We start from the raw sequence: 72089 nt of genomic DNA, 5'->3' as shown, positions 1-72089 counted from the left end.
AATTAAATACACCTTAATTGTTCTTAGTTCTAAGAAGACAGTCTACCTTAATGTCCAAGTCCTATTTCCAATCATTACAATTGGGACTACTAAGTCTTTTCTATAGTATAACAACTAGGAAATTGACAAACATTTTAAATCCTAAGAATCACAAAAATATTTGGTCAAGATCAATTCCTTAAAATCCCCATGAATTTTGTATGCCACGATAGTGTGGACGTATACAAAATCAAAGAGGAGATTTTATCCATTAATTTTATTATCTCGTCAACTTTACTTTATGACGAATAAAATTAATAATTGATCTGTCTTTGATCAAATATTTGATCAAAAACTTTTTAATTTAAAATAACATTGATTCCTCAAAACAATATTATTTAAATTCACCAACACCTCAAACACCGTGAATTTTGCATGCCACGATAGTGTGGACGTATACAAAACTTAAACATTTGTAAGAGGAGGGTTTTACCCATTAATTATCTTGTCAATAAATCTTTATGACAAATAAAATTACCTCAAACACCGTGAATTTTGTATGCCATGATAGTGTGGACGTATACAAAATCAAACATTTGTAAGAGGGGTTTTTAATTTTATTATCTTGTCAACCTATTTATTTGACAAATTAATAGTTGGTTTTCTTCGGTCACACAAATAATAGCAGTGACTCCGATGGGGAGGATACTATTAGACGTGTCTAAGTGTATATCATTACTTGACACTAAGTCCATTAACAAGATTATGCCCCTTCCGATGGGGAAGATCACATGCTCTTAATTAACTTCTTATAGTCATCCAAAATGGAAGTTTAATCTAGTGATCCGCAAACAAGCTCATCCGATATGGAGGAAGACACTCAGAGCCAACGCGCAAGCTTGTTGCATCACTTATAAACCAGTAATGGAGACCGTGGAATTTATTTAAAATAAATCCCTCTCCCACTTAGTTATTTAAAGTGAAGAATTTTGACTATGCTAACCTACTTAGCATGCATACTAACAAGCACACACAACACAACATAAAAACAATAAATAGAAAAACTAATTTTCAACTATTATGACTTTTATCTATTGCTGTCCTCCGTGTGTCGCCAACCCTAGCTGCTGCCATCTTTGGCCACCGCCACCGGGTCTAGTTGTCGCATCCATCTTGCTCTTTGTTCCGCTGCGCCTCTGATCCTCAAAAGGGTTCCACGCCTTGCAAGATTCGATCCGCGACATAAATAGAATTTTCATTTTTCGATCCTATATTCCTCGAAGGAATGTACATGTATCTAGATCAAAAAATAAAATCCTAATAAAACTAAATACAGCTCCTGTTGTATTTTATAATACAATCATGCATACACAATAAAATGCCCTTGACATGTCCAAGGGTCCAATCACACACACAATATCTATAAGCCATAATAGTTGGATCCTGTATCCACAAAGTTAGCACATCCTATTATTATCCTGCCTAAATTATGTATGACATGTGCATAATTAAACTAATACCAAATACACAGAGGTAAAACTCTAGCTCTGATACCAATTGTTGGTTGCTACTCGGAAAACCTAATGGTTCCACTAAACAAAAATTTTGTACAAAGGTCTGAACCTTTTCCTAGCTATCATGTGTTCTTTTAAATTAAACTTGGATCGCCTGCGGAACTTAACACGTTTGATCCAAAGTTTAATCTATTTGTTCTTTTAGGTTTAGACTTGGATCTCCTGCGAAACTTAACACATTTGATCCAAATCACCTAGGTTATTAATTCCATTAAATATTAATTTCCAAAATTGGCTTCCAGGACTACATGGCGAGGTACATGGCCTTCTTGGATATGGGAACAACCACCACCGCCTAGACAAAGCCTTTTAAGGAAAGCTAATATTTAATTTCCTTAAATAACTTTAGGTCGACCGAAAAGAACAATCAAATCACAAGAAAAAAAACAAAAGAACACAACATTGAAAACAAATTCGAAATACTAGAATCGCATGCCTCTTGTATTTGGTATTATTTCCAAAAATAACTAGTATGATGCGGAAAGAAAAATTACTAGTTATACCTTTTAGAAAGACCTCTTGATCTTCTACCATATTCCTCTTCTAACCTCGGACGTTGTGTGGGCAACGATCTTCCAAGATGAGAAACCACCAAACACCTTCTTCTCCTCCTAGCTAGGTTCGGCCAAAACAAGAAAGCTTCACCAAGGAAGAAGAAAAAAAACACCAACCAAGCTCCAAGGGATGCAAACTTTCTCTCCTTCTTCTTCTTCTTCTCCAAGTAGTATCCGGCCACCACAAGAGCTCCAAGCCAAGAGAAAGGTTCGGCCACCACAAAGAAGAAGAGGGGAAGAGAGGTTGGTCGGCCACACCAAGGAATAAGAGAGGGAGAAAAATAATAGAGGTTGTCACCCATGAAGGCACCCCCACCCCTTCTTTTATATTCCTTGGCTTTGGCAAATAAGGAAATTTATTTATAATAAAATTTCTTTAACTTTCCTTGATAACAATTAATTAAGAAAAATTAAATAAAATTTCTTAATCTACTAATCATGGCCGACCACCTCAAATAGACAAATTAGGAGAGTTTCAATCAACAAAATAAAACTTCCTAATTTGTTTCCGGAAATTTTAAAAATAAAATTTCTCTTCAAAAATCCCTTCATGGTTTATAAAAAGAAATTTCTATAATTTTAATTTTTCAACATGTGAATAATTTTCAAAGAGAAAATAAAATATCTTTCCAATCTACAAATAAGAAAAGAGATCTAATCTCTTTCTTTAATCTTTTGTAGATCCTTTTAAGGGATATATTTTTATTTTAATTCTCTTTAATAAATTATATCTTTCACATAATAAAAAATTAAAATTAAAATTCTTTTTAATTTTATTATGGCCGGCCCTCTCTAGCTTGGGTTCAAGCTAGGGCCGGCCACCCATAAACCAAGCTTAGGCCGACCCTAGCTTGATTCCCAAGCTAGCTTGGCCGGCCCCCTTTAGGTGGGTATAGAAGGTGGGTATAGGTGGGTATAGTACTCTATAAATAAGAGGCTACGATAGGGACCGAGAGGAGAAATTGGTTTTGGTCTCCCGATAAAATTAAGCATCCCGTGTTCGCCCCGAACACACAACTTAATTTTATCAATAATAATTCATTCCACTAGAGAGCTATTATTGAACTACCGCACCAATCCCAAATTATATTTTTGAGCTTCTTCTTATTATGAGTGTGTTAGTCTCCCTGTGTTTAAGATATCGAATGTCCACTAATTAAGTGAGTTACTAACAACTCATTTAATTAATATCTTAGTCCAAGAGTAGTACCACTCAACATTATCGTCATGTCGGACTAAGTCCACCTGCAGGGTTTAACATGACAATCCTTATGAGCTCCTCTTGGGGACATTATCAACCTAGTATCTCTAGGACACAGCTTCCTTCTATAATCAACAACACACACTATAAGTGATATCATTTCCCAACTTATCGGGCTTATTGATTCATCGAACTAAATCTCACCCTTTGATAAATTAAAGAAATAAATATCAAATACATGTGCTTGTTATTATATTAGGATTAAGAGCACACACTTCCATAATAACTGAGGTCTTTGTTTCTTTATAAAGTCAGTATAAAAGAAACTACCTCTAATGGTCCTACTCAATACACTCTTAAGTGTACTAGTGTAATTATATAGTTAAGATAAACTAATTCCTAATTACACTACGACCTTCCAATGGTTTGTTCCTTTCCATTTTGGTCGTGAGCTACTGTTTATAATTTATAATGTACTGATAACATGATCTTCTATATGTGACACCACACACCATGTTATCTACAATATAAATTAATTGAACAACTACATTTATCATAAATGTAGACATTTGACCAATGTGATTCTTATTTCTAGATAAATGTTTATACCAAAAGCTAGGCTTTTAGTATACATTCTAACAGGTCCATCAGTAGATTTTGACCAAAATCCACTGATGGACCTAGGATAGTCATATTTTACCAAAATATCAATCACTAATAAGGGTTGAGTGAGGAGAAGGTAGAGATGGTATTAAACCTAGGTTCTAACCATGGTCAATGAAGTACTTGTATCGTGCTATTTGGCACGGAACAGTGCAGTCACTAGAATTTAATGAACAACACACACTTTCGAGTTTTATTTTACAAGCACAACAAAACTCTATTTTTTAGGTCGTAATTTAGAGTTGAAACTCAATTTACAACCCTATTTATTATTTAGAAAATAATTCAACTATACAATTCTCACATCAAGATTAAAAAATGCTTGATATTTTCTAATATCATGCCCACAGTTGAGCCTGATATGATCCCATATCAGGCTCAACGTGGGTTTAACACATTCTAGCTGAAACTTATTTTAATTTAGTCATAACTTACAGATGAAACCCAATTTACAAGCACCCACTTTGACATATTTAAACAATTGTTGCTTTACATTCTCTACCAAACTTTTTTTCATACAACAATGAATGTAATACAAACAAAGATCATCCAAGTAACAATGTTATATAAAAATGTAGATTTACATTACAACACTGGATGCACTACATATAATACATACAAAGATGATCAAAATAATACCACTTTACAAAATTATAGTTTTACATTCCCTACCCAAGAATTTTTCTTGTAACACTGAATAATTAATATGATTTTATGCAGAACCTGCCCCTCAAGATTGATGCTAGTACATCAATTCTAAATTTTTTTTATGTCTCCTTGATTGAAGTTAATCTCTAAATCATATAGCAGACATTGAATGTATTGCTTCACAAAGAAGCCACAATCAACGTTATAAATAACATCAACAATTTAATCTTTTATATTTAATATACAATTGTTATATTCTTACTGTTTCTCATTTACTTACCTAGTTTCTTGTTGTGGACATTCTATTATGAGAGAAACTCATTTGTCCAATAGATGATGACTTTCTAAATATGGATGAATAGCAGCAAGTTGCTTATGAGTATATTGTTTTATCTCCGACACTTGTAAGAATGAACAAACAATTTATCAAATGAACATCAACTATAATTTTTAATTTATACTGCAATACTAACATACACATGAATATTGGATGCTCACTGTTGATTCAAACTTTTGATTTAGAGCTACTTGCAAGAGAATTATAATGATTGAAAGTCATTGCTTTGGTGTCCACTAACAACAAGTGAAAGTGTGCACTATCAATGGACAAAGGTATTACATTATACCTAACCCCTTCATCTTCAATATCTATCTTTATCACTTATTGTTGCATGTCAAACTTCATTGTAGAATTTTTTTCCAACTACAAATATGCAAAGGCATATTTATTTAACAAAATAATAAAATATATTATAATATTTTATATTATCAAATCATTTAAATTTCTTACAAGGAAGAAGGTGGAACAATATATAGACTTGTTATATAACCTACCGAACGAGGATGCCCCTAAACAAAATTTTACAATTGGCGTCAATTAACTCCCCTTTGGTAAACACATCTCTATTCACACTAGATGAGAAGGAAGCTACAGTTAAACCAAAGGATGGTTCCTTCCAAAGTTAAACCAAAGGATGGTTCCTTCCAAACAAAATCAATTGTACATCTGCAAAGTAAATCAATTATTATAATAAATTAAGGAAGGAATCAGATAATTTTCATAACTTTTTACTGAATTAAGTAGACTATGTATTTCAGAATTCACACTATCATACTTTAGATTTTTCAATTGTTTTAACAAGTAGGCCACATCTTTATCTTATTTTTTCTTCTTCGAAGTCTTAAATTACTTCTTCACATACTACGCCTAGAAACATTAAACACATTTAATTAATAATTTAAATCTTAACATCTAAAACTAATTAATATGTATATACACACTTACGACAATGACTTGTTTTCTCATATTGTTGAGTTCTGCAATCCTAAGTGCATCCTTTTCTGCCTCTTCTTCGGAATTGCCTTCCGACATTGAGATAATTTCTGTTTCTTCTTCCATATCATCCCCATCAAGTTTTCCTTTCCACTTGTTTATAACATCTTTAGCTTCACCTTCTTTTACAATTTTTTAAGTCTCTTATACTACTATGATGTTTTCGATAGACTTGCATATTTGTATTTTGCTCCACTTCCTTTTAGGTAAAATTTTTCATCACAATGGACTATCAATTGGATTATCCCTATAATCATACTGACTACGGGCACGTACTCTCCTACTCCTTGTTCCAAAAGGAACTGGGTCTTGTGGATCAACTACACACTCGCTTGATTGACCTTACATGCCTTTATTTTCTATTATTCGATTAATTCTTTCACCCTTTCATTCAGATGTATGTTCTCCAATGTTAGCTCCTTGATTCGGTTTGGTTGAATGATGCATTTATGACATTCCTTATTACCTTGCCATCCAGATTCAGTGTCATCTAATTGTAATGTCTCCGTTAGACTTGGAATATCATCAACCAAATCAAGGTTCTCAACCAATATTTTTTTAAATTGGGTAGGGATTAATTCAATCATAATCTCTACAATTATAAAAATAAATGTAATAAACTGTATATTTACTTTGAATATGTGATAATTTTCAATATTTACCTCTTCAGGTGATACTCGGTCTAACAAGGTCCTCACCTTACTAATATATAAAGGAATATTCCTCCACTTGTTTATTCATGCTCCTTCAATATTGTATGATTTTTGGATTAGAACATACTCCGAAAAGCATGCCCGATTCATCATAATTAGTGTTAGATAATCATAAATATGCATAAAATATTACCAAATTTAACATAAAAATTATACTCACAGGCAAAAGACCAGCAAAACCCTGTAGGTAAGGGAGTGTTGTGGTCTTAGGGTCATATGTCTAAGTTAATGAAAATAAATCTCCAATCGTAGCTAATTGTGGAGTAATAAATTGATGGATGACTTCAACCCAATTGAATCTACCAAGATTCTCAAAATAATCTACTATATCTATAAGACCTAAAGGAAGTTTATACGTAATAGAAGAAAATAAGACACAAATAAATATATACAAAATGTAAAATTTGCAAAATAATTAAACATTAGCATGTGCTTCAACTCTATTAGCATAAAATTTCATCAACTCTTCAATTCTTGATCTAGTTATGGGTTTGTTATTTGAGAAGTGAGCAAGAAAGATGTAATGCCCCTAGTTTTTTTTTTTTACAAATCATATAAATGTAACTGCGGACATCACTTGTTCATACTTCCATAGTAAGTTCTCATTTCAACGAAATTACATAGATGATTCTTAAAATATAACTTAATACGAAAACTAAATTGGAAGATCTTTGGGTTGTGCTATCGTGGTCCCAAGTTAGCTCACTGGTCAATGCCTCCTATCTCGCTTGTCCCATTGTCTGAAAAAAAAGTTAAAGTTTGTGAGTCGAAAGACTCAGCATATTCAAAATCCTATTATGCGATAGTTAGCATCTATAATCAAGTGCACTAAGGGAAACCCCCTTCTAGATAACTTGGGACTTTCCTACCAATGTACTGGTAGAAAATATGTGAGCATATGCATCGACTTAAGCATGAGAGCATAAATATAAGCATGGAAATGGATCTAGGCATAATGATAGAATTTGATCATGAACATAGGTATAGACGTAAACACAATCATAAACATTGGGATAAATATAAACATAGCTTGAACATATCCCTGCATGCGTACTTATAAACGTATCATGGTGGTGGCTTGGTTGCACATAGCAGTACCGTAACATAAGTTGTTGATCAAACAACTACCCTAGCTAGGTTGGCAGGGACCGCTCCTTGGAACGAATCCCCTACCCATGCATGATTTTGGCACGCTCCCCTGGCTTAGATCCCCGGTTCATCCCACCGTCCCAATTCATGAGTGTTCTTTGGCAAGCTCCCCGGGCGTAGGTCATTGGTTTATAACTTAACCCATAATAAGATTTGGAAAGCTCCCCGAGCTTAGGTCCCTGGTTCATAACTTAACCCATAATAAGATTTGGCAAGTTCCTCAGACTTAGGTCCCCGGTTCATAACTTAACTCATAATAAGATTTGGCAAGCTTCCCAGGTTTAGGTTCCCAATTCATAACTTAACCCATAATAAGATTTGGTACATCTCCCAGGCTTAGGTCTCCGGTCACAACCAACAACTTCATTTCATAAACATAGACATAAGTATAAGCATAATCATAATCACGATCACTACATAGGCATGAATATAAGCATGTACATAAACCTAAACATAATCCTTACATAGGCAAGCACTCAAACACACATATATAAGCATGATTAGTACATAAGCATGAAATATAATTATTAACAGGTGCATCACCGTAATGGGTTCATTTCATGAGAATTCAAGTTTATCATAATGAGAAGCAAAGAATAACAACATGAACTTACCTAACCTAAAGATCCAAAATCTAGATGTAGCCATTAAAGTCCACTAAATTGCCATGATGTGAGGAGCAAGAGTAACTCAAAACATTCATACTAAATTCCAAAGGTTACAATTCTAGGAGCTAGCATGATATTGACTTCCAAATAACAAAAGATCATAGGAATCTATAAAATCCGAACCTTACAAATCTAAAGAAGCTAACATGGTATCATTTCCTCAACACATATATACAATCAGAACCGAAACTCATTTAGGGTACCTAAACATACTTGAACATAAGGAACTAAAGTAAAACATGATATGAGAAAGACATGAAAAAATCGTAGAGCAACATCATGATGAATATGACCCCTAGAAAACTACTCTTATCATGTCCGAAACTTGCAAGGCCAATAACATAATTTGAGCATGCATAGTTCTCTAGTTTCTAAGAGTAAATCAATTGTAAAATATAAAGCGACTTGTAGTGCATCATCAGGATAACTAAACCTCTAAAACAGAATTTAAACCAAGCCTTAAAGAATCTGAAACTTGGAGGTTCTACTCTATAAATTGAGCATGCAAATTTTTCTAACTTTTAAGGGTAAAAAATTAGTAAAACATGAAGAAATTTGTAGTACAACATCGTGATGACTAAACCTCAAAAACAGAATTTAAACCAAGCCTTAAAGAATCTGAAACTTGGAAGTTCTACTCTATAAATTAAGCATGCAAATTTCTCTAACTTTTAAGGGTAAATAATTAGTAAAACATGAAGCAACTTGTAGTGCAACATCGTGATAACTAAATCTCTAAAACAGAATTTAAACCAAGCCTTAAAGAATACGAAACTTGCTAGTCCTACCAATCCATGTGAGCATGAAAAGTTCTCTAGTTTCTAATGGGAAACAAATAGAAGAACATGAAACCACTGTAGAACAACCTCATGGTGAATAAACCCTTAAAAATAGAGATCAACCAACCCCTATAGTATTCAGATTCCACAAAAATACAGAATCTAGATAAAACATTACACAAGTAAAGATCATGCACAAACTTTCTAAAGCAAGAAAATTATAGGCAATCATTACAAATTAGTGAGGGAACTACCCTCCTCAAGAAAATATGAAATACTCCATCTACACAAACCTTTAATAACTTAAGAAGAGAACTTAAACTAGAGCATCATACCTCTACCCATGGTACCCGAAGTTCACAAACCATAGAAACTAACTAAAATATTACAAGTTAGGGAACATGCCTTAAGTATTTAGCTCCTAACTCCTTGTCTTCCCTTGAAGCTCTAGCACTGGTGGAGAAACAAAAGAGGGTGGGGAACCTTCTTAGGGTCGGTTACAACATCCATAGTGAGACTTTTGAGGATAAGATTTAAATAGAAGAGGGAGCTTAGGACCTTGTCTTCCTTTTTATATACTAAGTCATTAATTGCATTAATTTCATACATATTTATATCCATATACTAATTTCATATTTATATATATCCAGGTATATATCACATATACATGGCAATATATCTAATTCATACTAATACTAAGTCATTAATTTGATATTGAATCAAATTATATATTTCCATATACTAATTTCACATATATATATATATATATATATATATATATATATATATGATAATATATTTAATTCATATTATAATTTCTTAATACCAAGTCATTAATTTGATATTGAATCAAATTATATATATATATCATGTATTTCCTATTCCCCTTATTTATGCTATATACTTTATATTTCCTATATTATTTATATGGATAAAATTTCCTCTATATATCTGATCCTGTTCGAACCAAGGGTCAACGAACGCTGGAGATGCGGCGCTCCCTGCTGGATCCTCGAGTGCTCCGGTGAACCTGCAACAAAACCGAGCCGGGGGGGGTGTCCCGGCGACGGCCCTCCGACGCTCAAGTCAGGCGAGAAATAAATGAAGAAGGTGGCTCTAGAATGAAGACTCGTGTGTCCCTCCGATTGAAGAAGTTAAGGCTTTATATAGACCTCTGAGGAGGCTGATGCACATATACCGAGGCACACACACGTGTCCTCAGCCCATACCCGGTATGGGCTTGTCAGAGAAACTTGTCTGACTCCTTACTGCTACAGTATGAGCACGTCTTTGATGGGACAGTGAGCTTACTTCCTAAGATTCTGCGTATCATCTACTGTCAGAAGATGTTTCTATCCCTGCCTTTTCTTACTCCCCGTCGAGTGTCCGGCCGGTCGGCGGTTTCCTTGCGTCCGGCCGGTCGGATGTGATGATCCGCTCGGGAGGTTCTCGATCATGTGCTCTAGACTTTCGCAGTATTGTTTTATTCCTTCGGCCGAGCCGACCATCCGCTCGGCGCTACCTACTGTTCATCATGAGCGTCGAAACCCCGTCTTCGGCGGGGTGTATTGCTTCCGCTCGGAAGCCTCATCCGTCGTCGTCCTCATTATCCGCTCGGCCAAGCTTATGGTTGGCCAATTGCCTTTGGACCTCCTAGCGGCATTGACTCTGCCAAACGGGGTCCCCCCTTCTTACTTCCGGATCACTTGCCTCCCCTTCAAGTCTAGTCGAAGGAGGCAGTGAGTCCGACTGACTGGACTATGCGTTCGAGCGGGCGGTCGTCGTCCTACCTTCGCCTATAATATTCCTTGAGCCGTTCGGCCCTTATGCCGGATTCAGCCGCTCGGCTCTTCGTTTTGTATGTCTTGTCGTTCAATCGTGGATGTTTGCTTGTCTAAATCTTCTCGAAAATCGCGCAAATCCTTTCCATTAAGTCGTAGCATGCGCGGTATGGGCGCATTAATTGTGCCTAGTGGCAAGACGCCACGTGGCTCTTCTCGCGCGGCGGCGATGATCCGTACGATGGGACGCGATTGCTTCGAAATGGACGGTTGGATGACGACCTCGTCTCTCGTGACCTGCATCCGACGGCGGAGGCCGACCAGCCTCGGCAGTATAAAGCCTCCGCCTCCTTCCTTCGCCGCATATTCGCTTGTGCGTTGCCTTCTGCTTCTTCCTCTGCCGTGACCTCCGACGATCCAGTTCTTGTTTTTCGGCGGCTACCATCTCACCGGTGATCCTTGCCGTCCGTTTCCTTCTCAGTGAGTCTTCTCCCTTCGTTTACAAGGTCTTCCCCACTCTTTTTGCCTCTTCCGTTCCCGTTCTGGTTTCTTGTTGTCTCATTGCCTCTCCGAGATGGCAAGCTCCTCCAAACCCGCTGTTGGTGTTCATGGCCCTTGGTATCTGACCATGGAAAGTCGGTTTGATGAGGAGGGTGCTCGGCGCCTTGTTCGGACGTATGAGATTCCCGATAACTATGAAATAGTTGTAGCCGACCCGACTAATCGGCCCCATGACCCGCCGATCGGCACCGTTTGTTTCTTTTTAGACCAATTCCAGGGCGGCCTTAGATTTCCTACCCATCCATTCATTTTGGAGGTTTGTAACTATTTTCGCATCCCACTCGGCCAACTTGTGCCAAATTCCTTTAGGCTGCTGAGCGGGGTGGTCGTCCTCTTTAAGCTGCACAGTATCCCTCTCGACCCCAGAATATTCCACTTCTTCTTCTACCCCAAACAATCCGAGCTGGGGACTTTTATTTTCCAAAGTAGAATAGGCTTTAAATTTTTTGACAATATGCCGACCTCCAACAAGCACTGGAAGGAATTCTTCTTCTATATCCGACTTCCCGAGCGGCCATCATTCCGAACCAAATGGCAGACCGCTGTGCCGGCCCAACTGGAGCTCGGCAAATTCAGAAGTAATCCGGCTTACCTTCATGCGGCGAACTGGTTGTCCGGTCAGCGGTACAAGATCGACCAGTTGCTTCTCAAGGGAGTTTTGTATATTTTTGGGTTATCTCCCGTTCGGGCCAATCTCCCCTACCGCATGGGTAAGGACTCTTTACTCCCTTAGCCTTTTTTGTCTAACTGATTTTAATTTATTCTAATGCAGCTGAAGTCATGTGACGATCCAAAGCTACCGCTCACCTGAAGTTGAAGGCCGTGGAAATTGAAGCGGCTACGAAAAAAGAGCTCGCCGAGCGGGGTCTCATCCCCAGCCGCCCGGCAGATGCAGGAGAGGGGGGGGCGCAGTCCGCCCCTGAAACAGAAGCTGCCCCATCCGCTTCAACAGAGGTTGAGGCGGATCCTGTTTCCTCGGCCCCCGCCGAGCTGGGCGTCCCCCAGGTCGGAGATCCACCATTGGAGGTTCGGCGGAAACGTCGAAGAGACTCCAGCCTTCCGCCGACCCAAGAGGGGGCACCACAGGTGTCGATCGGCGTAACTTCGCCTGCTCGCACGCCATCACAGATCGGGACCCCTGTGGCTTCGCCTACCGCACAGCCCTCCGGCTCTCCTCCCCGGACTCGTCGCCGCTTACGTCGGTTGGGCGAAACTTCCACCATAGGGGAGTCCTCGCATCAGGCGGCCGCGACTGAAGAAGCGCCGGCCGGCCACCCTTCCATCAAGACTATCCTCCGATTCCCATCGGAGGAATATTGCCATCGAGCCCCGTTCACGAAATAACCCTGACTGGTCCGCTCGCCAAGCTCTTCGAGGACGCCCATATTCAGGTGGCCCTCATGACGCCCAAGCAGCTCGGCGATAACAACATGCAGCAGGCCACACAGGTAAATTCATCTTTCTTCATGTGCCCTGCTATTGTTTGATTCCTGATTTTATTATTTTCTTACAGCGTTGGGCTGAGCAAATCGCCACCAGCCACCGGCTAGCCGAGCTGGAGGATCTCCTGGAAAAACTCCAAGTATCAGGGGGATCTGGCTGTAGAGGTGGCCAGACTCGAAGACTTGGTGAAGAAGCGGGACGGGGACATGAAGCGCGCCAGTGGCCGGAAGAGGCGGGCGATTGCTGATCTGGATAAAATGAAAGTTGAAGTCCGGGCCCTAGATCAGTAGTCTAAAAAGCTAGAGGCCGAGCTGAATGCCGAGCGGGAGATCCGTTCGGCCGAACGCACAAAGGCTGAGATGGACTTGAAGGCAGTCCAAGATTCCCTAATTGCCTCCCGGGCGGTGCTTAAAAAGTATAAGGAGGGAGAGCCGAGTCGCTTAGCAGCAGCGCGCCAAGAATATCTCCACTCGGAGCGGTTCGGCGCAAAATTCGGCGACAACATCTCCTCAACTTTCGCCGAGGCGGTCAAGGTCACCATGGCGTATTTGAAGAACAGTGGCCACCTTCCTGCGGGAATGCATATTCCCGCCTCCGACCTGGCGGTCATGATTGATGACATCCTGGACGCCTTTTTTAATTTTGAAGACCCGGAGTGAGGCGAGTTCTTTCAAGTGCTTTTTGTATTTCATCCGCTCGGCGGATGTAAAAACTTTTTTGTACGTGTCGTTCGGCCTCCTTATGTTCCTTGTATTTTTTGTTTGCCTTTCATTGCCCCTCTTTAGTGCGTTGCTACTTATTCGTATAATCTGTTGGGCTCCCCGGGTTTCCTACTAAACGACCGATCGGGTTAATCAATTGACTCGTTTCCTCAAAATCACTTAGCGCTTAACTATACTGTTTGCATTCAGTGCACACGAAGTATTGGCAAACCGACGGCCGATCGGCATTAATCAATCTGGTACTTGTGAACGATCATGAGCTCGTCGGCGCGGATGTTTATAGCCGATCGGTGCGGCTCTCGATCTTTAACGACGGTGCTCGTTGGCGCGGATGTTTATAGCCGATCGGCGCGGCTCTCGATCTTTAACGACGGTGCTCGTCGGTGCGGATGTTTATAGCCGATCGGTGCGGCTCTCGATCTTTAACGACGGTGCTCGTCGGCGCGGATGTTTATAACCGATCGGCGTGGCTCTCGATCTTTAACGACGGAGCTCGTCGGCGCGGATGTTTATAGCCGATCGACGCGGCTCTCGATCTTTAACGACGGTGCTCGTCGGCGCGGATGTTTATAGTCGATCGGCGCGGCTCTCGATCTTTAACGATGGTGCTCGTCGGCGCGGATGTTTATAGCCGATCGGCGGTGCTCGTCGGCGCGGATGTTTATAGCCGATCGGCGCGGCTCTCGATCTTTAACGACGGTGCTCGTCGGCACGGATATTTATAGCCGATCGGGCCTCGATCTTTAATACGTAGTTTCCGCGGATGTTTATTCTGATATTCGTTCATCCGCCCGGGGTATTATAGTCGCCGGGCCGGCTCGATCTTTAACGACGGTGCTCGTCGGCGCGGATGTTTATAGCCGATCGGCGCGGCTCTCGATCTTTAACGACGGTGCTCGTCGGCGCGGATGTTTATAGCCGATCGGCGCAGCTCTCGATCTTTAACGACGGTGCTCGTCGGTTCGCCGCTCGGATGATTTATAGCCGCCGTTAGCGCCGGTGCTCGTCGGCGCGGATGTTTATAGCCGATCGGCGCGACTCTCGATCTTTAACGACGGTGCTCGTCGGCGCGGATGTTTATAGCCGATCGGCGCGGCTCTCGATCTTTAACGACGGTGCTCGTCGGCGCGGATGTTTATAGCCGATCGGCGCGGCTCTCGATCTTTAACGACGGTGCTCGTCGGCGCGGATGTTTATAGCCGATCGGCGCGACTTTCGATTTTTAACGACGGAGCTCGTCGGCGCGGATGTTTATAGCCGGTCGGCGCGGCTCTCGATTTTTAACGACGGTGCTCGTCGGCGCGGATGTTTATAGCCGATCGGCGCGGCTCTCGATTTTTAACGACGGAGCTCGTCGGCGCGGATGTTTATAGCCGGTCGGCGCGGATGTTTATAGCCGGTCGGCGCGGCTCTCGATTTTTAACGACGGTGCTCGTCGGCGCGGATGTTTATAGCCGATCGGCGCGGCTCTCGATCTTTAACGACGGAGCTCGTCGGCGCAGATATTTATAGCTGATCGGCGCAGCTCTCGATTTTTAACGACGGAGCTCGTCGGCCTTCAAGGCTAACTCCTTACCAGGTCGAGCGACCTTGGCCTTCATAACTTATCTCGCGCTTGAACAGTCTTTGTGCCCGGCCGAACGGCATGGGTCATTTGCTTGCGAATCCAATCGGATGGGAGGCCTTCACTATGAACGTACTCCTGGCCGAACGGCTCAGGGTCTGCTTCGTCGAGTATTTTGGCTCGGATAATTTACCTCCGTCCGGAAGGTACTGGGTCTTTGATCCCCGAGCGCTTGGCTCGACCCATTTACCTCCGGCTGAACGGCGCGGGGCCTTCGTTCGGAAAATTACGATGAATTCTACGCCCGAAAGAAACTATATCTGAAAAACTAACCTGCCGATCAGCATAAGATCTAACGCAATTTCTCAACTCCCGAATACCCGTGGAGTGAGGTGGATACAATGTACTTCGTCGAAATTCATCCAAGGCCAGGAGGATGGCGAAACTTCCCGGTCGGTCCTCCATGGTCGTTCGGCCTACCAGAGGTGGAGGCGTCCTGCTGCTTTATCCTTTTGAGCCTCCTACTCCCATTGCTCCATGAGCCTTCGTCAGCGAGCGCCTGGGTCGGATACTATACCTCCAGCCGAACGGCTCGAGGCCTTCTTCATCGATCCAAGAGCGCTTGGCTCGTATCTTATACGCCATGAAGATAGGCCGCTCGACCAATAATTCCAATTGCGCACATTATAACATTTTGCCTTCTACATTTCAAATATACAACCAAACGGAAAATATACAGCACATATTCTATTAGTGCACCTCTTGCCCTGCCCCGGACAGGCTAGAGATAATTTGTGCTTCATGGTGGATCCAAGTGCCAATCCCTCTTCATCTGCTCGGCGGCTCGTCCACCCAACTTCCTCGTATGCGGTCGATTCATCGCCTGACGTCAAACTCCCGTTCTTGAGGTTCCAGAAGGAGGGGCTTGCTATAAGTCGAATTCGGGAGATGAAGTATCTGCTTTTGAGGGAAATGGAACTGTGGCAGTCGGTGCTTCCGCTCGGGAGAAGCGTATGCTCGGAGGGTTTTGCCCTTCCTATGATCCCGAACGGGAGGCTCATCAGATGAAGATCCTTGCTCCCCGTGAGCGAACGCGATATCTGGGGGAGTACGGAAGAGTGCCTGAGGGAATGCGACGGTGGCTTGAGGTGCTCCCGCTCGGCCACCCGACGCAGATGTTGCTTGTTGCTCCGGCCGCTCGGCTGATGCTTTTTGTTTTTGCTCCACAAGTTTGGCGGCCCTTATCTCAACCAGAGCATCGAGTTCTTCTGTTGAAAGCGCCACCGTGTGTTGTCGTCCAGCCTCGCCCATTGTTCTTGTTCGAATGCAGGAGCGTTCCCACAGACGGCGCCAAATTGATCCTGTTCGAACCAAGGGTCAACGAACGCTGGGGATGCGGCGCTCCCTGCTGGATCCTCGAGTGCTCCGGTGAACCAGCAACAAAACCGAGCCGGGGGGGGTGTCCCGGCGACGGCCCTCCGACGCTCAAGTCATGCGAGAAATAAATGAAGAAGGTGGCTCTAGAATGAAGACTTGCGTGTCCCTCCGATTGAAGAAGTGAAGGCTTTATATAGACCTCTGAGGAGGCTGATGCACATATACCGAGGCACACACGTGTCCTCAGCCCATACCCGGTATGGGCTTGTCAAAGAAACTTGCCTGACTCCTTACTGCTACAGTATGAGCACGTCTTTGATGGGACAGTGAGCTTACTTCCTAAGATTCTGCGTATCATCTACTGTCAGAAGATGTTTCTATCCCTGCCTTTTCTTACTCCCCATCGAGTGTCCGGCCGGTCGGCGGTTTCCTTGCGTCCGGCCGGTCGGATGTGATGATCCGCTCGGGAGGTTCTCGATCATGTGCTCTAGACTTTCGCAGTATTGTTTTATTCCTTCGGCCGAGCCGACCATCCGCTCGGCGCTACCTACTGGTCATCATGAGCGTCGGAACCCCGTCTTCGGCGGGGTGTATTGCTTCCGCTCGGAAGCCTCATCCGTCGTCGTCCTCATTATCCGCTCGGCCAAGCTTATGGTTGGCCAATTGCCTTTGGACCTCCTAGCGGCATTGACTCTGCCAAACGGGGTCCCCCCTTCTTACTTCCGGATCAATATCCATCACATATACAAAATAATATATAATTCACATTTATAGTTTCCTAGTTATGATAGATATATACATGTTTCTATATTAATCTTATATTTTATTTCTACATTGATTAGATGAATAACCCATAGAAATTTATAGGTCTTTATAAATTTTATTATATTAAGTCATGAAAATTTATTTTCATATGTTATATAAATTTTTATCTACATACTAAATCTTATAACTTTATATAAAAATTTATTCACATAAGTTATATAAATTTTTATATATTTATTCACATGGGTTATTATTCACAAAGTCATATAAATTTTATATAAAAATTTATATACATAGGTTATATATTTTTTTATATACACCTTTGTTTTTTATTTAAATTTTATACATATTTATTTTTCCATTATATGCATTATTCTTTCCCTAATTAATTTGTACAAGATGAATATGACATTTGGATTATGTATTATTATCTTAATTATATATACAAATCTAAATTTAATAATTATTTAGTAAATTAATAAAAATTCATATCATGCGTCGTATAAATTTTTATACACATTTATATCATATATCAATTTTTTCCCCCTTTTTATCACTGAAATATATTAGAAATATTATTGCTAATAATATTTATCATTAATTAATTATATTAATTGAATATGGTGTACTACTATTTCAAAATATTAATCAAGTAATTAATACAATAATTTCAGTTAATATCCACATTATACAACGTAATTATTGATTTTGGGCGCTACAAAATATGTTACCTGATGCTTGATTTGAATTCATAGGAATCAAAACACCTCGATCTACAATACCAAACAATAAAGATACATCTCTTTGTGTAAATATAACAGGTACACTTAAAAATTCCAAATTAATAGTTATATTGTATGATATTTTTTTACATACCAAAATGGAAAAAATAAAACATTAAATTTCTAAAACTATTTGATGCTTAAGATTAAAAACTAGGAGTTGTACTTGAGAATCTAAAGTTTGAGATGTTAAATCCCAATTTTATATGCCACGGATATGTTGGATTTCTTGAATGTCCAAGAAAACACAGAAGGGGATTGTTTGATCATCGCTATATGTCGATCATGTAAAATAACAGATCCATGATATCTTTCTTTGATTGTGAATGGTTGAAAAAAACAGTTGAAATGACATAACATACTATTCCAATATAGTTTCTGGTCAAAATCAACTATAGCCTACAATTTTTACAAATATAATTTATTAACAGCAAAATTAAAATTGATGGAATGTTTTCCAAATCGAGATACACATTGTTTTAGAAGGCCTGATATGATCCCATGGTAAAATATCAGGCTCAATGTGGGTCTGATATGGTAAAATATCAAGCCTAACATAGCCCTGATATGATCCGTTGGGCCTATTATGGGTTCATATCAGGAGCACGTTGAGCCTGATATTTTACCATATTAGGTCCAACGTGATGATTCCATATCTTATGTTTTCTAGATATATCCTATGATTTCTGGATATATCTTATAGGTTTTTAAAGTCAACAAGTTCATGATACTTACCTTTGTTGTTGCAGCTTTTTGCTTCATTATGAAAGGATAGTGTTTACGGTAAACAAATCTCTAAACACTTGAATGGAGAGATCTCTGTGTGAATTTCTTTGGAGACCCTTAACGTCCATCGCTTTAGATGCGTGGATTTCGTCAAAAAGCTTTGACGTCACCTTAGAGGGACACACTGTGTGGATTCTGTCGAAAACCCCGGATGTCGGGATACACAAAGCTTAGGTTTCGGTGGAGGAGGATGATTATGGATTTTCATGAGGTAAGAAAGAGGGGAATGAATATAGCATGCATCCAAATCATTTTATTAATTTTAAATTTAAAATAAAATAAATATGGCTCGGATGTATTGAAAAATGATATATGAAGAGAGAGAATTTAGTAGATTGGCAAGAGAGATAAGAAAGAAATAATATTATTTTTAGTATTTTTTTTTGGTAGTTTTAAAATTATGATACTTATTTTAGTAAATAAATAAATATAACCGCACCCTTTTGGTAAAAAAAAAAAAACCATAAATCATGGTCCATTTGATTTTTGCTAGTAATTTTTCATGACCATCCAAATATCTCAGAAATTATTCATGTGGAAAGTTTTCTAATCGATTAGTTTTAGAAAAAATCCTTCGAATATATTGCAGGTAAATTTTATATGTCTGATAAATCATTTATAGAATCTTACAGCTACACCCTATCCCTAGGGACAATTTCCCCATCTCTCGTATCCGAATGCACTCGATTTCTCACAAAATCTAAACATCCCACACCACCGCCGCCGCCGCACGGTGGGACGCTGACCTTGTGCCCAACCCAACCCACATGGGGGAAGAAGAGGAAGAAGATGCGTTTGGGATCATCGATAAATAATGTGTGTGTTCCTTACCAAGCCAGTCCTGCCAGGGTACACGCCATGTGACCCCACACTGCTGCCCAGCTGTTCTTGCTCCTCCTCTTCGATTTCTTCCTCTTCTTCTCTTCTCCAACTCTCCTTCTTCACTTCCTCCTCCCATTCTTTTCCCTTTCGCGGCCTTCACAGCCTGTCCCGTTCAACGGCACTAACGGAAGCGGAAGCGACAGCAGCCATGAGAAGAAGAAGGCTCCGCTTCTCTTCCCTCTTCCTCCTCATTTTCTGTTTCGTCATGGCGCCGGCTGCGGCTGATGATTTGGAGCTTTTGATCGCCTTCAAGGCCTCGATCCCCGACCCTCAGATCCTCCGGACCTGGTCCGCCGGCCAGTCCTCCCCGTGCTCCTTCGCCGGCGTCGCCTGCGACTCCCGTGGCCGCGTCGCCGCCCTCGACCTCGGCGGCGTCTCCCTCGACGCCGAGTTCCGCGCCGTGGCCTCTTCCCTCCTGCCGCTCGCCGGCCTCCGGAGGCTCTCCCTCCGCGCAGTCAATCTCACCGGGACGCTAGCCGACGGCGGGGCCGCCCGCTGCGGCCGCCTGCTCGCCGAGATCGACCTCGCCGACAACCAGCTTCGTGGCTCCCTCGCCGATGCCCGCGGCCTCGCCACGCTCTGCTCCGGGTTGAAATCGCTCGATCTCTCTCGCAACTCCATCGGCGGGGTTCTTCCGCCTTCGGCGGCGGGCCCCGCCGCCGGCTTCGGGATGCTCCAAAGGCTTGACCTTTCGTTCAACAAGGTATCCGGCCCGGACGACCTTGGGTGGTTGTTTTCCAGCCTCGCCGGCCTCCGCCGTCTCGACCTCGTCGGCAACCGGCTTAATGCCGGGATCCCGGCGATTGGCAACTGCTCCAGTCTGCAACATCTGGACCTATCCTCCACCGGCCTGATCGGCGAGCTCGGCGAGGGGGTCTTCGCCGGATGCCAGAGCTTAGTTTACCTTAACCTCTCCTCCAACCACCTCGCCGGTACTCTCCCCTCTAATATCTCCTCCAGCTCTTCCCTAACCTCCGTCAGTCTCTCCAACAACAACTTCTCCGGCGAGATCCCGATGGCTACCTTCGCCTCCATGCCCGACCTCAAATCCCTAGAGCTCGCCTTCAACTACTTCAATGGCGGCCTCGGCGAGTCGATCGAGGAGATGCCGCAGCTCCAGGTGCTCGACCTTAGCTCCAACAACTTGACGGGGGCGATCCCATTGGGGCTATGTGCGAACCCGAGCTTCGCACTGGAGGAGCTCTACCTGCAGAACAACCGCCTCTCCGGCTCGATCCCTGAATCGTTGAGCAATTGTACCAATCTTGTCTCCCTCGATCTCAGCCTCAACTACATCTCCGGCACCATCCCCGCCAGTTTGGGCTCCCTCTACTCCCTCCGTGATCTCATCCTGTGGCAGAACTCGCTGGAGGGCGAGATCCCCGCCGAGCTCTCCTCCATCCCCACGCTGGAGAACCTCATCCTCGACAACAACGGTCTCACCGGCACGATTCCGGCCGGGCTCGCCGACTGCGCCAATCTCAACTGGATCTCCTTGTCGAGCAACCGCCTGAGCGGCCCGATCCCCTCTTGGATCGGCCAGCTGCGGAACTTAGCCATCTTGAAGCTAGACAACAACTCCTTCACCGGCCCTATCCCGCCGGAGCTAGGCGAGTGCAAGAGCCTGATTTGGCTCGACCTCAACAGCAACCAGCTCAACGGCTCCATCCCTCCCGCCCTCGCTAAGCAGTCCGGCAAGATCGCCGTCGGGTTAGTCACCGGAGAGCGGTTTGTTTATCTCCGCAACGACGGCATCAGCGACCGGTGCCGCGGGACGGGCAGCCTGCTGGAGTTCGCCGGGATCCGGCAGGATGACCTCAACCGGTTGCCCAGCCACCGGTTCTGCAACTTCACCAGGGTCTACATTGGAAGCATGGGATACACCTTCAACAACAACGGCTCCATGATCTTCCTCGATCTCTCCTTCAACCAGCTGAGCGGCGAGATACCCTCGGAGATTGGGCAAATGTACTATCTCATCATCCTCAACCTCGGCCACAATTCGCTCTCCGGGCTCATCCCTTCGGAGCTCGGCAACCTGCGGTTCGTCGCCGTGCTCGACCTCTCCTACAACGCTCTCGAGGGCCCGATTCCTTGGTCCTTCTCGCACCTTGCCATGCTGTCGGAGATCAACCTCTCCAACAACAAGCTCAACGGGACGATACCGGAATTAGGACCACTGCCGACCTTCTCGCCTAACGGGTACGAGAACAACTCGGGACTATGTGGACTGCCTCTCCCGCCGTGCCAAAGCAATGCCAGCTTCGACACCGGCGCCCAGAACCAAAGCACTCACCGGAGACGAGCCTACGTCGCCGGAAGCGTCACGATGGGAGTTTTTGTTAGCCTCTTCTGCATTTTCGGCCTGGTCATCGTCGTCGTCGAGAACAGGAAGAGACAGAGGAAAGACAGAGGCTTCGACGACAACTCGAGAGACATATACATCGACAGCCATTCCTTCTCCGCCACCGGCGGAATCTCCAATTGGAAGCTGGCCGCTCTGACCAAGGAGGCCGTCGTCATCAACCTCACCGCATCTGAGAAGCCGCTTATGAAGCTCACTCTGGCAGATCTCGTGGACGCCACCAACGAATTCCACAACGATTGCTTGATTGGCTCCGGCGGATTCGGGGACGTCTACAAGGCTCAGCTTAAGGACGGGAACATCGTCGCCGTGAAGAAACTGATACACGTCAGCGGCCAGGGCGACCGCGAGTTCACCGCCGAGATGGAGACCATCGGCAAAGTGAAGCACCGCAACCTGGTTCCTCTGCTCGGTTACTGCAAGGTGGAAGAGGAGCGGCTCTTGGTGTACCAGTACATGAAGCACGGCAGCCTCGACGACGTGCTGCACAAGAGGAACAAAGGGTGCATCAAATTGAGCTGGGCGGCACGGCGGAAGATCGCCGTGGGCGCGGCCAGGGGGCTGGCCTTCCTCCACCACAACTGCATCCCCCACATCATCCACCGGGACATGAAGTCCAGCAACGTCCTGCTCGACGACGACTCGGAAGCCAGGGTGTCCGACTTCGGGATGGCGAGGATGATGAACGTGGTGGACACGCACTTGAGCGTGTCCACGTTGGCCGGCACGCCGGGGTACGTGCCGCCGGAGTACTACCAGAGCTTCCGGTGCACCACCAGGGGCGACGTGTACAGCTACGGCGTGGTACTGCTGGAGCTCCTCACCGGCCGGCCGCCGACAGACTCGCCGGAGTTCGGGGACAACAACAACCTGGTGGGGTGGGTGAAGCAGCACCCGAGGCACCGTGTACGGGACGTGTTCGACCCGGAGCTACTGGCGGAGCAGCCGAGCATAGAACCGGAGCTCTGCGAGCACCTCAAGATCGCCTACGCTTGCCTGGACGAGCGACAAATGCGGCGGCCGACAATGTTGAAGGTCATGGCCATGTTCAAGGAGATACAGGCGTCGGGTTCGACCGTCGAAACGCCGGCGACCCTGAAGGAAGAAGGCACACTCGTCGAAGAGCCGCACTCGAGCTTCAAGGAAGACGAAGACAAATTCTTCTAGGGTCCATTTTTTTTCCATTATTGCGGCGGGAGCAAGGAAAATTGAATTCGACTAAGATTTTTCTTTGCTTCTTTTGTCATGTACATACAAAAGTGAAATATTTTCTTGTCATAATATCAGTGCCTAATTATCCACCACAGCTTTCATTAATTAACAAGATCGATCATCATCTATTCATCTTGTTCTTCCGCTTTAATTAAGACTTTACTCTCTCTCTCTCTGGTCAAAGGTTCAGGACAGAGAGGATTCGGGACAGAGAATTCCTATGTCCGATTATCGATCGGACGGTCCAGATTACATTTCAAGATACCATGGCATCTTTAAGATGTGTGCAGTATCCTTGTAATGTGCAAGACATTCTTGAGATGTAATCTGGACCGTCTGATCGACAGTGATACATGGGACAGAGAGGATTCGGGACAGAGAATCCGAACTATCCTTGCTGCTGCCTTTTGTCGTCTTCCGCATTTCATCATCTTGGTCGTGCACTGCCCCCACGTGATTCTGACACCGTGCGTGGTTAATTAGGGACGAACGCCATTAAAAAAGCCAGCGTCTTTAATTAAAAACTTCAAAGCACGGCTGCCGAGACAACGTTGCGTGATTCATTTACTATTCACTCACTAATTCAAACTCTTAACGAAACGCATGTATTTCGATAATTTATTAAAGAAGGTAGAGATATAAATTTACTCAAACACGTATGTTGATATTTATTAAAGAATATATATTTTTAAGTACATTTTTTATTTTACCGTATGATAATTTGATTTTTTTATGATTTTTTTTTCCATTATATTTCTCTCTTCTTTTTTTTAATCGATGAACATATGAATAATATTAGTCAATTTTTTAATAATATTTTAATACATTTGAAAAAGTAAAAATAAACAATAAATAGTATATTTGAACTCTTTGAAATTTTAGAAATTCACTGGAACTAAAATGAGTGTAATCGGAGTTCTCTAGGTCGATCAGTGGGTTTCGATCAAAACCCACTCATGGACCTAGAGAGCTCCGATTGCATCCATTTCAGTTTCTATGAATTTCTGAAATTACAAAGAGTTCAAATATGATATTCATTATTTATTTCGACTTTTCATATATGTTAACATGTAAAATTAATGATTCGTCAAAAACGTCCACGTGGGATTGATATGGAATATATCAGGCTCAACGTGAATTTTTTTGTCGATTCTTTGATTTTATATATTAATATCTATTAAAAGTCGAAATAAGTAATGGACATCATATTTGAACTCCTTGCAACATCAGAAATACATAGGAACTGAAATGGGTGCAATCAGAGTTCTCTAGGTTCATTAGTGAGTTTCGGTGAAAACCCACTGATGGACCTAGAGAGTTCCGATTGCACCCATTTCAGTTCCTATGGATTTCTGATGTTGCAAGGAGTTGTGTCCCTTATATATTTCGGCTTTTAATAGATATTAATATATAAAATCAAAGAATCGGTGAAAAAACACATGTTAGACCTGATATGGACTCATATCAGGCCCAATGTGAGCCTGATATGAAATATTCCAAATGTATGTGTCTAAATACAATCTTCGGACACAATTTTGGGATGAATAGTCGAGTGTGAGTGGATTACTATTCGTCAGTTTGAATTTTAGTACTAGACAAACTAAATTTCTCATTATGAAGAGTCAATGCAGCCATGATTCAAGACAAGCAAAATGTTGCATTCTTAGCTATTATTGTATTGTTTGGTGCAGTACAATATCACATAATGATCTCCTCATACATTAATTGCTTCCGGAAATCTGTAATATTATGATACAAGAACATTTGTTGTGGATTATCATCCTCGGTGCTATATTTTTAGGACATTTTTACTTTATGATAAGATAATGGCAGAACCTTATGTATTGTATTGAGACAGCAAAATCATGATTGTGAATTTAGTTTTAAAATAAGGGAATAGTGATCAAACTTTTTTACTTTTCTTCCCAAAAATATAGGAAAAATTGAAAAATATAAATAATATAAAAATGAGTATATACAAACTATTCATTAGTCTATCATATTTTTATTACAAAATCATTCAGCAGCCATTTATCTTTCTTGTGTATTAAAACAACTGATAGTGTTTATCTCAACTATGTGTCGTTAAAGATGCTATTAATCCTTATTGATAGAGAACCTAAATTTTTGTTTATATGTCAGTTGGATCAAATATCATTCCATATCAGGTCCACGTTGGGCCTGATATGAGTCCATATTGTTGGTGCAGTAAGCATCCGACGATTGAACCTATGTGTTTGATTATGTCAAAGGGTTCAAGTTGTCTTGTTGTCTAACATGTGCGAATGAGGTTACAGAAAAGCTCTAACTGCGGTTAGGCAGGTAGAAAACCCTAGGTCCTAGGGGGTGGTAACCCTAGGTGAAGGGAAACTCTAAGGGGCGGTAACCTTAGGTCTTACGGGATGGTAACCTTAGGTGGAGGAAAACCCTAAGGGGCGACAACCTTAGGTCCTAGGGGGTGGTAACCCTAGGTGGTGAAAATCCTAAGGGGGGGGGGAGGTAACCCTAGGTGGCAAAAAACCCTAGGGGGTGGTAACCCTAGGTCCTACGGGGTGGTAACCCTAGGCGGAAAGTCCAGTCAGTCTGGAGGGTCGGACTGCATCAGGTATACTCTCTTGAGTGGAATAGATGATTACGCGTTCCTCGGAAGAGGGAACAGTAGGCGTCGGTTCAACCTACGATTTCCGGTAGGAAATCCGAAGTCAGAACCGGACAGTCCGAAGACTGTCAATTTATTTACTGATATATTATCTGCTATATTCCAACTCTGTTTTGCAGGAGAACATTTCTAACAATTTCTATGCATGGTCAGAATTGACCGGGATCGGTCGACCGAACCGGGTTATCGGTCGACCAAACCACCAAAGCAGCTGATCAGACTTCCAGCGAGTGGACCGGGCTCGAGCAAGGGATCGGTCAACCGAACTGGGTTTTTGGTCGACCGAACCGGGGATAAGACTTGACTAGATTGAAGCGGAGCGAGCGGATCGGGCGGATCAGATAAGGGGAGATCGCCTGATCGGTCGACCGAACCGCAGATCGATCGACCGAACTGCGGATCGGTCGACCGATCCACCTCGGGTCAAAGCTGATCCCGAACTTCGAGGATCTGGATCAGATCCATAAAGGCTATAAAGGGGGCCTCGGGCTGCAACTTCAGAATCAATCTCGAACAGAACCAATTGTGCACGTGTACGCTGCTCCGAACACTCAAACAACGCTCTACTGCTCAGACAACTGACAGCTAACGTTCTTCTTCCTTTTTGTCGGTATTCTTTATTCAGCATATTGTAACTTAAAGTTGTAATCTTTAAACGCTATTATAGTTGTTATCCAACGTAAACGCTCAACGAGCGTGGGCCTTGGAGTAGGAGTCGCCCTAGGCTCCGAACCAAGTAAATAACTTGTGTTTGCGATTGTTTTTCTTTTAATTCCGCTGCTTATTACTCGTTCGTTCTCCGAATCCGAAACGCGTGAAAGCCACGAGCGCTATTCACCCCCCCCCCCCTCTAGCGCTTTTGATCCAACACATATCATGCCCAACGTGGATTTTTTTGCCGATTCTTTGATTTTATATATTAATATCTATTAAAAGACAAAATAAATAATGGACACCATATTTGAACTCCTTGCAACATCAGAAATTCATAGGAACTGAAATGAGTGCAATCGGAGCTCTCTAAGTCCATCAGTGGATTTTGACCGAAACCCACTGATGGACCTAGAGAGCTTCGATTGCACCCATTTCAGTTCATATAAATTTCTGATGTTGCAAGGAGTTCAAATATGATGTCCATTATTTATTTTAACTTTTAATAGATATTAATATATAAAATCAAAAAATCGACAAAAAAACTCATGTTGGGCCTGATATGATGGGCCTGATATGAAATGTTCCAAATGTATGTGTCTAAATCGTTCCTGGTAGTACCTCTAAGATTATAGATATTGGGACACACAATCTTGAAATGAATAGTCGAGTGTGAGTGGATAACTATTCGTCAGTTTGAATTTCAATACTTAACTAACTAAATTTCTGGTTATAAAGAGTCAATACAGTCATGATTCAAGACAAGCAAAATGTTGCATTCTTAGCTATTATTGTATTGTTTGGTGCAGTACAATGTCACATAATGATCTCCTCATACATTAATTGCTTCCGGAAATCTGTAATGTTATGATACAAGAACATTTGTTGTGGATTACCATCCTCAGTGTTATATTTATAGGACATTTTTACTTTATGATAAGATAATGGCAGAACCTTGTGTATTGTATTGAGATAACAAAACCATGATTATGAATTTAATTTTAAAAATAAGGAATAGTGATCAAACTTTTTTACTTTTCTTCCAAGAAAAATAGGAAAAATTGAAAAGTATAAATAATATAAAAATGAGTACATACAAACTATTCATTAGTCTATCATATTTTTATTACAAAATCATCCAACAGTCATTTACCTTTCTTGTGTATTAAAACAACTGCTAGTGTTTATCTCAACTATGTATTGTTAAAGGTGCTATTAATCATCATTGATAGAGAACCTAAATTTTTGTTTATATGTCAGTTGGATCTAATATCATTCCATATCAGGCCCACGTTGGGCTTGATATGAGTCCATATCAGGCCCAATGTGGGCTTTTTTGCCGATTCTTTGATTTTATATATTAATATCTATTAAAAGCCGAAATAAATAATGAACATCATATTTGAACTCCTTGCAACATCAGAAATCCATAAGAACTTAAATGGGCACAATCGGAGCTTTCTAGGTTCATTAGTGAGTTTTGACCGAAACTCACTGATGGACCTAGAGAGTTCCAATTGCGCCCATTTCAGTTCCTATGAATTTCTGATGTTGCAAGGAGTTCAAATATGGTGTCCATTATTTATTTCGGCTTTTAATATATATTAATATATAAAATCAAAGAATCAAAAAAAAATCCACGTTGGACCTGATATGGACTCATATCAGGCCCAACGCGGACGTTTTTGATGAATCTTTCATTTTACATATTAACATCTATGAAAAGCCAAAATAAATAATGAACACTATATTTGAACTCCTTGTAATTTCAGAAATCCATAGAAACTGAAATGGGTGTAATCAGACCTCTCTAAGTCCATTAGTGGATTTTGACCGAAACTCACTGATCGACCTAGAGAACTCCGATTACACTCATTTTAGTTCCAGTGGATTTCTGAAATTTCAAGGAGTTCAAATATGTTATTCATTGTTTATTTTTGCTTCTTCAAATGTATTAAAATGTTATTAAAAATTTGACTAATATTATTCATATGTTCTGTATGTCGATACAAAAAAAAAGAAGAGAGAGCGAAATATAGTGGAGAAAAGAAAAATCGTAGAAAAAAATCAAATTGTTATGAGGGTAAAATAGGAAATGTACTTAAAAAATTATGTTCTTTGATAAATATCAAAGTAGCGTACGTCTTTTGGTAAATTTAGATCTCTACATGCGCCCTTTGATAAATTGTCGCATGTATTTTGATGAACGCAAATCTCGACTTGAGATGGATCCAAAATCGATGGTTTAATTAATTCTATATATTTAATGATAATTTTTAATGTATGTATATAATTTTTTATTAAATAAATTATTTTTTCATAAAAAATTATTATTTAAGTTAGATATTTTTTGTAAAAAAGTTATTGTATTTTATAAATTTAATATTGAATAAATAAAATAAAATTATTAATTAATTAAGAGAATTAAATAAGATAAATAAATTTAATAATAGTAGTTTCACATCAAATAATTCAAGATAATAGATTGTAAATTAACTTTAATACAAATTAGAATAGTCCCATCTTAAAAACTTTACAAAAATAAAGATAAATATGTTACTTAATTTAAATAGAAAGGTAGAATAAGCTAATTATACCACATCATTAATACAACTTAAATATTATAAATATATATTTTTTAAAAAAAAAAAGAAAAAAAAAACTACCTAATAAGGTGTTTGAACCGTCCGTTAATTGTCAGTTCAATAGTTTTTATTAGAATAAAATCATAATCGGCACATCCTCTAACGGACCTGTTATGATTCTGGTCCGTCAACTGGACCAGCGGATACTCGATTCATTAACTCGTATGGCAATCGGATCAACGAATATCCGACCTGTTGACATGATTATGAGCTTGGGTTGGGTCTCGTTTGAACCTGGCTCAGGGTTGAGTCTAAATTGATCGGGTCAAGTTAAACTTACTTATGCTGAACTCAAGTCTAGTCGGACTCGCTCTTCCGAGTTCAAGTAAATTAGGTACCGGACCCAATCAATACAGTTGAGTCAAGTGAGGCCACTCATGGTCGAACTCAGGCTAATTCAGTTGATTCATAGCCAAGCTTGACTCAGGTCAGCCTGATGCATAGTCGATTTCAAGTCTAGTCAGCCAGATGGCTCCCAAACTCAGATGCGACACGACAGTTACAATAACATGAGTTACAGAAAAGACACGCCCTTTTGTGCAGAGGAAAAAGGCATGTCCTTTGAAAATTTGGGTCATATTTTCACTCCCTATATAAGGTACACTGTGACACTGTTATTATCATTTACCTCATTGGAAATTTGACTTAAGGATTGGAAGAGTCCGATCAAACTCTTAGTCTCCCTTTTGATTTATTTTTCTATCCTTTCAATCTTGTCACCAGAGACCTTCATTGGAGTCTTTGTGTTGACACAACAACCGCCAAATCCGATAGAAGCCAATTTAACAGAAGTTGATCTGGTAGGAGGTAACCTGATAGAGTCGACCCGACCAACCTGATCAGAGTTGGCCTAACATGCATCGGATTTACCGACAGAGTTTGCCCGCGGAGACATCATAGAAACAGCTCATTCCCTGATCTTAGACCGTAACAAGCAGCGCTAAGTATACATACATATATATCATTAATTTATAAATTTCAAATGGGATAAATATTTTAGAAGTCGAGTACGAAGCATATATAATAGTCTATCTTCAAATTAATCGAGAAAAGTGTAACCAAGGAGTCAATTTGTAACTTCATAGTTTGTGTTACTCTTAGTGGCCGGTGGATGAAAGCACAAGAAATTAAAAGGTTAATTTATAATAGACCGTCGAATAATTTCTACTCAACTAAAAACCAATCAGCCGTGGAGTAGTTGTGTGATCTACTCAACTTAGTCCATGTCAAATCAAATTCTTGCCTTCTAAATTTGAATTGAACCATGATTTGTCTCTCTCTCCATTTGTCTCTCTCCACTTAATGTCTTTTATAAACATTTAAGTTCACAAAATAAAATTTCATTATATATATAAAGCTGAATAGCGCTAAAGGGAACAAAAAAACCAAATAGACGTGAGTCAGGGATACAGCAAAGTAAGATGAGTAAGGGAGATTTTGACGAGTTGAGTAGACTTAGGGCAGTTTAGAACTCTATTTAGAGATTTTTTTTTTATATAACCTAATGTGCCACGTCACTGTAAAGTATAAAAATATACAATTCTCTTCGAAATCAAATTTTGAGAGATTATTAGTGTTATAGTCCATGATTAAAGATTAACTATTTTTGACTAAATTCGAGTGGATTCGAATATGAATTTTGATGTTTAGATAATTTGTTTGAAAAATATTTGAAAAAGATCAAGTAGATCAAGGTTGATCGAACACTTGACGATATGTGAAAGGAAAATCCAATTGAGTTAAGGAGAACCGCATATTGACAAAGGTAAGTCCTAACTCGATGGTTAAGTAAAAGAAAATTTAAGTGGGTCAAAGAGCATCGCACGTTGGCAAAGGGAAGTTCTAATTGTGGTTAGACAAAGGAAAGTCCAAGTGGATCAAGGAGGATCACATGTTGGCAAGAGAAAAAGTCCTAACTACGGTTAGGCAAGAGAAAAATCCAAGTGGATTAAGGAGGACCGTACTTGGTGATCGGAAGTCTAACGAAAAGTTGACAAAGTCCAAGTGGATCAAAGGTTGATCAAACACTTGGTGAAGAAATTCCAATAGGTCATCGTTGACTGAAGGTTGGGCAAGGGAACCCTAGACTTGAGTTAAACAAGTTAGGATTGGACAATCAATTAGGTAATCGATTGGACTAAAACCAATCGATTAGTTGATCGATTGAGAGTTGTACAATCGATTAAGCATTCATCAATCGATTGGGGACCTAAATCACGAGTACAAGAGAGGTTTTGAATCGATTGGTCAATCAATCCAATCTATTAGGCAATTGATTAGGGAGTTGTCTTTGTCACGAGGAGTTTAATCGATTAGGTAATTGATTGGGAGGAGTTCGTGAGCGAACAGTAGACTTCTGAATTAATTGGGTGATCGATTAAGAATTTCATAATCGATTAGCTAATCGATTGAGAGAAGAAGAAATGATCCGTTGAGAGGTTTTGGATGGCTAGATTTGCTTAGATCTGATGTGGTAATCGATTGGGGGTAAAGTCAATCGATCGAGAACCCTAATCTGCAGGATATAGAGGCGTTTGAAGGTTCAAATCAGAATATCTTCTTCTCCACTCTTCACTAATAGTTCTTGGAAGATTTAGGACCAAGTGTTGCTGCACTTTCGAGTCTACCAGAGGAGTTTTCAAGCAAGAAGAAAGCAAACAAAATTCTCATTGTATTTGTGTATTTATTTCCTTGTTCTTGTTGTATTTCTCATACTGTGAGCTTGTACGTGGTTTCTCCACCTCCGAATTATTTCGGAGAATAAGTGATTTTCCTAGTAAAGTGTATGCACTATGTAGATCCTTGGATTAGTCACCTTAAAGAAGTGGATACCAAGTAAATCCAAATGTTAGGATTGTTTCGAATTTTTCCATTGTAACAAATCATTATCAACAAAGCGATTGGAATTAATCACCCCTTCTAGCTCCCGGAGTATCCCAACACAAATATCTTTATTTATTATTTTTTTCATTTAATATTTTTATGTGATTTTTATTTAATATTTTAATTAATTATGATCTTTAATTAAATTAATAATTAATATATTAATTAACTTATGATTTTAAATTTAATTTAATTTAATTTAATTTTTAATTTCCATTTAATATTTAATTAACTTATAAATTTTAATTTAATTATAATCATTAGTATAATTTTAAACTTATCGAATGTATTTATTTTCAAAATAATAATTTACTAACAATTTTATTGAAAATATATATTTATATAAAAGAAAGGAGTATTATTACTTTATATTTAATTTCGGGCTCTATCTTAAGAGAAAAAAAACTAGCTAGTTTTCACTAGCTCTTAAATGATAAATCTCAAATTTTAAACCTCAACAATGATTCAAACTTTTTTATTAAGTTTTTTTGATTTTACAAGCCTCCCAAAAACCTTACATTGAAGATATTTGATCGCAAATCATGCAAGTCAATTTAGGTAAAGATAGATCAAGCGGTCTAAAGTGAACGAAGTGGTAGGACAATGCACTAAGCGAGATAGCGTTGACTGATCCAGACACACCGAGCAATTTAGATGGGATTACTAGATGCATACGATCGATCAAATGAGCTACTCTAGTAAAGTCGAATCAAACAAATCACATGTTATTTATCAAATCAAATCTTCTGTCCCCAAATTTCTCTGTCCCCGTATTCCCTGTCGATCGGACGGACCAAATTACATCTTAAGACATCATGACATCTTTAAAATATGTGCAGTATCCTCGTGATGTGCAAGGCATCCTTGAGATGTAATCTGATCCGTCCGATCGACAAGGAGACACGGAGACAGAGAAATTTGGGGACAGAGGATTTGATCTCGTTATTTATATAGTCACGGCACTTTTGACTAATGATCTTATTGATGCCAACTCGTAGGATATTTGAAATCGTAAATCTCTTATGCCCTGTCATATTAAAAAGTTAAAAATCTCATAATTTTTTTTTAAATCTCTCTCCATTATCATAAATGTATTTGTAAAAAAAATTTCTTTCAATAAGGGGCATAATCAAAAGATACTGAGATTCTAAATTGGTCGTCGCGTGTGCTTCTTGATTTATCTTGATAACTTGTAAAAAACTTCCGTGAGACCGGACCGGTCACCCTTAGAGATAGTCAATGAGATAAACTAGGATTATTATTTTTTTCCAATAACTTTTCTATGGTCCCGGAACTATGGTGTCGCAGTAGGGCATCCAAATTATCACCCAGACATCCACAGTTCGAACCTCAAGATTTTTTTCTCCAAATAGAGGGTGTAATCAAAGGATGTTGAGCTTCTGGACTAGTCACTATGTGTACTTCCCGATTTACCCTATAACCGATGAAAAATTTTTATGAAGCCAAATCGGTCACCTTCCAAAATATCTTCTTTTATTTCAATAACTTTTCTACGACCTATTGTTAATTTAATATAGAATATTAATTAATATTTTAATTTAATATTTATAATCATATTAGTATTTTAAATTTTATACATTTATTTATGTAAAAATAATAATTCAATAAAAATAAATAAAAAATTTAAAATCCATTCAATAGGGCCGCAGACTCTTGCTACCTGTTGCCCTCACGCACATGTCAAGAGGGAGAGTATAATTTGTATAAATCCTTTTATATAGTTTTTTTTTTAAAATATTAACTGGTCCTAAGATTTTAGAATGGTTTATAAAATAAAATTATAAACCCCACCCATATCCAAATGTGGAATCGCCACATCAATGGCCTCCCTAGAGCTGATTCCACGAATATGGAGAGAGATAAATATAGGTACACAACTGAAAGCGCATAGTCAGGACGTTAACCTCAGATAATGACACCCCGAGAATCGAACTCTGGATCTTTCGATCACGAAATCATGCACCCCTAACTGTGCTACGTTTTGAGGACCCACCCATACTCATACCCATACAGTGGAGGTGAGATTTATAGCATAATATAAACCCCCATTGTAATTGCCCTACTAGACTTAAGTGATGATCCATGTTAACACTATCTACATTAAATGAGCATCATTAATGAGTCATCTAGATTCAAAATATAAATTTTATATTTAATCAAAATATGAAAAATAGAGAATACTACCTTGTGTCTATTACTCTATTAATATAATAGAGAATATTAAAGGTGAGACTCGTAATAAATTTTTTTATTACAATCAAAAAACTATTTCATACTATGTACAAATATTAATAAAATTTTATAATAATAAAAGCCTCATTATCCATCACTATCTAAAAATTTCCACAACTACTCAGGAAATATAATAACTCCTAGTTCACAAGTAACTTCAAGATGATACTCCAAAGATATCGTAGTCATCTCTGTTTGCTCCGCCATTAATTGTTCCCTTGAATTCAACTCTCCAAAGAGGTTGTAGTCATCTTCGCATGTTCCATCTTAATTAGTCACTTGATTATTCAGTCACTGATGTTACTTTACATTAATTATTATTGTTTGTTTATTTAAAATATTGCAATTGACTAACTAAAGGAGTAGGTAAAATTACAAAATTTTCAAAAGATACATTTAATTTTCAAATTTTCTAAAAAGTGCACTTATTTTTCATTTTATCTCTACCATCAATCATTATGATGTTGCATTTAAAGAATAACACCATGTGATATTAAATTTCAAAGAACAGTAAATTCTAAAATAGCACCATAATAATACTATTCTTTGAAATATAGTATGTTTTGTAAATTAACTAATCATAGTGATTAATGGGAAGGGTAAAATGAAAAATATATTAATTAAGCAAAATACTTCACACGTGAGGTATCTGCATGGCATGCACACGTGGACGTCATGCATGTCTTGTCATGCCCCTCCATAAATACAGACTGATAGAATTATATTAATTAAGCAAAAAATATATATATGGGAAGGCGGAAGGCGATATCCTCCAGTAATATTATATAAAATAAAATGATTAACAGCTTCATGATGGAGACCATGAATATCAGAAAATAATAATAAATAAATAAATAAATAAAATTACTAGAGAAAGCCAAAGAGACATAGGACAGAGATGGCTGTGGAATTGATTAATGCAAATGCGTTAAGCAAGGTGCAGAGAACATGGAGCCTTGCTACAATGGCTAGGTGTGGCATTTTAATTTATTAGATTAAGGGATTAATATTTGACAGTTTTTTCTAGAAAAAAAAAATCTTTTATAAACTAATTTCATAATTTATTTATTTTTATATAATAAAAGAATAAATTATGAAAAATATTTTAAATGAATATAATCATCTTTTAAGCCTTCTATGTACTGAGCACGGATCCTCTAATTTACAAAACGTGGATCAGAGAATAGACTATACTCCACTATTGATGAAGATGATGGCTACCAGTCATTTTACATGTGAGGTCATGACTATTAAATTATAGAAATAGAACAAATGGTAAAATAAATAATAAAGAGAATAGCATAAATAGAATTGTTTGTCTTGATACTATAATCAATTACCTTTAAATAAAAAGTACAAAACAAAAAAAAATCCTAGTTCCTAAAGGGCACACCTCTTCCTTTTCTTACCAAAAGTCACATCCCTTCCCTTAGTGTGATCAACACTTCAACAAGCGCTGTGTCAAATCGGAATCCCGAATTGGGACATACCAAACTGAATCGGATGGACTTAACTTGAGGTCTTATAAGGGGGCTGACTTAATTCACATCCGGATTCCATTAATTCACCTCACATCCGGATTAGACGAGGGAGGTAGTCTGGATGAGGATGCCCATGGAGGCCACAGCAGCGCGGGGGTGCACAAGCAGGCCGCTGAGGAGGATCATCAGTTCGTACCATCACCATTCTAGGTAGACGGAGACGCAAGATGGTGCCGCAAGGTGGAGCAGCGCTGGCCACCCGCGGAAGCATTCGCCGGCGGGCGCACGAGGAGGCACGGTGAGCAGATGGCCGGCTGGCGAGGAGTCGCGGTGAGCAATGACGAGAACGGATGAACAAACAAAAAAACTAATATTTAAAAAATAAAAAAATATTAAAAAAATCAAATTCTGTAGATCGCGGATGAGTCCGCATGGCCAGATCCGTATTTTAACAAAACTCTCTCTCTCTATGTATATAACGACCCATGTAAGACGCCTCCCTGCCTGGCAGACACCTCCATTTATTAAAAGTGGGTGTCTGCACCAGATGAAGCCGGTGCGAATTGCAATGTGCAGTGGAACTCCATGCTTAGGCCATTATTGACTACCACTTTCCATCGACTGCATGGAGAATAGTATGGAGAATATATCTTAATTTAATAAACAATTATATAGATGAAGAGGTGTGTATCTAATCTATATGCATCTATGCAAATAAATAAGCAAATGGAAAGGCATCTGGAAAACAAAAATCAATTGTGTCAGACAGTTCACAGCATCTCCTCAAAGTTCAGCAAGTAGTGTCAGGAAATTTCAGTCTGCAGTAGTTAATTTCCTTTGTTTGATCAATATTGAGGGTTTTACTAATATAAATTTTTCAAAGGAAAAAAAGAGAAGAGCAATAGTTATATCTTTAATTAGTTTTATCAATATATATATGTAGAACATTTAACATTATGATGAGTTGGATGGCTCCTCGACTTAAAGTTAATATTAAACGATAAAGTAATCAAATGCTCGAATAGTTTTTATTTTATTGCAAAATGTAAACATTTACGGGACAATTCTACATAGAAATCTGAGACTTTTGAAAATTTGATAGGATCATATCTATACATGAGTTCAGTTGTAATATATTACTATTCTCATACTTGGTATTGAGGTTTTTATTTCTTCAGGAAAAAAAAACTACAGAATAAAAGCTAATCAACTTAAAAACCTTTAGACTGCGTTTGACTACAATAATATAATTAAACTTGTAATATAATAAAATTTATAATATAATATAATTAATATTATATTACTACGACTATACTTAATGTCCATTATTTTTAAAAATATATATATATAATTTATATTATTATAAAATAATAAAAATATCTTGCGATGTCTACCTGCAACGACAGACGATGCAAGAAATGAAATAGGAATATATATGTTTGACATTTAAATTTTAGTTAAACATTGAGATTAAACTATAATTAGATTACATATAATTCATATTATAAATTTTATTATATTTTATAATACAAATTATATTACATTACAATTTTAAAATTTTACATCAGTTTTCAACTAGCAACCCTTATCTGTATCCTAAGATTTGTAATTAGGGCTACATTTGATGAGAGATAATCAATAGGACGGCTAGTTGAACAAATGATGAATTAGAAGTAAGGATGTAAATGAACCAAGCCGCTCGCGAGTTATTCGAAACTCGATTCGATTAAAGCTCGTTTAATGAGGCTCGTTAAGATAAACAAACCAAGCTCAAGCTTCACAATATTCGGCTCGTTAGCTCATGAACACGTTCGTTAAGCTCATTAAGCAACTTTCAAATAAAACAAATAATAATTTTGATATTGAATTTATAAATTTTACATTCTATTTATGAAAAATATAGACAAATATATTTAATTTATTTATTAGAATAAAATTATAAATTTTAATATTATTATTATAATTTTCTCTAAATATTAATTTAGTTTTTAATGAATATTTAATTTTATAATTTATATTTATTAAGCTCGTTTAAGTTCGATAAAAACTCGAATAAGCTCGTGAGCCATGAATATATTCATTAAATAAAACTCGAGCTCGACTCGATTATAAACGAGCCAAGCTCAAACATTCAAAAATTCAACTTGGCTCGGCTCAATTACACCCCTAATTAGAAGCAAAATTCATAAAACAGATTCTTTTAAATCAGGTTCTTTTTGTCTAGCACTCACTGATGTTGAATCTCTCCGTTCCAAAATTAAATAATTAAAAACATACTTAAAAGCAGTGCCCTTCCTTAATCAATAGCATTTCATATTCTTTCAGACGACAATATGGTATCGATGTCAATCAGGCTGAGGAAGACCCGGACTTCTTTTTAGGACGTGAACTTTCAGCATTGTCCATGAATGAATCGGTTTAACATTCAACCACACATAATATACAACGATTTTTCAAAAAATTATTATCTATTTTTTCATTTAACAACAGTTTTACTGAAAATTATTAATGTTGGTTATAATTTTTTGAAAATAAGACGATAATTTTTAAAAAATCGTCGTCTTATGCATGTTAAAGATAGTGGTTTTTTAAAACGATTGTTTATGAGATTTTTTTTTTTACATATGACAACAGTTTTAATCAACCGTTGTCTATTAGCGTTGCTTACATGTTAATAAACAATAGTTTTACTAAATTATTGTCTATGTGTATATTTTGGGGTCTAAGATTACGGCGTTGTCTTTGAAAGTTATTATTTTAAAAAAATAGTCGAACATAATTCCTATTTTCATGGACAGTATTATTTCATAGAATGTTTATCTTCATTTTCATGGATGAAGTGAAATTTATATCCCTAGATGTTTTCTCTCTTAAAATGAAGTTTTTTTCTTGATCATGATCTTTCTCCCTAACTAAATAGGCACAATAATATAATACTACCTTTGCCTATTTCTTGTAGCATTGGAGGATACTATAATGTCCTTCACATCTCTGGAACGGTAATTTATTATTTTTTTGTTTGGATATTATGCTATCAATTCTTTTTGATGTTTGCTTTTAATCAATAAACATTTGATAGTCCAGATTACTTTTTGTCTTTTTATTTTGTTAATCCTTTAGTTTAATCATTTTTAGGATGACATCAAATAAAGCGCTAAAATGTGGCAATTATCAATGGTTTTATAAACATGGATTTTTTTTCATCTTCTCCACCTCAGTTATGGTCATATTATTGATAGGATATTCAATGTTAATTATGCCCTACATATGGTGAATCATGGTTTGAGGCTGTTACCGATCTAATCGAAAATAGTTGGTCTTTTTCTTTATCCTGGTGTTGTTTTCATTCTTTGATTGGTGCTATGAGAAATCTAATCTTGTAGATTGTTTATCTTCAATCTGGTTTTATTTCTGCTGCACTTGCACTTGTTCTACTAGAAATCAAACGCAAGCCTGATTATTCTCCATCATTGTCCTTTCACTGTTGGTTTTGCTGCAGAATTTTTGGAGTGGGTTGTTTATTCTTAAATTTTGGTTTACACTGAAATTTCTATTTTTGTCTAAATTTAGCACCTTTTCAAGAGTTGTTTACAAATTTGACGCCCTTTCTCTACAATTAGTATGTGTTTCCTCCTCAAGAAGTTTGGATCTGGATCCTCAGCTGCTACTTTCAACTTGCATCCTCCTTAATATTTTCGGACCCTATGACTATCATCACAAAGAAATTGAATGGTAAGAATTATGCTTAGTTGTGACTATCATCACAAAGTGTGATCTATGAGTTAAAGATAACTGGAGCATTCAACAACTAAGGTTATGGAAATTCATTAACTAGATAGAGTCACATTGGTAGAGGATTGATGGGTCTATTACCTAGCAGAGGTTTAATTTCTTTTGGAGCACATTGTAAGAAAATGATAAACCTCCTTTTTCTAGGGGTATAATTTACACATCTCCTAAATTTATTAAAATTTTATATTTAGATTTAAATTCAATGCATCTCATTTGTTCTATTTTATATTGACATATATTATATATAACCGTAGAAAAAAAGATTTGGGATGAGAAGGGAATGAATTTGAGATTTTTAAATGAATGCATAAAAGAAAGTAAGGCACTGAAGAGCTTGTGGACAACAAATTACCTTGAGTCAGTATAAATCAACATAATTAATTATTCATTAATTTTTAATTATCTCGTACTAATTCTTACATGATTGTTTTTATATTTATTCTTTAAGATTATGTTGCATTGATTTCTAAAAGCTACATGATGTCTCTCTACTCTTCCTTCAAAAATAAAGATTTATGTTGTTTCAAGTAATCACTGCAGCTATTCCTACTACGGTTGGTGAAAAACTTATCGTGTTCATGATTTTAAAGTAGTATATTCCAGATTTTCTTAAGATGAGGACACAAATTTGATGAGGAATATACTTTATAAAATGTTAACATCTAAATTAGTATTCTATGCATTAGCTTGATGATGTAATAGATCTTGTGATTCCAAGAGAAATAAATAGACTTGTTTCTTTAAATGGTGAAACTTAAACTAAAGATCATAAAGTCAACTGATGTAACATGCCACTCCACTACTCTTTTTATGATTTAGCTCATAATCAATGTAAATTTAAAGGATTAATCTAGAGCCTATGGTAACTTTCTGAATTCATTTTATTTAAGGTATTCTTTCCTTTAATAGTATCTTTTATAATTTAATGTATGACACATGAGGTGTTGTCACCATGAGGTCTGGGGTTCGAATCTCGGTAAAATCGAGGTAAATGTCTCCTTTATATGCTAGTCACTATTCTAAAGGCTAGTAGCTGCCCGTGATTTACCTCCTCTGTGTTGGCTCTGGGACGGATTGGCGGGGGCGCAATGGGTAAGCATATTCGTCTTTTACCACCATGTGAGAACATTTGCATTAGATTGCCCCTTTTAGAATTTAGTGCTTCTTGACCCCTAGGAAAAATAGCATTTCAATGGTTTATAATAGAAGCTTTGTATGTAGTGACATCGAATGAAAATTTTGCTTCATAAGAAATTTAAGAGCTACCATATTATTTCAAGAGGTTAGCATTTAGCTTACATAGATAATGTTTTTTGCACTTTTGTTAGATGACTAAATCAAATGATTTTTATGATTATGTAACATTTAAGCGGTGCAATTAGAATCTAGTGTACAATTTGATTTCTAATTTATAATATATATATATATTTATTTGAGTAGGTATTCTCAAGAGTACTGGAAAGAATGCCGAAAAGTCAAAAAAATGAAGTGACTTTAGCAAGTTAAGGAGCACTAGGAGCTGTAGTGTCGCCTCTTCACCGACATCTAAGCAAAAAATCTTGTGTTATGTTGCTCTATCTTTATTTTAATAGTATTGTTAGTTATCATTTTGTTGGGTGCTTACGAAATTTCTTCATAATATTATAGATATTATTTTAAAATGTTAAAAAATTGTATATAAATTTTATTTTGAAATTTAGTATTTTGAATAATTTATAATATTAAAAAATTGTGTATTAAATTTTTTTTATTTGAAAAAAGATAAAGATTTTTCACTATTGTTGTAGACACTTTAAACTGTTATTCAAGGCCTTGTTATTAAAAGCATACACTCAAAGACAATGATAAAAAACTATTATCTTTTAAGGAAAAGACAACGATTTTTCATCATTGTAAAACGGTAGTCTTTGCCAGATAACAGTTAAAAACTGTTGTCTTTGGACACACCCTTTATTAACATAGTATTTAACAATAGTTCTAAAGGGGCTACGACAACGGTGAAAAACCGTTGTTGTTAGGCATTTTTAATTCCTTTGTCTTGTTCTGCCACAAAAGAACAAACACATAAGAGAAGAATAGCCGGTATGGAAGGAAATAGATTGCGAATTATGGAATATAGGAAAAGAAAATTGACATGAAAAACATATATGAAAAACTCAAGTTAGGACAGAATTTAGGCATTACAGCCTTATGACAAATAATTATTTATCCGTCAATGTACTTATTTAAGGATTACAGCGTTATTATACATATACTTCTCTGTACCCTACATAACATATATACACCATTAGTACATTGTATTTATTATTCCTCCTTTTTATTAACAATCATAAAGCCTTGTAAAAAGCCCGTTGAAGGATAAAATCAATGAAGCAAACCCTAAATTAGTTGGGGGCAGATGCAGGTTAATGATGATGAAGACCATGTTGTGCATTTATGATCTAAATTTTTTTTCTGCCTATTCTAATATTGTTGAAACAACAAGTGTTGAGTTTTCTTAATCAGCTATTCCTAGTAGGTGCTTCAAATGGGTATAAATCAAAGGAACGCCCCTTTTTTAAGGAATTATCAAAAGAGCATTCTACATTGATTTATTAGCAAAAAGGTGCTCCACCTCTTTATAAAATGACACATATACCATACACTATAAAGTAGCAGTTTATTTTCATTATTACCTCTCTTTTATTTTTCCGGTCTAAATCAGGATGTTGTAGTAGCTACGAAACTCATAGCTACTATATAGTTATAGCAGTTTCAGTATCATAACTGCTACAATTAAGTTGTCACACAGTTGTAGTAGCTACAACTACAAACTTGTTGCAGCTATTGTTGCATAACTACTATAACTTCAACTATTGCAGTTGTGTAACTACAAAATCATAATTGCTACAGCGCAACCCCGAATAAAGATTTAGATGGGAATATAGACGAGTGCATGTGTCAGACGCATGCATGTGTCAAAAGCAAATAATGTACTAGAGGAGTAGAAGGGTAAATGTACAAGGGGGTGATGTGTAGATGGTTAGTGTATAATGTACTAGATGTAATTTCTTTTGATTATTCCAGTGAATATTGATTAGTGTATTACATATAATTTTGCAACTACAAGAAAATATGTAAAAAATCTTTAAATTTTAACAAGTGTTGTGTGGATGGTTAGTGATGATTTTTTCATTAAAAAAAAATAATCAAGAAGAAAGCAAATTCTTTTTTCTCAAACCAGTAAAGGAAAACAAGAGGACTAATGATCTGTAAGTGTGAAGGTTCAGTCTGAGATTTAATGTTCACAAATTGTAACAATAACTTCACCTTGCTTGGTGGCTGAGGAAGGAATGGAGTATATGTTTTCTTCTCATTGGCCATTACTTTCCTTTGAACATTCTTCTTGGATAGCATTAAGAATACAGAAGGATGTATGAGTTTAAACAGGATGCTTGTAAGACAGTAACATATATGTAAAAGAAATGCAGAATCATCATACTTTTAAATTTTGGAAGGAACCTATCCCAGTTCTCATTGGCTAATGCTGGATTCTTGGCAAGTTCACGTTTCATGAGAAGGGTCTGTTTTTGCAACATCTCATCTAAGTGTTCATATAGTAAGGCAGTAATGAATCACTTGCTAAAGCAGTCATGTGCATTTCCAGAGAATATATACCTTGATATGGTAAACAGGATGCATCTGGTTATGTATGTCAGTCTTCTACTATTCTTCGAACTTGTTTTAGACCCTTAAATGAACCCATGGCTGCAACTGTGCTCCCCTAGTCAATTTGTAAACTTTTGGTTAGAACATGACATTAAGAGATTTATAATTAGTAGGAAATTGCATAAAGAGAATAGCACCTGAACCTATATATAGCAATCAGTCAAGATTTCAATGGCCTATAATACAAATCACAATAGTGTAAGCCAATTTAACATGAGTTAAAAGAATAAACTACTCCAGGATTACCAATGATGTTTACATATTAATCAGATTCTCGATTAGAGTGCAGACCTTTAGAGTAGATAGATTGGGTCCTAAAGGTGTTCCCTCCGCTTTACAAATCGTTCCTAGCAAAATAAATAAATATACATGTATATATTATACACACACACATATGTATAATAATAATAATAAGTTATGAAGCCAAAACATGTACAATAAACTACTAGGCAGTGAAGTACATAACTGGCAACGAACCATTGATAAGTTATGAAGATGAGGATGTACAAATTAACTATTAGGTCAGGGAGAGCAAAATGGCAACTACTATATTCCATACTATGAACAAAAGCAACAAGATACTGTAACTTTAAAAAATGCACCTACATAAGCTACTGCCACTTAGAACTTCACATACTAAGTCGAGTTTAAGTAAAGTATTTCATGATCTTCAAAATTGTATTAATTGTCAAGATACATGCTATAAAACTGTTCAAACAATCACTTAACACAAGCAATGGGATTGTTGATGCAAAACATTCGGGTAGATACTTTACTGAAGAGTCTCCTATATGAAGATTTTCACCCTCTGACTTCACAATAGAACAGAAGAGCTCTAAGCTGCCAACCAGGTGTCAATAAAGTTCCAATATAATACCAAAAGGAAGTATTGACAAGAACCCAACTGAAGACTATCAATTAGAACAAGCTACAATGATGAAATAGTTGCTGATAGTGGTTACACTTGAGCTAGCATTGAAGTGATATGAAAGTAACCCAATATGGTGTTGGAATTTTGATGGATCTAGGATGAGGAAACAAGAATGTAGGAGAGACTCTGTAAGGAAGTACGAGTATGGGAGAGAGACTCTATGAAGAGGAATGCTTTCTACATGTTATTCTTCATCATACAAGGTTCCTATTTATACACTTAGATTCATGCTTCCACATGCTTCTACAATTAATACATCACATCATTAAACACAAGACAATTAGATTTTTGTTCTTTTCTACAATAATGACTTGTCATAAAAAGTTTCATTGAACTTAGTAAGATAATTGAACTTTGCTTTGCACATGAAGTCAAATTGATTTTGACAACTTCCTTGTATAGTTGATGAAGTTAAGTTGGTCTTGGCATTGTTCTTGCATGGTTGAAGAAGTCAATTTATCTTTGGAATAAGTTTGCATGCCAATATCTATCTCCCTTAAACTTGTTCTTCCTTGAACTCCCAGCAAATTCCTTAGGTATGGGAAAGCTTCCGCTTTTAGAGGCTTTGTAAATATATTAGCTACTTGATCACTTGAGTTCACATAGAGCAATTCTATTATTTTGACTTAATATACTCCCTTATGAAATGAAAGCGAGTATCGATATGCTTGGATCTTTCACGATGAATTGGGTTTTTGGTTAAAGCAATTGTTGATTTGTTATCTACATAGATCTTGATTGTAGCTTCTTATTGCAATCTAAGATCTGGAATAATCTTTTTGCGGAAATGGAGTGAACTCCCATGTATTGTTTTCCTTTGTAGTATAAATCTCTTCTTCCATTACTTTTCTCCACTTTACATCTTTAAAGGCTTCCTCATAAGTTATATGATCATATCTTGCAAATAGGCACAAATTATTATGAGCAAAGTCAACATCAATCACTCAGCTGGAATCATATATGTCTCGAATGCTCTTCATCTTTTTCACAATTGGATTGTTTGAATCATCACTTTCTGACTAAGTATCAACTTGTTGGGGTGATGATACCTCTTCACTCTCTCATTGCTTGTCTTTCTTATCTCTATAATCTTTTTCAAATGAGATTTGCTTCATGTCATCATTATTGTTGTTGTTCCAATTCCATGCTTATTCTTCATCAAATTCCACATCTCTTGATACCACGAGCTTTTGAGTTATGGAATTATACAGTTTGTGCCCGCTAGCATTCTCGTAATAGCCCAAGAGAATACACTTCTCACTTTTATATTCAAGTTTTGTCTGCTTCTCTTCTGGTACTTTTGTATATGATACGCTCCCAAACATACGAAGATGGGGTGATGTCTCCAATTCTTTTAGTATACAACACAGGCAACAACATCTCCCCAAAATTCTTTTAGGATATTTTTTCTCTTTCAACATACATCAAACCATATTTAGAATAGTTCAATATTTTCTTTTTGAAACACCATTTTGTTGTGGTGTTTGGGGCATTGTGAGTTGATGAAGAATACCCTTTTCCTTGCAAAAATTTCCAAACTCCAACAAGGTGTACTCACCTCCTCAAGACATTTTATCTAATATCCATTTTGCTTTTCAACTAAATTTTTAAATGGCTTAAATTTGTTGAAAACTTCTTTTTTCTCTTTCATCATATATTCGCAAGTTTTTCCACTATAATCATCAATGAAAGTCAAGAAATATCTGTTTCCACGGGAAGAGATAGGTTTAATGGGTCCACAAACATTGGAGTGCACAAATTCAAGTTATTAAGATGCTCACCTCAAATTGTACTTTTTGAATGACTTCCTCTGTTGCTTTCCTACAACTTATATTTCACATAGATGGTTGGAACTTTCAATCTTTGGCAATCCAAATACTGTTGGAGCAATCCCAATGGTTCGCGGGACCATGTGTTTTGGTGTTTGGGCAAAGGGTTTAAGTTAGGTTTACCCTTGTTATTTGATATGTGTACTTGAGTTGTGCAGGATTACAGGTGACACATATGACTCAGGTTGACGGCTTCGGGTCCGGTAAAGGATGGAGCATCCGAGGGACCGTGGACAAGGCAGCGAGGACAAGGGCCGAGGAAAGCAACTTCGAGGCATACGCGAAGGATGGCATTGGGACGAGCCGCGGGCTTGGATGCATCCGAGGGACGAGAGCCAAAGGAAGTAAGCTTGAAGGCAAGAGGTCAAGGCTGCAAAAGAAGAGTCAAGTGAGTCGTGAGGGTCCGAGTGCGAGAGAAATGTACTCGGGATGGGAAACCCTAAGTTTAGGGTTGTACCAGTCGACTGGTACTGGAACCAGCCGACTGGGGGTGAGCACAGAGAGGTTCTGTGCCCGAAATGGCTGGGATCAGTCGACTGGTCCAGTCGACCGGTAGAGAGCCGTTGGGCTGGCACCAGTCGACTGGTGCAAGGACCAGTCGACTGGTAACGGGCAAATCAGGTTCTGATTTGTTCCAAGCTCTATAAGAAGGAGCTTGGTATGGCCGGCCAAGGTGACGAAATTAGACTTGGTTAAAGCCTAATTAGTAGTCACCAAACGTGCTCAAGGTTCTCTTGTGTCCAAGTGTTCTTGGTTGGTGTTGTGGTGAGGTTTCTCCACCCACAAGGAGTTGCTTGAGTAGCCGGAGTTTGCCGGGGGTTAATCCACCGAAGGATCGGGATCGTCCACCTTACGGACAGCCGTGGAGTAGGAGCAAGTTATCTCCGAACCACGTTACATTGACGTGCATTGGTTTGCATTTCCTTTCTTTGTCTTTTAGCTTTCATATTCGTATTTAGTTTCGTATTATTCCGCTGTGCAACTAACGAATACGTAGGAAGCCATCGATTTTGGTGAGACGCTATTCACCCCCCTCTAGCGGGCACATCGGTCCCAACAAGTGGTATCAGAGCGAGGTTAGCATCGGAAGAACTAACCGTCGACCGAAGCATCAAAATGGCGCTTCAAGAGGGATATAGCACCGCTCGACCACCTTTCTTTGACGGCAACGACTTCGCATATTGGAAAGGTAGGATGGAATATTACTTAATGAATGATATTGAAAATTGGTTTAGTGTTGTAGATGGATTTGAGAAACCAAAAGATGGGTCGGGAGCGCCTCTTCCAACCAAGGATTGGACAAAAGAGATGGCAAGGAAAGCTCAAGAAAATGCAAAAGCCACAACAACTCTACAATGTGGACTCTCCAAGGAGCAATTAAGCAAAGTAGGACCATTCAACTCCGCTAAAGAGCTTTGGGAAAAACTCATTGAATTAAATGAGGGATCAAGTGAATCTAGGAGGGCCAAGAGAGATCTTTTGGTGGGGCAACTTCAAACCTTTGCCATGAAGACCAATGAGACCATGAGTCAAATGCACGGTAGATTCAAGAAGATAGTAAATGAACTTCATGTAATAGGTGAGAAGGTTGACAATCGAGACCTAGTAAGGTATGTGCTCCAATCTTTTCCTAGAACCACCTTATGGGCATCGATGGTTGATGCGTATAAGGTATCTAGGGATCTTTCCTTGATTAAGCTTGATGAATTATTTTCTGAGTTTAAACTTCATGAACAAGCTAATGAGCCTTCAAAAGAGAAGGGAATAGCTCTTGTTGTAGAAAAGAAGAAGAAGAAAACTTCACCCCCACCATCCTCCGACTCCGAGGATTCAAGTGCCTCAATAGATAGCGATTAAGAGGCATATATGGTAAGGAAGATGAGAAAAGCATTTAAAACCTTTTCTACTAACAAGTCTCATGCTAGAAGGAGTTCAAGAAGCAAGAGTAGGACAAGAAGAGTCATTTGTTATAATTGCCAAGGAAAAGGACACATGAGGGATGATTGCCCCCTCTTGAAAAAGAAAGAAGGAAAGAAGAAGGAGGAGAAGAAAAAGAGAAAAGAAAAGGGAAAGAAGGCTCACAATCTAAAAGCAACATGGGATGATCCATCGTCATCGGAGGAAGAAGAGCATCATGTGGTAAATTTTGCTCTAATGGGAATTGATGATGTAGCCTCCACCTCATCCGAGCAAGAAGATGAAGAGGGGAGTTCAAGTGAAGGGGGAGGTCAAACTTCAGATTCGGACTTCTCGGTAAGTGAGGTACATAATCTTCCTCCTCATATTTTAATTAAAATTATTTCAAGCACAAATGATGACTTGTTCAAAGCTAAAAGGAAAAACAAGTCTTTGAAACATGATATTTGCATGCTTGAAGAAAAATTAGAATCCATGACTCTTAAGGAAAATAATATGCATGCTTCTTCTTCGTCTTCAAGATCAAACGTATCATGTTTAGAAGAAGAAAATAGGGAATTAAGGGAAAAGGTAGACTACCTTACAAATGCCCTTAGGAAATTTGAAATTGGCTCTAAAACCCTAAACATGATTATTGGGAGCCAAAGGGCAAGTTTTAAGAAAAATGGGTTAGGATACAATGAACCAAACAATGAAAAGACCTATCATTGTCTACTTGCTAGGGGGCAATCCAAGACAAAGACCGTAGATAGGAAATGGATCCCCAAGGAGTACTTGGTCAACCCAATTAGAAAGAACTTCTATTGGGTACCAAAATCAATCCTCAAGGGTTAGAGGATTTTAGGTTAGTCAACCATTGAAATCATAATTCAAATCTTTGAAAAATGGTTGATTTGAGACCTTAAGGGGGAGCACTTAGCCTTGATAGAAATTCATGATAAAAAGGGCTAAGTAGAGGTTACCTTTATCTCACAACGATGTGCATTGTTTTCTAATCATAAATGTGAGATAATAGGATGATACAAATAATTCACTTATGTTTATAGCATTTTGATGAATTATGAAATGTATCAAATTTTAGTAATCATTAGCCATAATGGAGAAAGCATCCAAGAAGATGGCTAAGGTTAAGAGCTCTAGGGGGAGCTCAAAAAGTCAAATTGGGATCCATGGCCAATGGATCTCAGGTGGGTACTACTTGGGAGTCTAGAGGAGCCATGGAGTGTGCCAAATGGTTTGGAGACGAACTTGAGTCTCAAACCTAGGGATTTGGCACACATGGATTGTGTTTCATGCAAGAAATATGACATTTGGGGGCATATAGCATGATAATTGGTTTTGGATGTATAGATGCCATATAAACCAATTCTAGGGATGCATTGTGGATTGGTATGGGCAAATACATCAAAAGGAAGCCAAAACTAGGACTTTAGGTCAAGGTTCAATTGAACCATTTAGCTAGTTTTGGATTTTATGTCAATCTTGGGATTGGTAATAGATACATTTTGTAATGTATTTTTCCCAAGTAGACAAGGGTACAATAGACCTCTCCACAAAATTTGGGAATTTTTGGAGATCTAGAGAATTTCTGGTGCATTTCTGAAGTTGGCCTGAAAAGGCTGATTTTTTCAGAAATAGGGTACCAGTCGACTGGTAATAGTATTTTTGAGCACAGAATGCCTCTGTAAGCTCATTTTTTCGATACCAGTCGACTGGTGATGATACCAGTCGACTAGTAACAATAGATTTCGACCACAGAATGTTTCTGTAAGGTTGTGTCGAAGGGGGCAGTCGACTGGCACTTGGGGCGGTCGACTGATACCAGCCTGATATTGTTTTTCAGAGTTGTTCTTGACCATGTAAACTCGTTTAGATGTATGGGATCTATGGGGGATAAATACATGAGTTTATGGTCAGTTTGGACGATAAGTTTTCAACAATTGGGATATTGTTGGAGAACTTTTTGGATGTTAGGCAAAGGGGGAGAAGTAAGGTTTAGTTGGGAAAACCTTAGTGCCTTTGCGTAGGGGGAGCCTTGTGATAGGTTCTTAAAAAGCCTTGTGATAAAATCCTAGCTCAATGGGGAGCCTAGGTGTAGGGGGAGCCTTGGCATAGGTTCCAATGCATGGTGCATTTTCCATTCGGCGTTGTAAGCCCAAGTGTGTAGCCTTGGTAATGTAAGTCCATTCGGCGGTTGCCAAGTGTGTAGCCTTGGCAACGTAAGTCCATTCGGCGGTTGCCAAGTGTATAGCCTTGGCAATGTAAGCCCATTCGGCGGAGTAAGTCCAAGTGTGAAGTCTTGGCATCGTAAGTCCATTGTTTTTAGCATGTTTATTTGCTATATGTTTTCCCTAACTTAAACGTATTGCCAAACACCAAAAAGGGGGAGATTGTTGGAGCAATCCCAATGATCCGCGGGACCATGTGTTTTAGTATTTGGGCAAAGGGTTTAAGTTAGGTTTACCCTTGTTATTTGATATGTGTACTTGAGTTGTGCAGGACTGCAGGTGACACATATGACTCAGGTTGACGGCTTCGGGTTCGGTGAAGGATGGAGCATCCGAGGGACCGTGGACAAGGCAGCGAGGACAAGGGCCGAGGGAAGCAACTTCGAGGCATACGCGAAGGATGTCATTGGGACGAGCCGCGGGCTTAGATGCATCCGAGGGACGAGAGCCAAAGGAAGTAAGCTTGAAGGCAAGAGGTCAAGGCTGCAAAAGAAGAGTCAAGTGAGTCGTGAGGGTCCGAGTGCGAGAGAAATGTACTCAGGATGGGAAACCCTAAGTTTAGGGTTGTACCAGTCGACTGGGGGTGAGCACAGAGAGGTTACTATGCCCAATGAGCAGTCGACTGGTGACTGTAGCAGTCGACTGATGCACTGTAGCAGAGCCGTTGGGCTGGCACCAGTCGACTGGTGCAAGCACCAGTCGACTGGTAACGGGCAAATCAGGTTCTGATTTGTTCCAAGCTCTATAAGAAGGAGCTTGGTATGGCCGGCCAAGGTGACGAAATTAGACTTGGTTAAAGCCTAATTAGTAGTCACCAAACGTGCTCAAGGTTCTCTTGTGTCCAAGTGTTCTTGGTTGGTGTTGTGGTGAGGTTTCTCCACCCACAAGGAGTTGCTTGAGTAGCCGGAGTTTGCCGGGGGTTAATCCACCGAAGGATCGGGATCGTCCACCTTACGGACAGCCGTGGAGTAGGAGCAAGTTATCTCCGAACCACGTTACATTGACGTGCATTGGTTTGCATTTCCTTTCTTTGTCTTTTAGCTTTCATATTCGTATTTAGTTTCGTATTATTCCGCTGTGCAACTAACGAATACATAGGAAGCCATCGATTTTGGTGAGACGCTATTCACCCCCCCTCTAGCGGGCACATCGGTCCCAACAAATACCATGTCATTTTTTGAAAGTAGTTTTAATGGCTCAAAATTCAGATGCCCATATCGAAGATGCCAAAGAGTGGAGCTATCCATAGTGCTTGCCTTGAAGCAATTCTCTTCATTGATGCTTAAAGAACATTTTGTTCTTGGCTATTGTGACATGAGTAATAAGATTATTACTCTTATTAAGAATACTAAGACTCAAGTCCTTCATTTGTATATCATATTCTTTCTCCAATAGTTTACCAATGCTGAAAAGATTATTTTTTATATCGGGAACATAATAAACATCTGAGATGCATATCTTCTTTCAATTTTGCAATTTAAACAGAATGTCACCTTTTTCTTTAATTGGCCTTTGTGAGAGATCTCTGAAGATGGCATTGCCTATTGATCTCTCATCAAGCTTTGTGAACAACTCTTGTCTCCCACACATGTGGTTTGATGCTCCCGTGTCTAGGAACCATGTAATAGACCGGACAGATTATGGCCCATCACATGCCATCAACAATCCACCTCCTTATTACGAAGTTCACTTTTTCTTCTCCATTGTTAGTGTTATACCAACATTCATTATAGTGATGACCATACTTCTTGCAAATACAACATTGAGATTTAGTTTTATCATATCTTCATCCAGTGTTTCTATCTTGTCCATGGCCTTGACCTCGGCTTCCAACATAGTCTCTTTCATGTCCTTTTTGATTATCTTCATTTCTATCATTCTAATTTTGAATGTGCCAATTTGAGTTGAAGTAAGATCACCTCTTCCTCTCCATGTAGAAGTCCTTCCTCATTAAGGACCTCCTCTGACTGTTTGGCTTGGAGTGCTTGCTCCAAAGTTCTTCCTTCACTTTTCTTCAATATTCTTTGTTCATATGCTTGAAGAGATCATATAAGCTTTTCCACATCCATCACCTCCAAATCTTTTGATCCCTTGATCGCCATAGTTACGAAATCAAACTTCAAGTCTAAAGACCTTAAGATCTTTTCAACGACTCAAACATCTTTTAGCTAGGGCTGAGTATTCGATCAAAATCGAACCGACAGAACCTAATAGATTAAAAACTGAACAAACCGAAATTTTTTTGAACCAACCAAACTGACCGAATTTTCTTATAAAAACTGAATCGACCGAATCGATAAAATATTGGTTAATTCGATTTTCGACAAAAATTAACCGAATTAACCAAAATTTTAAAACCTTATTCGGTTTTAACTAAAAACGCAAGATTTTATTTAATTAATTATATTTTTAAATAAAAAATAATTAAATTAATATTCTTATTCGGTTTCTTGGGTTTAACCGAATTACAAAATTTAAAATTGAAACCGAACCGAATTAATAGAAAACTGGACCAAATTTAAAAAAAACGAAAATCGAATTAACTTAACCGAATTTCTAAATTCAATCGATTTGGTTAATTCGATTTTACCGAATTTTTGCTCACCCTTACTTTTAGCTCCTCGCTATTTCTTCTCATTTGATGAACAATAGAGATCACTTGGGAGAAATAATCAAAAATTATTTCTAAAGCTTATTGTTGTATTGCTTCAAATTGAACTCGTAGCGCCTGTAGGCGGATCTTCTTTACTTTATATACTCCATCATATATTGTCTTCAATATCTCCCAAGCCTCTTGCGACGTTATTGCTAGAGCAATCAACTCAAAGACAGCTTCATCTACTCCTTGATAGATAGTGAATAAGGTCTTCTTCTTTCTTTTCTTCATCGCCTTAAGAGCTTGCTATTCCCATCACTTGTTTCGTCTATAGTATAGTCGGTCTCCACAAGGTCTCATACATCAAGGGAACCTAATAGAGCCTCCATTTGTATACTCTACATTCTGTAGTTATTTTTGGTTAACTTTGGCACTTGAAGGGAGCTCGTCAAAGCCATTGGTGTATATGGCTCTGATACTAGATTTGTTGGAATTTTAATGGATCTAGGATGAGAAAACAAGAATGTAGGAGAGACTTTGTAAGAAAGCATGAGGATGGGAAAGAGACTCTATGAAGAGGAATGCTTACTACATGTATTCTTCATCCTACAAGGCCCCTATTTATTCCTTCCTCATCCTTCTACAATTAATACATCACATCATTAAACACAAGACAATTATATTTTGTTCTTTTCTATAATAATGACTCTTGTCATAAAGAGTTTCATTAAACTTAGTAAAATAATTGAACTTTGCTTTGCACATGAAGTCAAATTGATTTTGACAATTTCCTTGCATGGTTAATGAAGTCAAGTTGGTCTTGGCATTGTTCTTGCATAGTTAAAGAAGTCGATTTGTCTTTGGAATAAGTTTACATACCAAAATATGACTCCTCATTCTAAGTTGCAAATAGAAAAAAAAATAATAAAGGATAATGATTAAAAATTATGGATAATTTACCTTGTTGCGTACAAGGTTTCCAATCTTAATAATATCACATTGCATCTCATCGTTCAGAATTTTGATGCCTACAAAGGACCAATAATACAAGTAGGCAAACTTGTAAAACAGCTCAAAAGTATTGAAACAGAACTATTACAAATATATAGGCATTGAATTCCAGAGTGAAAGTCTAACAAAAATCAAAGAATGCTAATGTTAGGAAACCTGCTATCTCAAGGAATCTGAAACTTGACCTAGCGAAGAATGCATACCTGAGGTGTAGGGTTAATCAAATCCCTATCTTTCATAATAATGTAGGGGTGGTCTGGTCCCTAGTTTTTCAAGTTGTTGAAACCGTCATTGATCCTTCAACCTGACACAAACATCAAAAACGATTTTGTGTAAAGGAAAAAATCACTAAATTACATAAAATCGAAATGGAATGAGAAACCAAATTCTCCCTGATAAAATCTACCTGAAAGACAAGTAGAAAGTTTAAATGGCTCGCCAAATTAAGTTCACATGAGACTCCAAATTCTTTCAATGCACTTTAGGCCATGCTTCTTGCAACTACTTCTCTATAAAAATAAGAGATTGCAAGCATCACATGAGCAGTAGAAAAACAAGTATCTGAAGAAGTAAAAAACTTAGAAGAGAAACTTTATTAAAATCCTTAGGAAAAAAGTGGCGATCCCGAAACCTTAGGGTTTAGGATCGTTCGGAAACTTCTCAACCTTCTAGTGATCGATGTTAGGGTCCTCATCCCACGGCTTGGGTTTGTCATGCTTTCCCTTCGTCCCAGAAGCAGATGCTTCCCCACTGCCGAAATCTTCCATGGACGCACTACACTCGATTTCGACAGGAACGGCAGCAGCGTCGGCTGCAGCTACTTATGCAGTTCGGATCTGTCAACGGACCAAATTACATTAAGATGTCTGCAGTATACTCGTGATGTGTAAAGTATCCTTGAGATGTAATCTGATCCGTCCGATCGACAAGTGATACGGTTTGGGCTGAGGGGCAGAAGAGGAGATTGAAGGAAGGAGAGGGGCAAAGGGGTCCTTTTACTACTAGGGTATTAAGAAAAAGGGAGAAAGCGATTTTGAGGGCTTGGTGGATGGGTTTTTTTCCGCCGCCAACTTCTCCTTCTACCTCCTTCTCATGCGCGCCTTGCCGGCGCTGGTTTCCGACCACCACCTTTTCCTCTATCTCATTTTCCCTCTTCTCCTCGCGACGTCAGCCCTAGCCTTCTTCTTCCTCTCTTCTCCGTGCTTTCTGTCCGCCGCCAAGAAAAAAGGGAGGAGAAGGCATCATCTTCTTCCTCGGACGCTACTCGCCAGTGCGACGCTAGCCTCCGGCTGTCCTCTTCTCTTCTTCTCCTTCCGGACGATGCCTCCTCTCCCTGTCTCTATTTCTTCTCTCGCGAACAGACCACGTCAAGCTGAGAGGGAGGTTGGCTCGTGTGTGCACGGCGTTGCCCATAGGAACTAAGCATCCTCCTTCCTCTCCCTCTCGTGCTCCTTGCCGGCGCTCACTCCGACGCCGGCCGCCACCTCAGTTCCTCTCCTGCTCCTCTCGCCGCATCCGCCGCAACCGGGAAGAGGAGAAGCTTAGTGCTTCCTTACGGTGCCACCATCAGATGAACTCGGCATCGCCCTCCTACCCACCTGAGCCCATCAGCCGGCACCAGCAGCCGCCCTCTTCTCCCTCTTGTCACACCATAGCTGCCCTCTTCCCCTCACCACTATCCATCTCCTCCGATGCTCATTCAGCTACCTTTCGACGTCGATACAGCCGACTCCGGCCTCTCCACTGTCATTGTTGCCGCTTCCGGTGCCGATTCGACCGTTGCTATGTGTAGGCCATCGAGCCACTATGTCTCGATCTTCGTATCGCTATTATGTGTCGACATTCGAGCCGTAATGGAGTACCGATCTGTGTGCCACGGTTGTATCTCGGCCTTTGTGTTATTTTATATCCCGGCCTGCGTGCCGAAGTCCATTTCCCAGTCTATGTGCCGATTTAGTTTCCCGGCTTGCGTGTCGGTGTAGTGTCCCGGCCTGTGTGCCGATCTTATTTCCCGGCCTGCGTGTCGACCCAGTGTCCCGGCCTGCGTGCCAGTCTTGTTGTCCGGCCTGCGTGTCGGTGTTTTAGCCAGACCTGCAGCTCATCTTCTGGTTCCGCACCGCGTCCGGCTCTGCGTCGTTAGATCCAGCTCTCCAGCCTGATCAAAGTCATCTGCTCTTCCAGGTCGCGACAACTCGAGTCGCGTCCCATCCGAGGGCGCCCCCCTGGGCCAGGGTACGTTTTCCGTACTCACTCCTTATTTATTTTATTATTATATCATTAGCCGGTTACTCATATATTAGTTGGATCTGCCTCGAGCATCGGGGTACCGGGGGCCGGGTCAACCCGGTCGCTGGCTGCAGGTAGCGTTGACCAGAGGACTTTTGAAGACTCGGTCAACACGAAGGTCATCTCAGCATACCTCCCCTCCGGGACGTCGCGATGCCAGTCAACATTCTCGCCACCTCACCCGACGGTCCGTCCGACTCAGCTTCCAGACCGGATCAAATTTGGCGCCGTCTGTGAGAATCTTCTCCATCTGTTCTGGAACGTGAAGATGGACGACGTCGGGAGGTTCTCTTCTATTATCACAACCCTGGAGGATCCTGACAGATATATCATCTTCGGCCCTCACTGCACGGGTATTCGGGAGTTGAGGAATTGAGCGGGGCTTCAGCTGGCCGACAGGTTAGTTTTTCCATTACATTTTTTCCCTAACTCCACGGGTATTCGGGAGTTAAGGGACTGAGACAAACCCTTAGCCGGTTGGCAAGGCTCCCCGATCAGGTACGATTACAAGCTCTGTTCTCTTTTTACGATTATAGGAACTGCTATATTTCCCTGATAAAAGAGTAAGAACCTAGTTCCTTGATCATAGACTAGAGCCTTCGATTTCTGGTCAAACACTAGGGGCCCAGCTCCCCGTTCATACACTTGGGACACAGCTCCCTACTCATACTTTAGGGGCACAGCTCCCCACTCATACACTAGAGCACAGCTCCCCGATCATTAACTTGCAGTACCACTTCCCGATCAGGATCTAAGGGTCTCGCTCTTCGATAAAAGAGCTAGGGACCTTACTCTCCAATCAGGGACCAGGGATTCAACTCCCCGATCAGACTCTGCTTCCTTCAACCATGATGCTCTGCTTACTTATACTTTTATGAAATCTGCTCTCCTATATTACCATGGGTTTCATTCTCTTTGACGGTCGGGGCTCATATTATCATCTTCTCCCCTCGCTCCACGGGTTTTCGGGAGTTGAGGGATCGAGACAGATCCGCAGTCGGTTGGCACCCCACCGCTGTCAGGTATGACATAAGCTTTATTTCCTCATGCTGTTACATGCTTCGCTTTTACTAGCTTCAAAGCTTATCCTTCCCCGTTCGGGGTTGAGCGATTGTCACTGGTCTCAGACCAGCTTATTGGATTTCTTATCTCCCCCGTTCGGGGTCGAGTTATCACCACCGATCTCAGACCGGAGTATCATTACTGGTCTCGGACCAGCGCCATCGCCACCGGTCTCGGACCAGAGTATCATTACTGGTCTTGGACTAGCGCCATCGCCACCGGTCTCGGACCGGAGTATCATTACTGGTCTCGGACCAGCGCCATCGCCACCGGTCTCGGACCGGAGTATCATTACTGGTCTCGGACCAGCGCCATCGCCACTGGTCTCGGACCGGAGTATCATTACTGGTCTCGGACCAGTGCCATCCAACTGAGTTATCAGTACTTGCTCTCACGATCAAATCCCAGATTCTCGAGCCGTTCGGCCGAGTTATAAGTGAGCTTGCTCTCATGACCAAGTTCGAGACTCTCGAATCGATCGACCGAGTTATAAGTGAGCATGCACTTATGACCAAGTCCCTAGCTCTCGAGCCGTTTGAACGAGTTATAAGTGAGTTGTTCTCACGATCAAGTCTCAGACTCTTGAGTCATTCGGTCGAGTTATAAGTGAGCTTGCTCTCACGACCAAGTCTGACTCTCGAGCTGATCAGCCGAGTTATAAGTGAGCTTGCTCTCACGACCAAGTTCCAAACTCTCGAGTCGTTCGACCGAGTTATAAGTGAGCTTGCTTTCATAACCAAATACTAAACTCTCGAGTCAATCGGTTGAGTTATAAGTAAGCATGCTCTATTACCAAGTCACATACTCTCGAGTCATTTGGCTGATTTATAAGTGAACTTGCTCTCATGACCAAATCCCAGACTCTCGCCTCGGTTGGCCAAGTTATAAGTGAGCTTGCTCTCACGATCAAGTCCCAGCGAGAATTAAAAGTGAGCTCTGTTCTCACGCCCAACGACCTTTCAGGCCGGTAGCCCCAGACTCTCGCCTCAGTGTGAGTTATAAGTGAGCTCTGCTCTCACGCACAACGACCTTTCAGGTCGGCTCCCATGCAAGAATTAAAAGTGAGCTCTGTTCTCACGCCCAACGAAAGGTCGGTAGTCCCAGACTCTCGCCTCAATGCGAGTTATAAGTGAGCTCTTCTCTCACGCCCAACGACCTTTCAGGTCGGCTCCCATGCGAGAATTAAAAGTGAGCTCTGTTCTCATGCCCAACGACCTTTCAGGTCGGTAGTCCCAGACTTCTGACGGTCATGGCTCAGATTATTCTCTTCTCCCCTTGCTCCCCGGGTATTTGGGAGTTGAGGGACCGAGATGGATCCTCAGTCGGTTGACATCACTTTGTGATTAGGTATGATAAAGGTTCTGTCCCCTTATATTGCTACAGGTTTCGTTTCTATGGGCTTCAAGGCTTATCCTCACCCGTTCGGGGTTGAGCTATTACCACCAGTCTCGGACCAGAGTATTACCACAGGTCTCGGATCAGAGTATCATTAACGATCTCTCGGTCAGGCGGTCAGACCAATTCCCAGTCAGTCTTCCAGACAAATTCCTGGTCGGGCTTTCAGACAAATTCCCGGTTAGGCTTTCAGACAAATTCCCAATCGGGCTATCAGACAAATTCCCGATCGGGCTTCTAGACCAAGTCCTGGTCAGACCTTCAGATCAATTCCTGGTCAGGCCACCAAACTGCTTCTTTGTCAGGCCCTCAGATTGTTTCAGGGTCAAGTCTCCAGATCGAGTACTGGTCAGGCCTCCAGAGCACCTCCCGGTCGGGGTCCCTGACTCTCGCCCCAGTGCGAGTTATAAGTGAACTATGCTCTCACGCCTCCAGACTCTCGCCCCAGTGCGAGTTATAAGTGAGTTCTGCTCTAACGCTCAACGACCTTTCGGTCGGCACTCATCTCTCTGCTCGCAGCTCTGCCTGACACTCACCGCACTCGCTCTGCTCACTTGCCGCTCTGCCCGGCACCCATTATACTCACTCTGCTCGCTGCGCTGTAGAACACTCGGCTCCCACGTTCCACTCATCACTGTTGCTCAGTCGGCATTCATCGCTTCACTCATCGCTCTGCTCGGCACTCATTGTACACACTTCGCCGCTTTGCTCGGGACTCATCCTTAACGCTTCGCTTACCGCTGTAGCTCGGTCAGCACTCACCGCTCACTCGCCATTCTGCCCGACACCCATCCCACGTGATTCACTCGTCGCTCTGCTCGACACTTTTCGTTCACGTCTAGCTCATCGCTGTTGTTTGGCCGTTGGCTCGACTACTCACTGGTATCGCTCGGCTACTCGGTTTACGTTGATCGACCTATCACTTAAGGGCTTCCTCGGTTATTCACTTGACTTCGCTCGCCCTCGCTCGCCCATTCTTAGCTTGCTTAGTCGACACTCGCTCAGTCGACACTCGCTCGGTCGGCACTTGCTCAGTCGACACTCGCTCAGTCGACACTTGCTCGGTCGGCACTTGCTCGGTCGGCACTCGCTCAGTCGACACTCGCTCGGTCGGCACTCGCTTGGTCGGCACCCGCTCAGTCGATACTTGCTCAGTCGACACTCGCTCGGTCGGCACTTGCTCGGTCGGCACTCGCTCAGTCAACACTCGCTCGGTCGGCACTCGCTCGGTCGGCACCCGCTCAGTCGATACTCGCTCAGTCGGCACTCGCTCGGTTGCCTGCTCGGTTTTCCCCATCCAGCTCAGCATCACCACAGCTACTCATTCGACGTCATATGACAGACCCGCGATATGAGTCTGCATTCAGTGGCGATTCTTTGTTTTAGTTGGATGGGTCTAGTCAGTCGGACTTACGCCTCCTTCGACTAGACTTGAGGGGGAGGCTTGTGATACGGTTTGGGCTGAGGGGCAGAAGAGGAGATTGAAGGAAGGAGAGGGGCAAAGGGGTCCTTTTACTGCTAGGGTATTAAGAAAAAGGGAGAAAGCGATTTTGAGGGTCTTGGTGGATGGGTTTTTTTCCGCCGCCAACTTCTCCTTCTACCTCCTTCTCATGCGTGCCTCGCCGGCGCTGGTTTCCGGCCACCACCTTTTCCTCTATCTCTTTCTCCCTCTTCTCCTCGCGATGCCAGCCCTAGCCTTCTTCTGTCCGTCGCCAAGAAAAAAGGGAGGAGAAGGCATCATCTTCTTCCTCGGACGCTACTCGCCAGCGCGACGCCAGCCTCCGGTTGTCCTCTTCTCTTCTTCTCCTTCCGGACGATGCCTCCTCTCCCTCTCTCTATTTCTTCTCTCGCGAACAGACCACGTCAAGCTGAGAGGGAGGTTGGCTCGTGTGTGCACGGCGCTGCCCATAGGAACTAAGCATCCTCCTTCCTCTCCCTCTCGCGCTCCTTGCCGGCGCTCACTCCGACGCCGACCGCCACCTCAGTTCCTCTCCTGCTCCTCTCGCCGCATCCGCCGCAACCGGGAAGAGGAGAAGCTTAGTGCTTCCTTACGGTGCCACCATCAGACGAACTCGGCATCGCCCTCCTACCCACCTGAGCCCATCAGCCGGCACCAGCAACCGCCCTCTTTTCCCTCTTGTCACACCACAGCTGCCCTCTTCCCCTCACCACTATCCATCTCCTTCGATGCTCATTCAGCTACCTTTCGACGTCGATACAGCCGACTCCGGCCTCTCCACTATCATTGTCGCCGCTTCCGGTGCCGATTCGACCGTTGCTATGTGTAGGCCATCGAGCCACTATGTCTCGCTCTTCGTATCGCTATTATGTGTCGACATTCGAGCCGCAATGGAGTACCGATCTGTGTGCCACGGTTGTATCTCAGCCTTTGTGTTATTTTATATCCCGGCCTGCGTGTCGAAGTCCATTTCCCAGCCTATGTGCCAATTTAGTTTCCCGGCTTGTGTGTCGGTGTAGTGTCCCAGCCTGTGTGTCGATCTTATTTCCCGTCCTGCGTGCCGACCCAGTGTCCCGGTCTGCGTGCCGGTCTTGTTGTCTGGCCTGCGTGTCGGTGTTTTAGCCAGACCTGCAGCTCATCTTCTAGTTCCGCACCGCGTCCGACTCTGCGCCGTTAGATCCAGCTCTCCAGCTTGATCAGAGTCATCTGCTCTTCCGGGTCGCGACAACTCGAGCCGCGTCCCATCCGAGGGCGCCCCCCTGGGCCAGGGTACGTTTTCCGTACTCACTCCTTATTTATTTCATTATTATATCATTAGCCGGTTACTCATATATTCGTTGGATCTACCTCGAGCATCGGGGTACCGGGGACCGGGTCAACCCGGTCGCTGGCTGCAGGTAGCGTTGACCAGAGGACTTTTGAAGACTCGGTCAACACGAAGGCCATCTCAGCATACCTCCCCTCCGGGACGTCGCGACGCCAGTCAACATTCTCGCCACCTCACCCGACGGTCCGTCCGACTCAGATTCCGGACTGGATCAACAAGGGATACGGGGACAGAGAAATTTAGGGACAGAAGATCCGAATTGCTAATTATGGACAGCCGGGATCCTCTTGACCACAACTCTGGACCAGGGGTTGTTACATGTGAGATCCATCGACCTGTATAATAGGCGGGGTCCATAAAATCTTATTTATAAATGAAATGGTCCATTTTACAAAAGTACGAGCCTCACTTATGGGAGTTCGGATCCTTTGTCCCCAAATTTCTCTGTCCCCGTGTCCCCTTGCTGATTGGACGGACCTGATTATATCTCAAGGATGTCTTGCACATCACAAGGATACTGCACACATTTTAAAGATGTCATGATACCTTGAGATGTAATCTGGTCCGTCCGATCGGCAGAGGATACAGAGACAGAGAAATTTAGGGACAGAGGATCTGAACTACACTTATGGGAGGGATAGAGAATAAGGCTTCTAATCATTAGTAAAAAATTATTTATACTCATTAAATTAAATTAAATTAATTAAATAAATTTAAACATATATCTTTAATTCATTTAATATTAATAAATAATATTTATGTATCATATTTATTAATAAAAAATTCATCAATTTATTAAATAAATTAAAATAAATAATGAAATTTTAAATTATCAAACTCAATAACCAATTAAACAAATAAAAAGTTTAAACAATCAAGAAAAGTTTAAATTAAGGTCTAATAACATCTAAACGAACTAAGTTTTAACCCAACTTAAACTGGTAAAAAATAAACAAAGCTTGAATAATCATTTTAAAAACTTGGTTCATTTTAGGCTCGGTTAGATTTGGCTCAGTTACCTAATAAAAAAACTTAAATACCCTAAAACTTAGCTTAGCTTAGCTTAGCTTATTTATAACCCTAGGAAGTTGAAGGAGTCAATGCTAAGTTATTGAGCAAGCCTATCATTATATTAACCCCACTGGGCAAATTCCATTATTTGCGAACCGGCTCATGGTTTTTTATTGAACAAAGTCCATCATAATACTAACTGGGTCTGATAAAGTCCAATAACAAACATATATGTTATCTAGAGCTATCAAACGAGTCAACCCGTATCAAGGCGGGTCGCCCCGTGGCAGGCTAATCATTTAGCAGGGTGGGGCGGGTCAACCCATCAACTTGGTGGGTTGGGAAATCTCCAATCCAACCCAATCGAAGGTGGATTGCGGGTTAAACGGGCCAACCCGTAAGTCCATAAATTTTTTTTAAAAAAAAAATAAAAAAACTTTCATATCTTCAACGTTTTATTTTAAAAAGATTTTATCAATCAAATATATCCAGAAATAAATATTTTAAATATAAATGGGCACAAACGAATTCACATATTTGATGAAAAGTATTATGTTTGTAGATTATTTTTTTATCATATTTTATTACATTTTATTGTTATATCATGGAAAATGAATCGAGATTCAAGACCCTCGACCTTGTGATCAGAGCTATCATTTCTCAAAGAACATGAATGTTTTTATTTTTACAAGTTAAAGTGGATATGACATGAGATTTTTCCAAAGATGAAACTTCAAGTTTTTTTATAATTTATACATACAACACATTTGATTGTTTCATTCATGTCCTTCTAGTACTGAATGATGCATTCAAGCAAGACGTTCAAAGACTGAAGGCTGCAATAGGTGAAATTTTAAAACACAATGAAGCATATAACATTGGACTACATAATGTACCTTTCAACCCATCATTTTTCATGCTTTCCCAACAACAGTCGATCCATCTCCAAGCTATCTAGTTAAGACCACCTTTATTTGACCAACCATAACTTGGTGTGGCAAATCAACAAATGCTTCAACAACTTAAAGACCATTCCGACGAACTACAGCAAGATCTCCTTGGAAGGCTTCAAGGATTGGATATCAACAAAGGTTCTCAACACACAAAATCTGATAGTTCCACAATTTCTCAACCCGCGGGCCAACCCAAGCCCGTCGTGGCCCCACTCGCGCGGGTCGCGAACCTAGGCAGGTCGACCCGCTGCGAGTTTAGGTTAACAAAATTTCAATCTAACCCGCTTAAATTATTTGGGGGGCGGGTCAACTCAATGGACTCAACCCAAATTGACGGCTCTAATGTTATCATTTTAAAAAATAATTCTATATGATTAAAAATTAATTTATATTGGCCTATTTATAAAATAAACCATCTATGTTCATATTCAATTAATTATTTTAAAAAAATAATAATAATTAATAATAAACATGTGTAAATATGTACGCTTTCATCTAAATTATTTGGGTAATTTACCAAATATCTTAGGTAAATATGTGTTTTTCCCAAATACATGCAGTTTTAGAAATGTCCAAACAATATAGCCTCTTTCTTCCTTTTACGGTTCATTGACAAAAATTGAATACAATTTCTCTCCTTTTTTTTTTCTCTTCTCTCTTTTGCATCCATGCATGCAGGCAATCAACACTATTGTGTTGATGATTTGAAAACTAGCAACAATAGTGTTGATTTTAGATAGTGTTGATTTTGAAAATCCTAAAATCAACACCATTGTGTTGCTAATTTTCGGAAATCAACAATACAATGACAAAAAAATCTAAAAAAAAATCTGATTTCCTTTTTACTGTTAATCCAAAAAATTTTAAACTTTTTACAATGTTACTAATTTCTAAAAATCAGCAACACCGTAAAAAGTGATTTAAAGTTTATACTTCATAAACAACAACACGATGAAAAGTGGTGTTGTTGATTTTTGAAAATCAACAAAACATGGTTAATTTTTTGTGTTACTAAATTTCTGTGTTTGAAATGTCCAAACAACAATGTTGTCTCTCTCTTCCTTTTTACTCTTATCTCTCTCTTCCTTTTTACTGTTCATCCAGAAAAAAAAATCCAAAAAATCGACAACACTCTATGTTGCTAATTTTTTAAAATCAGCAATACAGACACACGGTGTTACTAGAATTTTTTCAACAACACAAATATATGGTGTTGCTGGAATTTTTTTCAACAACATAGAGAAAAAATTCCAACAACACTGAGTGTTGCTGAAAAATTTTCATCAACACTGTATGTCTGTGTTGCTGATTTATAAAATCAACAACAACAGTGTTTCAGCAACACTATATGTTTGTGTTGCTGAAAAATTCCAACAAATACCATGTCTAGAATTTTTTCAGGCATATATGATGTTGTTGGAGTTTTTCCAACAACACTTTGTGTTACTGATTTCAGAAATCAGCAACACAAACACATAGTGTTGCTGAAACACAAATAAGCAACATAAACATACGATGGTGTTGGAATTTCTGAAATCAACAACAAGAGTGTTACTAAAAAATTTTAGCAACACCGTGTGTCTGTGTTGTTGATCTTCAAAAATACTAACACAGAGTGTTGCTGAAAAAAATTTAGCAACACGGACACAACACTATCCTTTTTATACTCGCTGAGTCATTGCACTTAATGTTGTTGGAGCAATCTAGGTGTCCTAGGTTTTGATATTTGGGCAAAGGTTTAAGTTAGATTTATTGTTGTATTTGATATGCATTATGAGTGTGCAGGATACAGGTACAATAACGTAAATCCAAGTATGACTTGGTAATGGATGAAGTTCCGGAGGTGCGACCTCTTGGCAAAGGAAGACTCGACAACAATGACAAGGTCGATGGAAGCTTCAAAAGGAAATGCGTGAAGGATGGAGAGGCATCCGAGGGACGCGAGGTTGATGGAAGAGGTTAGAAGGATAGGTCTAGGTTGTATGGGCAAGGACGAGTGCATGAGAGACTGTACTTAGGGTAAAATTCCAGTGTATACTATAACAGTACTAAACATTACTATAGCGTTACTGTAGCAGTCGACTGGTGTTTTCATCAGTCAAATGGTAGCCGATCGTTGGCTTGTAACGATCGAATTTCACTTATGACCAGTCGACTGGTGGTGGGAAACACAGCTAGGTGTTTCCTCCCGAGCTCTATTTAATAGAGCTCGGGATGCTTGGCCAAGGTTGATGAAAATAGAGGTGGTTAACCCCTATTAGAGTCTCCAATGCCTTCTTAAGTGATCAAGAGCTTGTACGAGTTTGTGGCGAGGTTTCTCCCACAAGGAGCTACTCGAGCTAGCCGAAAGTTTTTCGGAGAATCATCCACCAACGGATCGGGATCGTCCACCTTACGGACAACCGTGGAGTAGGAGCTTTATCTCCGAACCACGTTAAATCAACGTGTTAGATTTGCTTTCTCTTGTTAGTATTTGTTTTTGTATTCCATTGTGTATACTAATCATTGTAGGAAGCAAACGTTGGGTGAGTTCTATTCACCCCCCCCCCCTCTAGCAGCATCAAGGTCCCAACAAGTGGTATCAGAGAGGGTCGCTCTTCTACGGACTAATCGCGAGGGAGCAAAGTGTTAGAGGAAGATGGAGTCCGAAGACCCTCTAGGATGGGATATCTAAATGTCACCTCCATATAATCGAGATGATTTTGAGTATTGGAGGAAGCGGTTAGAGACTTGGTTCCAAATGAATTATAACCAATGGAACCATTTGAAGCTCCAACAGATAAGAAGGGAAAGCACCTCTTGCCTCGGTATTAGACCAAGGAGCAAAGGGAGCAATCAGAGGTGGACAAGGAGGTAACTAGAATTTTGATTAATTTATTACCTCTTAATTTGATATTGAATGTAGGTGAATACAAGAATGCAAGCGACCTTTAGAAAAAGGTAATTGCGCTTCATGAGGATCCTACAAAACTCCAAGTAGTGGAGGAGCCCAAGGAGAAGGGCTCATTGGTCCAAGAGGAAAAAGGACCAATCGGATGTTGACACGTGTTCAACATCCGAGGAGGAGAAGGAAGATGAGGGGGTATCATTCACATCTTCAAGGGAGAAAGAAGTGGAATCATCCACATCTTCAAGTAAAGAGGAAGAAAAGCAATCCAAGGAAGAGGAGATCTTGGAAGCTCAATCCTTCATCTCAACTACCAAGAAAAGCACAAAGGATCACATCAAATACTTTGAGTGTGGTAAGATGGGGCACTATACAAGAGTATGTGTCCTTCGCTCAAGAAGGTAAAGGAGGTAAACCCTAAAATCACTAAAGTTAGTTTAGAAATTAATGTGAGTTGTAGGAAGAAGAAGAATGAGAAGAAGCACATTAGGTGTTTTACATGTGACGAGTGGGGTCACTACCACACAAAGTACCCAAGGAGAGGAGAGCTTAAGAAATTGGCGCACTTGAAGAAATGGGAAAAGAAGAAGAGCTCAAGTCAAGGAGGAGCTTCAAAAGTAAAAGGGAAGGTAATCCCTATTTTAAAATTTAATCCAAGCTCTAATTCTTATATGCTTGTTAAAAATACTGTAGGTTATTTACCCAAGCATAATCATGGATTTAGGTCAATGATAAGAATAGGGTTAATGTAGGTGATAACCCTATGAGGCTTATTCATGCTAAATCTAGTAAGGGTAAACCTAATAAGACCCAAATCACTTTGCTTAAGGGAAGAAAAGTGGGTGAAAACCTAAGCATAAATCCTAAGAAGAAGAGACATATGCCTAGGAAGGTGGGTAGGTCTAGGGATGTCCAAGGTGGGCATGTTAATTCAAGAGTTAGAACCCTAGAATTAGAAAATCAAGCCTTGAAGGTAAGGTTTGAAGAGATGGGGTGTAAAATACCGGAAAAAAGGGCAGATAATAAGAAGGGGAATTTTCCAGAATTTTTAGGAATTTTTCGGAGCTCGTATGGACGAGTTTACGGGGATAAAAATGGGGGTCCAGGAAAGCCTGTTTAGGCTACCCATTTAAGCGAGGAGAAGTTTGATTTTTCTTTTATTCTTTCCTTTTCTTTTATTTATTTTCTTTCCTTCGTTTCTCTGCCTCCTCCCCGTATGCCCGAGGCTTCGCCCGACACCATCTCTACCGTGCCCTAACCGCTCGAGGCGGTTTTCCATCTCCTCCTATCCTCTCCCGAGCTTTTCCCCATCTCCTTTGCTCGTCTCTGCCCTAATCTCTTCACGCAATAGCCATCCCCGATGTCGATTTCTCTTCCTCCTCTTCTCTCCCGAGCCGCACACCGCCGGCCGCCTGTCCTCAGCAAAAGAGCGCGCCGTCGACTGCCTACTCTGCCCAGGCGCTAACCTAGTTCTGCGGCTACCAACCCGATCGCCGACAGGGTCTTCTGCCAGAGGTTCGAGAGAGGGGCTAGCTTCACCCGAGCCCTTTTCCTTGTGCAATCGTGCCCTATATCTCTTTTGTCGGCTCCGATCAGTCCTCGCGACAACACAGCTTTGCCCTAGCTGGCTCTGGAAGGTAAGTGTTATATCCTATTCGTGATATAGGTCTAGGTCTCCTTCTCTGTTCTTGATCCTCCTATTTCTTGGCTGAGGATTTAGGTCACGGGATTGGAGAAGAAGAGTGAGGTTCTATTCTGTAGATCTGAAATTATGTTATGTAAGATTCCTTGATTCCGGCAGAAATACCATCCAGTAGCTAATCTTGGTCCAGCAGCAGTAAGGTAAGGGTTTTGGTGTATGGATTGAGTTGGCACGCTCTTGATACATGTTGTTTTAGGTATGAATTGTTACATACATAATTGGTTATGGAATGATTTAGGTACGTTTTGATACATGGTAAATTATAGTCATGTTTCGAATTTGATATTAGTTAGGTATGATCATTTTTGTTGTAGATGAATTATACTCGATGGTTAGGTTGATTAGGGTTTTACCCTAATTTAACCTTAAAGATTTTATTTGGCCATTCCTTTGAATGTTAGCTAAATAAAAGTATATATATTGGTGACACAGGACTTTGATGCGAGACGAGCCTCTCGACGTCGAATTTGGACCGGTTTGGACTTTTCTATTGGAGGCGGGTACTTTGACTTTATGTCAATTGATATGCATAATAATGTTTTTAACAAATAGCAATGATTGTGTTTCTTATTTGCTTCGGTTGATCACTACACGATCGGTTACATGCTTGTTTGTTTATTTGTTATGCACATCATGTTATTATTTATCTGATTATACATGTTTATAGGGGTAGTGACACAATCATGTTATATATTATGTTCAAGACCTAGGATTTTTTAATACCTTATCTGATTTGTGTACCTTTGATTTGGCTCATTATTCTATGATACACATTATATATATATATGGATATTGATATGTTGTTCAGGATTTTTGCCATGCTTAGTATCATGCACCATTCGCATGATTGCATGCTGCGTGATAGTTAGCTCCATTATTGTTGAGCACATCGCCAGTTTCATCTCTGTCGGTGCTCCGTTGGTCCGCTCATGGGTAGTGTGACGCAGCGTGGTAACACGTCAGTTTTGCTCTGTCGGTGCTCCGTTGGTCCGCTCATGGATAGTGTGACGCAGCGTGGTAGCACGTCAGGGATCCCTCCTCGTCATTGTGTACCGGGAGATGAGAGCACTGAGCTCCCCCATTTATAATTTAGGGTAGGAGGATAGGTGTACTCCGACAGTATCCCGTCCACTCGGTCACTCATCAGGAGCAGTGATGGCAGAGTGTACGGTTGTCACAAACCTACCCACTCGGTCTCACCATTGTGTGTGAGATGGCTGACTGGCGTCAGGGGTGACCATGACATTGACATCATATGCATGATGCATTTATTGCTTGTGTTTGCTGCATTTACTTGCTGCATTTATATGGATGCATATGATTGACATGCATATAGGATTTATGACACTCTCGGTCTGACGACCTGTTGTACTTATACCCTGGTCCTGGTTAGTACAGTTTTCTTCTCCTTATTTAGTTGCATTTATCCTTATTGTATCAGGAGACTGTACTCATGATTAGTGTTGGTTGCTATTTTCTTTATTATGCATATCAGTTGTTACCCGCTGAGTGTTGGACTCACACCCTCCTCCGTTGTTATTTTCAAGTTGATACTGTCCGGAGAGTTCCAGTCGCTAGTCCCCTGCAGTTCACGAGGGTGTGTGTTGATCTTGTGGTTTTCTTTATTAAACTATGTTTAGACTTATTCTGTTTTGATACTTTGCATCTTGAATGGATTTTTACTTGTCGATGGATTTTTATTCGATATGATGCTCTACATGCCTGCCTAGACAGCAGAAGAGGTGAGTTGATTTTATCGTCGGATTTGAGCTTTATGGGTGTAGTGGACTAGGACATCAGTTTTGTGCTTTATGAGTGTAGTTGAGTAGGGTTGTTTTTGAGTCTTCTTATCACTGCTCTAGGTTGTTCACTATTAAACTGTGTGGATGTCTGTGTGATGTATTTTTATTATTGTGATTTTTCCGGCCGTGTTGGCCGATGTATATGTGGCCCTGGGGGCAATGTATAAAGTTTCAGATTGTCACCCGTATAGGAGAGATGCTGTCGAAATTTCTTCTGGCAGGGACTCTCCCGGGGGTGACATGGAGAAAGTTCTAGATAGGTTCATTATTGGACCTAGAGGACTTGACATGTGTTTAGATGGTCAAAGATCCAAAAGTGTCAAATTGGGTCCCTCCCATGCCAAGTGGAGGTCAAGTGCTAGGGTGACACATGACATTGGTAAGGGAGGTGTGACAAAGGACAAGGATGAGTCATCCAAGGCCAATAAGAAAGAATATTCTAGGGTGACATATAATTATGGCAATGATGAGGTTGTTAATACAGTCTGACCTGGCTGTTGTTTTGATGATTGACACTGATTTAAGTTTGTATCAGATATTAATTAAACTCAGACTGATTAATGATCAAGGTTGATCATGTGGAGAGGAAAAGTCCAAGTACGGATACTTGGCACGCGAAGTCGGAGAGGGCTCGGTAGCTCGTTCTCCGGACTAGGTCAGAGAGGGCTCGGTAGCTCGGTCTCTGGACCGGACGAAGTCGGAGAGGGCTCGGTAGCTCGTTCTCCGGACTAGGTCAGAGAGGGCTCGGTAGCTCGTTCTCTGGACCGGACGAAGTCGGAGAGGGATCGGTAGCTCGTTCTCCGGATTAGGTCAGAGAGGGCTCGGTAGCTCGGTCTCTGGACCGGACGAAGTCGGAGAGGGCTCGGTAGCTCGTTCTCCGGATTCGGTCAGAGAGGGCTCGGTAGCTCGGTCTCTGGACCAGGAAGACGTTAGGGTTTAGGGCTGGGAAGCTCTAAAACTAACACAGAGACATTGGATCGGTCTGTTGACCGATCCAGTGATACGTTGGTTGACTGGATCGGTCTGTCGACCGATCCAGTGATACCTGGGTCATCTAATCGGTCTCGTGACCGATCAGTAACCACACAGAAACAATCTGTGGATTATCTGATCGGTCTCGTGACCGATCAGTAACCACACAGAAGCAATCTGTGGGCTATCTGATCGGTCTATGGACCGATCAGAAGGATGCGATGGGATTCAGAGCGATAGGGAGAATCGATCTGTGGACCGATCCACCCATAGGCTGATCGGTCCACAGACCGATCAGAATCATCCCAGACCGATCAGGGTGTGTCCTGATCGGTCTGGAAGGCTATGGATCGGTCTGTTGACCGATCCACAACAATGTCGTTTGTCTTCTGCTGTTTCTCTGCGATTTCTGATTCACCTGATCAAATCATCTGCTGTGAGATTTTTGAGTTACAGGTTGTAGGTGTCGTGCCAGTGCTTAATTTCAAATTAAGCTCCATCAGAAGAATAAGACCAAATGCTCTTTCTACTATGTTTCGCTGCAAATGGTGCAATTGGAGCATCAACGTTCACTGGCTGCGATCAGTTGGAAATAGCTTGACTCTTGCTTATTGGTTCGAGCTCAGAGACACTAGTGAAGACCATGGATAGTATTGGTGTGAGTTCAGAGAACCAGATGAGGAGGAAGAGTGATTGGCGATACCTGAGTTGGTCGCAGTGATTCGATACAGGTGACAGTGATTCGGCTCTGGCTGAAGACAGTGAGAAAGAAGCAGAATAAGAAGAAGGCAGAAGAGAGGTTTGGTAAGATTTTTGAAACTCTCTGTCGACCGAAGCAAGGGTGCTGTGTTGTTGAGCTCTTGGCTGAGGAATCCCTTCTGTCTTTGCGTTCTGCTTCGTGGCTGTAAGTTTCATTGTTCATTTCTTTTGGCCACTGAATTCTGTAAGTCCTGTGCTCCATTTCAAATCTTTTTTGTGACGTTGTGGAGAGGTTACTCCACCTAGAAGGAGAAATACTTAGCCGGAATTTGTCCGGGGTGTGATCTACCGAAAGATCAAGGGATCGTCCACCTTACGGACACGCCGAGGAGTAGGGGCAAGTTATCCCCGAACCTCGTACATACTTGTGTAAGCTGTGGGTTGTGTTT

At 40.4% G+C, this 72089-nt stretch overlaps 1 protein-coding gene, 1 long non-coding RNA gene and 1 pseudogene across 2 annotated transcripts; 1 reads left to right on the top strand and 2 right to left on the bottom strand.

The window, feature by feature from the left end:
- Nucleotides 1-19620: 19620 nt before the first annotated feature.
- Nucleotides 19621-23590, top strand: LOC122010217 (brassinosteroid LRR receptor kinase BRI1-like). Its single transcript, XM_042566677.1, has one exon. The coding sequence runs from the start codon at nucleotides 19857-19859 to the stop codon at nucleotides 23454-23456; it is 3600 nt and encodes a 1199-aa protein (XP_042422611.1). The 5' UTR covers nucleotides 19621-19856; the 3' UTR covers nucleotides 23457-23590.
- A 14591-nt stretch (nucleotides 23591-38181) lies between these two features.
- LOC122011243 lies at nucleotides 38182-54286 on the bottom strand (annotated as a pseudogene).
- On the bottom strand, nucleotides 54285-54902 carry LOC122010216. Its single transcript, XR_006119811.1, has 3 exons — nucleotides 54751-54902; nucleotides 54492-54594; nucleotides 54285-54389 (listed from the first exon to the last, which is right to left on the bottom strand). It is a non-coding gene; the product is annotated as an uncharacterized LOC122010216 (long non-coding RNA).
- Nucleotides 54903-72089: the final 17187 nt, after the last annotated feature.

This window comes from Zingiber officinale, chromosome 8A (assembly GCF_018446385.1).
Source record: "Zingiber officinale cultivar Zhangliang chromosome 8A, Zo_v1.1, whole genome shotgun sequence".
NCBI lineage: Eukaryota > Viridiplantae > Streptophyta > Magnoliopsida > Zingiberales > Zingiberaceae > Zingiber > Zingiber officinale.
This window is presented reverse-complemented; position numbering and strand designations above follow the sequence as displayed.

Coding starts and splice junctions, on each gene's coding strand:
- LOC122010217 (XM_042566677.1), top strand. CDS start 19,857: ATGTGTGTGTTCCTTACCAAGCCAGTCCTGCCAGGGTACACGCCATGT.